This window comes from Aphis gossypii, chromosome X (assembly GCF_020184175.1).
Source record: "Aphis gossypii isolate Hap1 chromosome X, ASM2018417v2, whole genome shotgun sequence".
Taxonomy (NCBI): Eukaryota; Metazoa; Arthropoda; class Insecta; order Hemiptera; family Aphididae; genus Aphis; species Aphis gossypii.
Window position 1 is genome coordinate 61,846,038 of NC_065533.1, and position 72,089 is coordinate 61,918,126.

Below are 72,089 nucleotides of genomic sequence, written 5' to 3' on the forward strand. Positions count from 1 at the left end.
TATACATATATATAATGTGAATCACATTTACGATTTAAAATAGTTCGGCGTCTGAAAATTAAACCGACCATGTGTGTATATAACGGACGGCTTAAAAATATTGGCCCTTTGGCCTTTTGTTTGTTAGATTGTTAGAATCCATGACAAATAATAGACCCTAAATTAGAAAGTACCTCAAAAACACATACTGCGGCAATCTGTACCATCGCACGAAATATCATATATATATGTGTTAATCGTTTACCCTTGCCGTTTGGTTACAATACTTAATACCCACGGGCGGCTACGGCATATTATATTAGAAATAACTGTATAAGGTTTAACAGCTGTCCGATAACAATGCCTATCAGCGTATTTACCCTCAACCACCGAACCACCCCATATTAGCATTGTGTTCGTCATGACAAATACGTTGCCACGCGCTATTTATGCTTATATATTCTACAGTATATAATATACACTATCTATGTATATTATTGTAATAAATATATGATATAGTATTACACTAATATACTAATATTATTTATATTATAATACCTATCTCATATAAAATAATTATAGTACTCATAACATGTTAATATGTAGCCTAATTTATTACAACATTGAGCTGCATTTTCTTCATTTTGTGTTGATCTCTTATACAATATACTAAAAATGTAATAGATTCTTTAGACTTGTGATTATTTTTATTATGACATTTTCTCTTTATAATTGATGCGCCTATATTTTTATAAAAATAATTAACATTGTAAGAAAGACTATAGTCCATTAATAAATCTAATATAATCAAAAATAATTGAAATTTTCGTGAAACATAGTCATATAGATCACAGTCATCAAGAATAACTTACTATGGGTACTGAAATTCTTCAACAATTTATAATAAATATAAAACTAAAGATGAAGTACAGATGACAATACGATGATAATCAAACCGATCGCATCGAAACGCTCGTGTCAACTAAAAGACGATGGACGATATCGCTCGCATCGCAAATCGCGGCGTTCGGTGCGGCCGTACCTTAACAATCTAATCTATATACGTCGAGAATAGTGTCATATAATCGCACTGCATCTAATATGGCCATCGTTCGCGACCAATCACTAATTATCTATCTATCTACTAATCTATATAATTTACAATGAATAATAAATATTATATTAAAAGTCGCTCGTCATAACTATGATCGGAATGCAAAAACTAAGAAGGTGGAACATAATAATAATACTGCCGCCGGGGCGATGATTTTAATCGCCCGATACGTGCACGGATTCTAAACTTGAGTGGGTTTATTTACTTTGTACGGTCGTAACATAATAACTAAATATGTATAATAATTTGTATGTATTAAATGGATTTAATTAAATAACTATCATTAATATTATTTGTGTTCGATACTTTCCATAAATAAAACAAATTTATATCACCCACCCACTTTCAAAGCACACGAGCCGCTATTGCTATTAACTATTAGTGTTAATATTATTATATGATGCTGAAATTAGGATTATTAAACAATAAATTATAATAATATTGCGTGAATGAAGGTTTTTTATTTGATCACCCAATTATAGACGTCTATTTTAAAGACTTGGCCAGACAGAGGTAGGTAATAAATAATAATCAAAAAATAAGGCAAATAAGCTAAGGACTAACATTTCTTATATTATATATTTCCTATAGATAGATAGGTACATAGTTATTGTTGTAGGTATTTGATATCATCATGCAAATCAAATATATTTACGATCAGAGTTCAAAGAATTAATTAATAACTACTACTAATAACAATAACAATAACCATTTAAACAAATCATATTATTATTATTATTATTAGGTATTAGAAAGATATTGGATTTTAATTTCTAAAAATAATATAAATAAATAATATTTCTGAAAATATATACAAATATAAATGTATACAATACACATAACATGACATTTACGCATAAATATATACAACATAGTATATACACATAGGCGTGCATCTGGTTGAATTTTTATAAAGAGTATGAACAAATAATAAAAACTTACTAGTAAGTTATTTAGATTCGCCGTCATAACTTCGAATTAAAAATAGTGACATTTATTATAAATCAAATCAGTTTTGAAAGAAATAATATATATTTTATAAATAATTAATAATTATTCATGTGTACATACTAGTGTCCTTTTTCACAGCGTTTTTAAACGCGCGAACGCGCGTAGGTAGCAATCGATTGTAAAAGTTCGGTCGAGACTATACACGGTGTTTTCCACCGCGTTTCGAACGCTGCGCTTTCCACGTCATTTTTCGTCGAATTGAAAATGCATTAGTTTATATCGAAGTAGCTATACACGATAGACGTAATACGCCGCATTTTAATCCGCGACGGAAAACGCCGGTCGGCTTGCGTTTTAGCGGGCGAACGCCGAAGTAATAAAAACGCGGCGTATTACATCCGTAGTGTATACTTATTTTTTTTTTTTTGCAGTTTGGAACCGACGACCGGGAGGGGACTGCTTTCGCATTACTTCCTCCCGGCCGATATAACTCCGATATAAACCAACGCATTATCAATTCGACGAAAAACGACGCGGAATACGCAGCGTTCGAAACGCGGCGGAAAACACCGTGTATATAGCCTCGACCTGACGTTTTCACGATAAGAAAAACTTGAGTCTCGGTTTACCAATTATACTATAATTTATGCAAAAAGTGTTTAATATCAATAAGTGCAGGAGATGGTATAATTGGAAAAATATCAAGAAAATCATGATTGTCAAATTTCAACTAATAATGATAATAATAATGCGAATTGTTTTATCACTAAAATACAAACATAGAAACCCGTTTTTTTCGTTTTATAAGCTTTACATTGTTCTACAGGCCATGAACATAAATATTTCTAATACGAGTATACTCCTCTCGGCGTGTAAATGTGTAATGTTTAAGAACACCTATAACAGTATAACCTATTGTTAGTACAATGGTGAAACGGAAATGGTATACACTATTATGTTGTTTAAGCGTACATAACAAGTGCGAGGCAGTGTACATAATACCTTACCTTTTTTTATGTAAATAAAGAAGAGTTATATTCGAATTATTTGGTATAATGAAAGAAACATACAATCATTATTTATTTATGTATGATAAACACAATTCATATTATATCCAGCGATAGTAGGTATAGTCGAACAGTATAACTAATTAATTTTTAAATAAATAATAACCAAAAACAAAAAATATAAGAACCGGAAATAAAAGGTTCTTAGTTAACTTAACCTTAGATAAGATATCTAAATAATATGTATAAAAATGTGTAGAATCTAAAATAATATAATATATAATAATGTAGGTACAATAAAATAAAGATAACATTTTGTATGGGATAATTTTGTCTTCAAATAGGTAATACATTAATACTTATTACATATATTCACGTGAACACGTCTTCATTGCGTTATTGTATGTAAAACTATATCACAATAATATTATCAAAATCTGAGAAACAAGAGTATGAAAAAGACCAAATTGCGGGCATGTGCCTTGCGGGCCAAAAATTACAATTTAGAATTTTAGGTAAGCAAATGTATACCCTGCGTACCACAAATGACGCTTCTGTCGAGGAAATAAGTTCTTCTTTATAGAGTTTCTCTAAGAACACGTTATCTAGACATCGAAAACTTACAAAAAAATATTAACACATGAGAAATACTTTAAGTTAAGTTAGTATTAATCATGAATCAAAAAATATGTCGAGGTTTAAAAAATAATTACGTACCTTCTTATTTAAATACCATATTATTAAAAACATATTATACCTAATATTATACAAAATAATCAAAAGTTTTATAATATATATTGTTTCCTGTACATTTTGTATATAAATTGTAATTAAATAAATATTATATTTCTTCAATTACGTATTTTTTTTATATTCGTATTATACAAAAGAATATTATAGTAAATTATAAAAATATTTGAGTGTTACGATAAGACGTGAGCATGAAATTGTTCAATAAATATTGTGGATACGTTAGAACGCGATTATCAGATGAACACTACAACCTACAATTTTTCATTAAACAACTCATCACTTTAGTATAGGATTTAAAAATAATAAACCAAAGGTATAACGTATAACGTAACTACATACCAATATTACACTTATTTCTATATTCGGTAACTAGACCTAGAAATTGAATTTGTCAGTGCCATATTTGAGTTCAGTGAAATCGCAACTATAATTACATTCATCTTAAACCAAATTTAAATAATTGCATTAATAGTATTGCTTTTTCAAAATCAATAGTTATATTAATTGGTATAAAAAGCGATTCATGTTTCGCACAATTGAGATAGTTTATGTAACATGTATAAAATGTACGTCTCTGTTTTTTTATCGGGCAGAAAACAAAATACAAGTAGTACATTATAGTGCAAATTTTTAAGCCCATGAATTATATCTACACATCTGAGTAAAAAATCTAGCACTGTTGTATTTTAACCTATCTTTATTGGAATTTAGAATCTTCTCGGGGGGGGGAGGGGGAGTTATACTAGTGATGGAATTATGAAAATAATTATGTTATTATGTTATTTTACAATGCGTAAAATTGAAATCATTTAATTAATTTTCAGATTATTGCGCATCAATGACAATTATATATTATAAATATAGAGTCGATAGACCTTTTCACATTTAGTCTAATATTAATAGATACAAAGTTTATTCTCACGACTCACGGATATCTGTTTGCCTCCGATAACGGATACTAGAATCCAGATATGAGCAATGAGAAATGTTATTTCTAGACGCGACTTTACGTTTATAGTTTACACGTCAGTCAAATACTCAAATCGCACTTTTAATACCGTCTTTATGTATATTTTGTATTAATTTTTTTTGTTTTTATATTCAATAATGTTATTAGTTTGTAAGTTGATTTATAATTTTTTTTTTAAATGATAAAAATAATAAAAGTAAATAGTTGTATATTGTGTACCTATTTGTATATTTGTATAATATATATTTATTTTGCATGGAATTTAAAAATTGTATACTTATTATTTCTTTTTTTTAATGCAAGTTAGTGGTTACATAAATTAAATAGCTTATTATTGTCAGCAGTATATTTTTGTCTTTTCTGAAGTCTATTGCCTTCATAACTGTTCAAAAACTCGGATTTTGAATATTTTTATATACTTGCTACTTAGGTATTACTACTTATTTTTATTAGCTAATAATCTAAAAATCTGTAATAATAACTATTACAGATATAACTATTATACATGATATATATAATATATTGCATAAACTTAGTATTGTATTGCGATTTGTAATTAAAAAACTCATTTCATTACAAAGTAGGTATGACAAAATTGACTTTACAAATATTATAGAGAACATAAAGCACATGATCTGTTAGTTAAATATTCTAAAAAATCATTTGGTCAATCTTTTATCGACTATCTAGGTTCATTTTTTTTAACGTGATACCTTTTTCAAGATACCTGATTAGGTATCTTAAAAAAGATATTCACTTTGAATTATTTAATAAGAGAAAATAGTGTTTTACTGGTTATTTTATAATTTATAATTATTAAAAACTAATTTGTTAATAGGAAAATCGCACATGTAAATAATTTTAATTTTAATTTGATGCTAAGTTGTTCTATGTATAATAAATTGTGTAATTTATTTTGTTTTTGTATGTCTATATTATAGTGTATACTTATTTTCATTCAAGTTTTGAATTTAAATTTATGTATTAACTTTAATCTTTTTTTGCTGTTTTGATTTATTTTTTCACATTTCTATTACAGATTGTTACAAATTAACTCTCTACTTCAACACAAGGTACGGCTTAAATGAGGAGATATTATTCTATTTTTATATTATATAAAATATAAATTAAGATAGGTTTCTTATAATATATCCGGATATCCCCATGTATTTACTAAATTTACTTATTTTTTTAATTCTGTGCAGATCGATAATTATATTGATTTTACAATGATGTGTGTCTAAGCAGTGTTTACAACGTTTAAGTTTCATTTTTATTTTTTTTTATGAACGCGCTTATATTAAGTTTACGTTCTTTGAAAAAATGAATGTGTTCGTTATTTGTTTATTCAATTTAATTATTATTTACTATTTATTAATTACGACGTGCGTTCGAAGCGTTCAAAATCTATAAGACATAAATTAAAAACAGTTCTTAAAATGCGCGAATAAAATTTAAATTTAAATTAGCGAAAATTATTAGAAATATTGAAAAAAGAAAAGAAAATTTAAAACGACATAAAAAGGTAACAAACAAATCTAATTAATCAAAAATAGGCAAATTAAATGTTCCAAAACTGAATTTATTATTATCTAAATCAAAATATTTATTAAAGAAACTATGTTTTACAGTAGGTACCCAAGCTAAAATAATATATTTTTCTACAAAGTCACAGCCTTAATAAGTATTATTTAAATATATTATATCTAGGAGTAATGCAATCAGGACATCATTGGTGAACAGATAAATACGCAGCGCGTTCGGGTTGAATTTTGACCTGTCGGTTACCAACTTCTATTAATTAATAAAATATATATAAATAGTATAACGATTTATGGCCACATAATACATGTCTGGCATGCTGTTCAGTGATATGATAAAATATCATTAATGGTTATTAATTTATTATTTTGTATAATTTAATATTATTTTATCATTTTGTTAAGCTTAGCTAAGGTCGAATGTCGAAATCCAGATTTTCTGTTGCCGGCTATGCGGTTATTCGTTATTCGATATTTCCGCCGAACGATCGTTCGATCCGTTCGTTCTTTAGAACTAGATCAGGTTTGTTCAACGTTATTAAAGACTTAAGTTCAAATCAACTTCACTTGTTCACTGTTCAATCACATTTTTTTGAAAAAAAAATTGACACGTTTTTTGTTTTTATTCTGGCAGTACAGTCGTCATTGTTATATTTTATATTTCCATCAAAAACACACATCAACCAACCAAGTATCAGCTGCTCATTACATACTAACGAATATCTCGTCAGTTATTGTACTTTACAGTCTTTACACGTATATTCGGATAAATCATGACCTTCTCCGTCGACCAAGTCCGCTATGAGATGAACCAAATATTTAACTATTTGCCGTCCGATATTGAACGACTTCCCAAGTGAGATACAATTTTTTTTATACGAAGCGTATCCTGGTTATTTGACGATTGCTAGTTTAACTCATCAAATCCATGAGGGAAACTCGTCGATCAATGTTAATATAATAATAAAATAACATTTTCGATCGACTGTTGCAGGTATAGGATTTTGTTGACCAACGTCGTTTCAACATGGTCGATTGAAATGGTAGACATTTTGAAAGAAATTGTCGAATTTCGTAAGTACCTAATTTATGTCTATACTAAAAATTATTTTTATGTGTTAACAGAATCTCCAAATTAATATAATTACTGTTTTTACCACTTTTTTATTCATTCGATTTCAGTTGCTAAGAATAATATTTCATTGTTCGTGTCCCGACAAATGTTTTCCGATTTATGTTTAAAAGTCTTACCCTGGTTGCCTTATCCACAATCTAAGTTATTGGCTCATTTCATGAAGGAAAAAGTAAAAAGAAAACGTCTATTATGCCGATACTTTTGAGTTACAAACGTCAAACGCAATTATTAATTATCCTATGGTTTTTCGTTAGATGCAATCGAGAGAGGCTGATTATGATTACCATTTGTCCATTATCTGTCGTCATTTATCGTACATTTACGAGAAAGAGCAAAATTGGAATGATGCAGCACATATGTTAGTCAGTATTCCGGCGGAATCGTATTACAGGTGACAATACATTTTTTTTTTATTATTGATTTATATTAATATATATATATATTTAATATTATTATGACATCTATTACAAACTTAAAATGTTTTAAAAGATTTTCCACTGATTATGAATTGGAATTATACTTGAAAATTGCATATCTGTACATGGCAGGCGATGATCCATTACTAGCAGAGCCTTACGTAAAAAGAGCTTCAATGGCGCAAGTATGATTTATATTCGATAAAAATATAAATAAAGTTTATTACCCAATACTTGAAATCTATTTGGCAACATGATGTTACATCTATAAATTAAAACTTATTAATATTTTTTTTATAAATAAAAATTATATTTTGTCCAATTCATACTTAAGTGTCGGAACTATATGTTTTAAAGATAATAATTAAAACTAAAAATTAGTATCATGATGAGGTTTTATTTTTATAATTATTTTATGATATTTGATGTAGGTAGGTAAAGAACTGAGTACTTTATATTTTACTATAATGTTCTATTATCAAATCTTATAAATGCAAAAATATGTTTCATTAGTGGAACACAAATAAGGAGATGACTTAAATAAATTATAATACATAAAATTATTTTTTCAGGCTCATACAGTTAATAAAAGTATTCAATTAAATTTTAAAATTTGTGAAGCACGATTAATGGATTTTCGTCTTGAATTTATTGAGGCTGCACAGAAATATTATGAATTATCGCACTGTCCGTTATTTGAAGAGAATGTACGTTTGACAGCATTGAAGAATATGATTGTGTGTACAATTTTATCATTGCAGAATGGTAAGATATAAAAATTGTTTTTGATAAAATCTATTATGAATATGCACATAATTATGAGATAATTAAAAATATATTAACTAGTAATTCATTTTATTCATGTCATTTTTATTAGGACAGCCTAGAAAAGTTCTTCATAATTTAGAGATAACATTCATTTTATTTTTTAAAATAAAATTTTATATAAATTATATTTTGTAAAAATAATTTGTTTGTTTAAATATATAAAGCAGGCTTACGTCTATAACTAAACAAATTTCAGTATTATAACAGTTTTAGTAACAGTTTTATATAAAAAATAATACAACAACAATATAGATAAGGGAAATAATTTAATGCAAAATGTGGGTACATTAAAAAAAACTAAAATTAATATTAAAACAACACATTTATTTTCTGTGCTCTTGCTATATTTTTTTACTAACTACTCACTTTTTAGCTTAAAACTTATTTTATATGGAGGGTACATAAATTATGTATAAACATAAAGATAATCTAGTTAACCTAGTTATTTTAATATTTCTATAAAGTAAGGCTATAAAACACGCATTGTTAACACAATAAAGCTGTTAGGTAGGTACCTACAAACAAAATGTGATTTTAAGTGTAATAAAATAATAGTTTGAGAGAGTTAAATTTGAATTCAATGACAAGTATCATTTTATTCGAAAAACGATTCTGAATTTAGATGATTTGTCAGCCTAGGATATAATATATAAAATATATTGTATTTTAAATTGGATGGTGGAAAAGGTAGTCAATGTTTTAATGACCTGAATATCCCAAAATTAAATTTTGTACAGAAAATGCCAATTTAAACAACTGGTGGATTCAGCTGTATATAATAAACTAAAATGTGTTTATCATGTTTATAATATTTAATTTCGTTGAATTATGGCAGTAACCTACCCGTCCTACCCCTTTAATCAACTATGAGTAGATGCATTCATGTTCATTTTAATTAATTGTATGTGATCATGAATGTTATCTATCAGTTTTTTGAATAGATATTTTTTGTTTATGCATTGGAATTTTTTTAAACTATGTGATGAAGAAAAAAATTTTGAAATTGAATTAGACACCTATAATAAATTAAAAAGAAAATTTCCAATAAACTTAAATATGTACTAATATTTTGATAAATATACTGTTTTTGAAATAAAAAGCCAACTTGTACTATTATTTTATTTTTACTTAAATGTCTATTAATGATGGTTTTATTATATTTATATACCTAATAATAATTTCTTTGTAAATAATAATTGTTATAAATACTTAGATGATTTTTTTTTTTAGTTGTTAATGTTAACTTATTTTTAATTCTTTTTTTAATATTATTAAATATTACAAATTATTTTTATATTAGTAATATTTTAACGATGATTGTAAATCATTTAAAATCTTATGACTGTTATACAACACATGTCTCAATATTGGTTACTGCACTCCAATTTTTTAATTTATAAACTTTGTGATAGGTAACATTCGAATTCAATTTTTGAAATTGTTGTTAAAAGATGAAAGATGTCAAAAGTTCATAGAATTATCAATTCTTGAAAAATTCTGCACGTTTGGTATTATCATAGAAAGCGAAATTGGTCACATAGAAACACTGCTATTGCCACACCAGAAGATTAAAACAGATTATGGTAATTTTTTACAATAGTACTTATACATTAATACATCGTATAACTGTACATATTTGAACGTTTTGTAGGTACACCCATATTGATTGAAGCTATAGCAGAACATAATATTCTATCGATCAAAAAGCTTTATAAAAGTATAAGAATTGAGTCACTTGGACATTTATTGAAAATGAAACCAGAAATAGCCAAGATAATAGCAGAAAGAATGATATCTGAAGGACGCATAAAAGGTGCAATTGATCATACATACGGTTTTATAAGATTTAAATGTAAGTTTCATTTTTATGTTATTTCATGTTCTATAATTTTTTTAAATGATTTTTTTTTCGTACACAGCCCAAAACCCAAACGAATTGTAACAATATTCTGATAAGAAATTTGAATCTGATTACATTTATTTAAAGCGTATGAATAAACTCATACCGGCAAACGAATCAGAACAGAATGTTAAGAATAGATATGTTATAAGAATTGGGCTATAGATATTTATAATTATTGCCATCATTGGAATTTAATTAAGTAGATTTGTCATTTAATTATTTACACATAATTATATATGTGTGGATATTAAAGCTTTTATGCATACCTAAATAAAAAAATCATTTTTTTTTTTTAATAATCAATTAAATTTTTTTTTTAAATTTATACAAAATAAAATTTTAAGTATGTATTAATTTTTATAAGATAATATCATGTATTTTGTTTAATTTTCTATGTGTGTTTAGTACCTATATGAATATAATATACCTAATTATAATCATTAACATTAGTGATCTGATAATTTTAAATAGTGAATACCTACCTAATAATTTAATAATAATCTTGTTATTATTGTAATGTACTTCAAAACATTTTCGATGTTAACTTATTAAAATTCTTTGTAATACATTAAATAATTTAAATCTTGTGTAAATTTGTATAATCTTGTTCGTCTCCATATATTTATTTCTTATACATATATTTATAAAAATGGTACAATTGGTACATCATAAATTACTATTAATTAAGTAATTACAATTCGACAACAATGTTCAATTATAATAAATCATTAGATATACCTAACGTAATTTTATATAATACTTAAAATTATTATAATAATTTATTTGTTACATTTTCGTAAATGACTACCTATTATGGAACCATTATACATTTTAAGCGGAGCTCATCGTTTCAAATTTCCAATGTACCTATTGATTTTATAATGAAGTAATAGTATGTATATTGTATATATGTGTGTGTTATTTTTCAGTCTGTCTTAGTGTCATCATCTTTCGGCGAATCAAATCTTCAACTTTGAGGGTAGTATCTGATGGCAAATTGGATTTAGTTTGTAGTTGGTATTGAGATTCCAAAGTAAAAATGTCCAGTACTTTTTTAGTTAAGTAAAACCAGAAATTTCTACAGAATTGATTTACTTATTTTGTTATTATTTAAAAACTAAGAGCCGTGGAAATTTGAAATTTTCATCGAGTACTCATATTGTTATTTTCTATTCGTAGTATAATTTTCAAGGTTAGATAATATTTAAATTCTTTTTTTTAGCTATTTATAGACATTTTTAATTTTCGTTTTTATAAATGATGGCGAGAAATATTAAATAATTTATTGCTTGGTCAACATTTTTGAAAATTTAAAAGACCTCATATAAATTGTTCTTATATCTGAATAAAAATTGTAAATGTACATAATATGATATTTTTTATATACATTTGAATTCATTTTTTTCGAAATTCGTAAATATCACCAACATTTACAAACTATACAAGTATTTTTTAGTAAAATATTCATTTTATTCATAAATATTTCTTACTGAAACTAAAAATTATACAAACATAATTATTTTTTATAAATATTTGTAGTTGTAGTTCAAATTTGAACGAAATTATGTATTTTAACAATGAATAACAATGTTAATTATTCTGTAATAATTTATAAACATTATTCAAGTAGATTAAAAACATTTAGGTATATTATGAATTTTAATTTACGTAATGACATTTTCTAAGTACGTATGGATTAAAACGATTAATACCTACTATCTATTTATACTACAAAACTATTCATAATGTTTTACGGTATTAAGTATTTGCTGTATGGTGCTATTAATTTAAGAGTTAATAACAATAAATAATAATATAATAATGTAGGCATAAATATTAATCATATATAATTATAATAATTTAATACCAATTCATAAATAATGATAAAATAAAATAAATGCAATGTTTGTTTAAATTAAAAATAAAAACAACCTACCGTACTACTAAAAGTAAATTAAATTACTTTAATAGGTGTATCAAAAAACATATCATGAAATATACTTAGTTATACATACTACATATACGAGTATATAGGTTGATAAGTCTATAACATATCTCCGTGCATCTCCATTATTTCACCAAAACTTTAAATAAGTACATATTAAGTTATAGCTCATAAACTACTTGTCTGAATTTCGATTTTTATGTATCAAAATACACCAAAAAATATTCTGGTTCAGAACATGAAATTAAAAATGTTGTCAGTAAATAGTTATAAAAACATTAATATATTTTCAAATAATGTCATAATGAGTTGTTTGACAAATCGGTTTTATATTATATTAAAAAAATGTATCTGCATTTAAATGATATTTAAATTATTTTTAGAAGACATTTAGACCAAATGCATTTATCATATTAGGTATATTATTATTATTCTCTACAACTTTTGAACAGAGTGATTTTACTGCAAGGCTACTCATAAACCTAAAATAAACTATTTTGTATGATTACGTTTTGTGCATGTTGCGTATGGGCTAGATAGAGAGAGAGAGAAAGAGAGAGGGAGAGAAAACAATTAATGATGCGTTGAATTAATCTCGAAGTAGCAAAACCAGAGTGGGAGACTGGAGACAATTAAGGACGTCCCATTAAGCCTCTGGAACTACCAGGGTCGCATGGTCAAATACTCAAATGTCAATGTTCCTGACAAGCCGTCCGATGCACGACGGTATGTATAAATAATTATATAAGCCGCGTACTCTCGAGATGGAAATAATTTATTTTCAATAATTCAATATTATCTTACACATAGACGTGTCCAAACTTCGATAGCCGAAAAAGCACATCAAATTTTTAAATCGGATAACCTATTTTTTTTATTTTTTTTTTTTTTGTCATAGGTAAAGAAATACTTGCAATATGCTATTTAGCTATAATTACGAATTGACTAAAGAAAACAATTAATAATAATTGAACACAAATACTAAAAATCTGTAGTAATTACGTTACTTTTTTGGCATTGATATGATGTATTATATCTGTATAAAAAATGCAATAATAATTATAATAAAAAATTAAATTAAAACATAATAATTTTCTCAACTTATTAAAAAAATTGTAAAACTGAATTTATAGTATAAAGTATTATAACAATAATAATACGAGTTGTTCAGTTATGGTGGAAGTCTATTACAATTTATTTATTACATTTAAATCGCGTTTTTATAAAAGCATACCTACTTAAAACTATGTTGACTGCAATAATAATAATAATGATAAAAAAAAACACAATAAAATAAATATAATACAATAACCAAGTAAATCGATAATATTGAGTCCTTAATCAAGCCAGTACCCAGTGATATGTATTTTAATTTATTCTGTGGTAATGATATGTAATTTTACATTTGTTCGGTATTAGTTTTTTTTTAGTTAAATAAATTGATAATTATTAGAAGTAGGTATACTTAGATTTTTTCGTAATTATAATCATTATACTAATACAAATATAAATAGGTTTAAATACATTTTTGGTATATTATATATAGTTTTAATTCTTATTTAATTCTTGTTTTTCTGAATTTCTGATTGCATATCGACAAATTGCTTAATTTATGGTCTGTAAGTACGGCCGTTGTCGATACCGTGCTATAGTATTATCACTAAAATCTATTGACAATTTTTTAGTGTAATACTGCAATCAGACCTATGTAAGAAAACAAATATGGTGAATCGAGATTTTATGATGCATGTTACCTACTCAGACCGCCTCTATTATAAACGATGAGATTTTTACAAAAAATTAACTTGCTCTCAGATATTTTAAAATCAAAGCATAGGACAGGTGTCTTTTTATTTTTTTTTGTAAACAATCTCGACGTGACGCTGATAGTTTTGGTGACGTCAATGGCTATTGATCGGAAAGCATTTGCTGATTGTCATGACAACCCTATGCCGCTGGTAAAATTTACCAAAAATTTATTTTAATGTTTTACTTTCAAACACGTTTTAAAAACTACACTCACTACGATAAAATGGTTTTTGTTCTCATATTAAATATGAGAAGGTTAGATTAGCAAATGTTGCTTGCATTTTATCAGCAGGGTATTAGGTTACAATATTTATTTTTAAACTGTGCAAATCGCAAATTAAGATACAGGCTGTACTGCAGCTACGTAAGTATTACTAATATAAATAAGTGGTAATTGTAATAGTAATATTTTTTTTTCAAAAATAAATATAAAATACAAAACATGTTTTGAAAAATAAAAGCTTGATTTTTTTTCTTTCATTATAGATATTTCTTTATTGTTATTATTATTATTTCAAACTTAAGTCTATTCTTTAACAACCCTCATAAGTACCTACGTTTCTAATATTGTAATATTTGGAATGTGATACATAAAAATTATTTTTTGTAACATGAATGAAAAACCTCGTTGGATTACAAATTGGCATGTGTAAGATGAATTCCATCATCCTACCTACATATTAATATCAAAATTATTAATGAATTTGGTATACATCACAAAACATTTTTTATAAAAAGAACAAAAAAAGTTGTCGTTTTAAAAAAAATAACATTTTCATGATACAATAATAATATTAAAAAAATAAATAATGCTTAATTAATGTATATTGAAATACCTATAGGTACCTATATATAGTAAACAGCCACACAGGTACTTCAGTACTTGTAATAAATAAATTAAAAGTTAAATAGTTACGTTTAAATACGAATTATATTTATTATATTATCTAAATATATGTTAAAATTATATTTCCAGTCCTCTTAAACCTCTTAAAATAAAATCGTAATAATATTTAAAATATACTCGTTTTAAGACATGCATTTTTTTTCCAATAACATATTATATGAATTTAACCCACAACTTCAACCATTGCTAATTTAAACCAAACATATTTTTTTAGTGTTGTAGACAATGTGTATTGTGTATATCACTAGTTCCTAAAGAAGTTATCGTCTATTGGTTGAACTACGCGAGTTGTCAAACAAATCTGATTCGTTAGCATGAAAACGTCTTTGTATCTAGGCATATACGAGTACCTATAATATTCACGTCCGTCATGCGGCGGCGGATGACCTCGAATTTCTAGCAATGAATTAGCATATCTAAGTAGTTGCAAAAACATAGTGGTGGCAGTTGAGCAGTTGTCGGTTCCACCTCCATCATTGTGGTTTTCAACGTTAATATGTAAATAATTATAACCTCAGTTTACCATCACAGAACCTAATAAGTTTGCACGCATATAACACACCGCGTGGTATGCCGATATACATAAATATCTATACCTAATTTATTACTGTCATAGAATTTAAGGGGAAATTTTGGGGGAACCAAAAGTAAAAAATTCTCAAAATTATTCAAAATACCAAAGAAAAACAAAAAAAAAAAATTATTTAAAAAAAACGATATTTTTACCCTAAAACCAATATTCGACCAAGTCAATTTTGTTTTTTTTTCTGAATAATAAATAAAAATAAATAATAAAGTTATAGATATTTTAGAACACATATACACGCACATCAGTGATGAGTTACAATTAATACAATTATCGTTTCACTCGCATTAGAATATAAAACAAAACAATTTTATTATTGTCTTTAAATGTTACGATAAGTTAGTTCACTGTAATATTATAACTGACGAAACATTGTGATTTATATTATGCTATTTAATAAATAGCATATATTGTTATATCTAATCATAGATCAAAAGCTATGCCCTAATGGCTTTATGCATGCGTGGATACAACATTACAACTGTAGAATAAAAAAAAAAGTTTCTATCATGTTACTGTTTCAAAGTAGGTACATGTTGTTTCATTTCACCGTCGTTAGGTTAGGTTACCATTTCGTAGATTTTTTTTCCGTGGAATTAATGCGCAAGCGTTTTCCACGGCGTCGTCGATTCAAACCAAAAAAAAAAGATTTTTTTTTTTAATTTAAAATTATATTATTTTATAATATAAAATAATTTTCAGTTAGATTTTGTTAGTATACATTATATCAAACAATATTTTAATTATGAAAATAATAATATAATTATCATTATCATAAATAATTGCATTATTTGCATTTATATTTCAGAATGTAAATAATATAGGTAGGTATACCCGGTACACTACTACATTATGTGTTAAATCTACGTTGCACGTTGTTTACAAATCAATATTCAATAACTGAATAATATAATAATACAAATAATCATATAAATTATAAAGTAATAGAAAAAAATTGATAAAAAATAATTTGGGAAACACACATCAGGCAACGAAATAATAAAGGGGAATTAATTGGCTTCAAAATGGAATACGATCGAACAAAAATAACGTTTATATACATACTTCATAATATAATATACCGATTACTAGTGTTCATAATTTTGGACTATTTTAATAGGTACCTACCTAGAGCAATACCAGATAACATTGTAAAATATTTATTAATAATAATTGTTTTCCATTTATTCGGTTTTAATAAATCTAATGACCGTTTGATGCAATGAAATTTACAAACATTTTGAACACTCTGTGATCTGTATAACCGTCTTTGAATCGTCCTATACACACAATGTTACAATACGGCACTTAACATATTTCGACCCCTAAAAATGTGATGAAAAAATAAACGTATATTATACATACATTATATTATATTAGTACTACATAGACCCTTGGGTCGTCTGTGGGTGGTCGATGGCAAGCAGTCGGACGCTAAACATATTTTCCTCGAAATCGAATTCCTTACAGAAAATATAATACTGCGCAGTTTATTCGTGTTTTTGTCAACCCTCCGTTTACAAGCAGGTGCGTAAATGATGGCGCCTAAAATTGCTATAGTATTACCACTATATAGTATATACAGGCACAAATTGAACATTTAAAATTAAATAATAATTTAAAATAAATAAGCGTTTTGTACCATAAATAACTAAAATATTCATTAATTATCGTTTATCACTTAATCGGTTTTAATAAATCTAATGACCGTTTGACGCAATGGAATTTACAATGGCGGACCTCCTTCTAATATTATCATTTATTACTAATTTATAAGTTTAATATCAAATTTAAAATTTATATTGTAGTATCATATTGTCAAGAACTCAAAAATAAAAGTTGTGATTCCTATATTTACACTAATAAGTATTATGAAAACATTATCAATAATCAATAACAATTTTATGCGACCCGCGAGCAGCAAATGTGCGATGCTTGGGCGATGTTTAAAGTCGCTCGTCATAACTATGATCAGAATAAAAAAACTAAGAAGATGGAATACAATAATAATACTGCCGCCGGGGCGATGATTTTAATCGCACGATATGTGCACGGATTCCGAATTTGCGTGTGTTTATTAATAACTTTGTGCTGTCGTAACATAATAACTAAATAATATATACAATAATTTATATGTATTTAATGGATTTAATTAATTAACTATTATTAATATTATTTGTGTTCGATACTTTCCATAAATAAGCAATTTTATATCGCCCAAAGCACCCGAGTCGCCACTGAGAATTTACAAACATTTTGAACACTCTGTATTCTGTATAATCATCGTTAAATCGTCCTATACATACAATGTTACAATACGGCCATGGCCGGATTAAGGTTTTTGCCACCCATAGGCTGAAATCCTCTTACCATAAAAGATATTTTCTATTTCGTTTCGACCGTTAAAATTTGCCGCCCTAGGCTTTAGCCTAAACAGCCTAAGCAGTAATACGGCACTCTACATATTCGACCCCTAAAAATACTAAAAATACGATGAAAAAAAATAAACGTATTATATATTATACCTATAGTAATACTTAGTATTATATAGACATGTGGGACGTCTGTGAGTGGTTATTGATTGCGAACAGCCGATCGCTAAATGTATTTACCTCCAAATCGAATTCCTCATACAGAAAATATAATACTGCGCAGTTTATTCGTTTTTTTTTTTGTCAACCAGCTGTATACCAGCAGACAGCAGTGCGTAAATGGCGCCAATTGCTATAATATAACCACTATATATATAGGCACAAATTAAACATTGGAAACGAAATAATAATATAAAATAAATAAGCGTTTTGTACCAGATAACATTGTAAAATATTTATTAATTATCGTTTTTCACTTAATTGGTTTTAATAAATCTAATGACCGTTTGACGTTTGACACAATGGAATTTACAAACATTTTGAACACTCTGTGATCTGTATAATCGTCTTTATAAATCGTCCTATATACACAATGTTGCAATACGGCACTCAACAGTCAACATATATTCGACCTCTAAAAATGTGATGAAAAAAATAAACGTATATTATATTATATTAGTACTATATAGACCTGTGGGTCGTCTGTGGGTGGTCGATGGCAAGTAGTCGGTCGCTAAACATATTTTCCTCGAAATCGAATTCCTTACATAAAATATAATACTGTGCAGTTTATTCGTGTTTTTGTCAACCAGCTGTTTATCAGCAGACAACAGTGCGTAAATGGCGTCTATACGACGCCTATTGCTATAATATAACCACTATATACAGCCGAAAATTAAACATTAAAAACTAAATAATAATTTAAAATAAAGAAACGTTTTGTACCTTAGCTGTTATTATTCCTACATATTTATTTTGAGTTAGGTATAAGACTTCAATAATTGTATACCTCATAAAGTCATAACGTAATTATTTTATATGAGTTATCTTGAAGCTAAATATCTATTATTTTAACGAAAATAAAATAAAAACAAAAGTTTCGTTTTATTATCACTATAGACTATATATCGTTAACATTTGAAGTTAGGTTAACCTTAAGGTTATAGTTATATAGTGCAGGTATGCAGTTAAAGTCAACTTATAAACCAACTCGATTAAATACATTAGTACCTATTGAATACTATAAAATATATGGGTACCTATATATGTTATATAAATGTGTACCTATAAATATAATATTTTGGCTGTTATTGATGTATATTATTCCGCTAAATATTTATATTAATGAATGGTTATTACAATACTACTTATATTAGACTATATTGGTTGATTTAATTGTAATGCATAAAATTTAAATTATTTATATTTTACAACATATTATTAGGTAGGTACTTATAAATTATAATATATATATTACTATACATATTAATACACCTATTGTTAGTGTAACTGAAATTAAAAAAGTTATCAATTATAAAATAAATTGAACAATGTGGTGATATTTTTAAAAATTTAAAGGAGAGTTAAATAAAAATGGTTGGGAAACACTGATTTATACTACCCTAAACCATACAAAAACCATCTGCAGACATGTTATTTTGTTAGGTGCATACTCGGGCTACACAATATCGTACATTGTACAATATCGATTCTATTCATCGAATATAATATGTCGGGCTTCGTTTGTAAATACTAACATTTTGAACTCTATAACAGAATAAAATTATTCATTGTTATTCACCCTCTTGTCCCGAAACTGGTTACGATTTGTTCAAGCTGTCCGAGGTCGGCGGGGTCGTTAAAAACGATTGGAGTAGTGTACGAGATATAACAACATAATATTTTATCAAGTATAATGTTTATTGTATACAGAACGCTCACCATATTTTTTTATTTTAATAATAAAAATATGTAGACACGCATTTGTTTAAAATCTAATTCTTAAAATTATTTAAATAACATTATATTATAATCGAATATTATAGTTTTTCTATCATTTAAAAAGTAGGTATCTTGTAAGTAATACAGTCTACTGTTTTCAAAATATAAAAACCACTAGTCCACTCTATTTATTTTAAATTATTAGATGATTTTTTTGAAATCAATATATCATAACATCCACTTAGTCAAACATATGGTAGAAGTAACCATATTTAAATAAGGATGATTCCTGTGCAATTACATCGAGGCACTGTAATACTGTACACTGTACAGCATATTAAAATACGCAATGTTAAAATTTCGACCAGATCTGAGAGTACTTATCTACAGATGAGTTCAAATTTTACTTACCAGCCACAATGTTTTATATACAAAATATACCTATATTTCATAATAATGTATGAATGTTGATAATTGATATTATATATATTAATTAATTTTTATGTATGTAGATATTATTTCACGCCGGCCCGACAGGTATTTTACACGCTTTTTATGGGTTTTTTGCTTATATAATAACTTATTAGATATATTCCCGTGCGGGGTTTTTCGGACGATCGATAGGTATGTATAATATGCGCAATCCTATTAACTCATGAGTCAATATAACGTCTCGTTCTCATATCGATATATCTTAATTATGGTATTACGCATTCTAAATAAATATTTAAGCGTTGATAAATGATATTAATTAAAATTTTATAATGTTTTAGTTTTAATTAACGATAAACGCAAAACTTATTTAACGTTTTGATTTTAAATAACATGAAACGAATATTTTTACAAGCCCTGCTATAAAAACATCGTTGGATATTATGAAATGTTATGTATTGCTGTAGTTTTCATGACTCACGGGTTTAAAATAATAATTGTGAAAACTAAGCATTTAAATAAACTATCAACATTTTTTACAAGTTCACAATATTTAAAGTGAATTGTTTATTTAAAATAGCTATACTCATGCACTTCGTTGTCCAAAAAAAATACATTTGTGTTAATTTAGTTGCCTAATGCTAACATTTAGTAGAACGTGTGTGTATAAATAATATTTTTTGTTTTCTAATTTAGCGTATAAACGGTATTTCCGATGTATAAACTTAACATATCTGCTGTCCCGCCTATCGTTAATTAATTTTTTTTGTCTAATAAGTAGCAGCATTTTTTTTAAAAACTTCTTTTTTTTTTATTAAACGATCCAACCTTAGTTTTCTATTCATTCTGATCCAAAATCAAACAACTCACAAAGTTTCAATAGTTTAAATCAAAAACAACAAAAAAAGTTTTCATACTATTATACTTTATTAACTATTCACTAAATATTACTAATTTTTAATAATAACTAATAATTGGTATCTTGGATGAAGAAAAAATATCTTTATATGTACGTAACTCAATCTTGGCCAAATTTATCGGAAGAAAACGGATTAACTTTTCTCACAAAGGTGACATTTTAATTTTCGTATACATAAATTATATTATTAAATTAATATTTTTTATTTATTTATTTATTTTTTTAATATAATTTATATAAAATATAATTATAATTCAATACTACACTATAACTATATAGTTATAAATAACGGTTAGTACCTACCTATTATTTATTTAGTTTTATTTATGAATTTTATTTGTATGAGTTATGATTTATAATTTACAATAATTAATGCAATATCTAAAATATTATCAGACTTTCAGCATCCATTTTCGGGAAAGTTTGTAAAATGCATGATAATTCGTTAATAATATTCTATTTGGCACCTTCACTGGAAATGCCGTCACTAGGTATGGAATTACCAATGAAGTAATCGCTAAAGAACAACTAGAAGACCTTCTAAGGCAAAAAATACAATCTGCTGGTTTAATTGTTGACAAAAATATACCATTTATAGCCGCCTTCTCTGACGGAATACTGGACGATGAATCGTTAATAGAAATTAAATGTTCAGCTGATGCCAAAGAACTTGCACCAGAAGATGCTATACAAAGTAATAAAATTAAATACTGCTCAATTAAAGATGGGACATGGTACTTAAAACGCAATATTGATAATTATTATTATCAAGTTCAGGGTCAACTGCACATCAGTCAAAAGATTATAAAATATTGCTATTTTTGTGAATGAACCCCAAAAGGTAAACACAAGTTATTAAAATTATATATTTATTTAAAATATATGTATTAAAATACAGTAATCATTACAGGTTTGATGTACAAAAAAAAAAATCAAAATTAAAACGTTTTATTTAGAAAATTTTTTACCTATCTTAATTAAAGAAAACTTAATGCAATGAATCTATCAATACTTTTTTTTTATCTTCAAAATAATTGTATATTATACATCTAAATTATTATATTATATTATTTTTATATTATTAATTAAACCCATGAATGTATTAATTGTATCTATCATTACTTATTTGTTTATTTTAATTTGTATTTATTGTAATTCATATTAGGCTGTCTACAGTATTTTTATTAATTTTATAATATTTTTTAATTTTAACTAGGTAATAGGTATTATTATAATAATATCATAAAAACAGATGCCCGTATGAATAGTGTAACATAAATATAAACATATTATAACAATAATAATTGTTTCTTTTGATTATTATCGTAGTTCCAGAAATTGGTATTTTGGATAATGAACGGGTGACAGTATGATAAAAGCGATAACGAATTACACCCGCTAATGTTCATTTATTACTCACAGATAGACAAAGCCAAAATGTTCATGTTATACAAATTGCCTAAATATTACTCCTTAAAACATGATACGCTAGAGCCCCTTAACGTATTTTCTGATAATTTAAAAAAAAACTAATAATTCGATTTTTCATTAACTTATATAATCAAAAATAAGCTTAAAACCTTTCTCCACGATCTATTTTCTTTGAAAAAAATAAATAAAGATAATCGAATAAGTAAAGAATATGTGTGACAAATATTTCCATTTTCACATTTATATATAATATACCTATAGGTAGATTACAAAATAACATACTGCGCTTATTGATACTTCTAAAGACGTAATTCCAATATTTTGCAATTGAAAATCGGATTACTTTCATCATAAATAAACTTTTATTATATTACACAGGTGACAATATGACAGGTTTATTTTAGTACTTACGGCTTACCCAATTTAAAATATCACCACACGTCACTACTATACATCTATCTTTTATATTTAGGTTTTTTGTTTTAAGCATAGATTAAAATATACTAATAAACTATATATACGGTATAAGGTCTATGAATTTGCACCAAAATGAAATACCTCTTCAATAATCTATATGTATTTTATTATTTTGTTGGTACCTAGGTATATTTATTAATAAATAAATATTATTTTAAATTATAATATTATATTATATTATTAATATTTTTTTGCTAAATACACATTGGTTGGTATCATCGTTGATATCAAGACTGAACGGATTTGACATTCGAATAATACGATAATAATAATTGTTTTTCAGGATTTCTAATTTTCCCTCTGTCATATCTAATAATCAGTACAATGCTTTATTCCGATACATCGTAATTGCATAATAATGCAATGTTTATTATATTTATTAATCTCTGCAGAAACAATGAATTTATTGTATTAAATATATTAGCTGCCGGCGGCCTTGAGTAATATTTTTAAAACGTATTGTTGGAATTAAAATTGCGAAATTTATGAAATATAATGAACATTGTCTCGAAACAATAGCGTACGCAGAATTCGTTTATGAGGTGTTACCATTTATGTAAACAAGACATGTTATAAAAAATGTAATATTAACTATATTAAATGTAATAGTCCATAAAAAAAATCAATAAACATATTTTACTTAAAGGGTTAAACAACTTAAACATCAAGTAATATATAATATTTAAAAACAATGATCATGTGAATATTATGAAAAAATTATGATTTTTTTTTTTAACATTTTTGTATTTATAATAATTTTGTAGTGTTTTAATTGTTTTTAACATTTTGTAATTTCTAGATAATTTGGTTTTAATAGTATGAACCTATATAGAAAGTTAAGACGAATTCGTATTGTTTAAATCAACATAATAATGTAAAAAAGGGGTGGTCAAGTGGGTAACGCTCTGCTGTATAGTAGGTGTCGAGTGGAGTTCTGATATTTTTTTGACACCTTTGATATAAATACAAACATTTTTATGAATTTTCAACTACAAAATTGCTTGTCATTTTTCATGATTTTGATATATTTCGTAAAAAGTTGAACTTTAAACATTTGGTTAAAAATTGTGACTAACGTTTTTTGATTTTAACACTGATACAAATATTTGGTGAAAATTTCAAATATTTATAGTGATTTCTTTTAATCGTTTTTAAGTTACAAGTATATGAAAAAAATCGATTTGTCAAAAACTGGTTTTGCGTAAAAAATGCCGTTTTTCCGTCACTTTTTTGCTGTTTTTTCTCACTTTTTGAATTCCGGAAACTTTTTACTTTTAGCCTCTATAATGCACCAATAATATTCAATTTTTCATCGAAAACCACCCCTGAAGTTTTAAATAGAAGCATTATTTCGATAAATTATGGGTACACGAACAAAAACAAAAAAAAAAACACATTTTTGTAAAATCAATACATTTATCACTCCTTTCAGAATCTAAAATATATCTAGATTTTGCAGTACAAAAATAAATAAAAAATAATTGAACTCAATGTAGTGCCTTTACAGTCTGTCTAGTCTTTAAATATTTTATTTGTTATTTCCATAAATTGTTCTTATTATTCTATTTTGTAACAGATTAAATAACAACTTAAAAAAAAAATTTAGTATCTGTAGCTGGTAAGTAATAATATTATCAGATAACGATACACAGCAAGCTATGAAACGAAACTTTTGAAATTCGACATGCGAATACATAATATGTACTACATCGAAAGAATCGAAGGATTATTAATTATTATTATAAATTTTGTAATTAAGTAATTAAAATAATTATATTTATATAATAGAGTGGAAATCTTTGATAATACAGAATGAATGTAAGACGATAAACATGTTTAGCCGTTTAGGATATTTATATGAATATTGTATAAAATTTAAATTAAAATATAAATAAGAACTATGGACTATAATGGTAAAGTTTTGAAGTTAAACTGAAGTATCATAAAACCATTTGAAAAGTTAAATGCAAAAATAGACAAAAACCACATACTTCATCGGGTCTTAATATAGTACAATACTGCTAACTATTTTTAATCTATAGGTATACTAATCAGCAGTGGCGGCTCGTGTGCTTTGAAAGTGGGAGGGCGATATAAAATTGCTTATTTATGAAAAGTATCGAACAAAAATGATATTAATAATAGCTAATTAATTAAATCTAGTTAATACATATAAATTATTATTTATTATATATATTGTTTAACTATTATGTTACAACCGCTCAAAGTAAATAATAAACACACGCAAGTTCGGAATCCGTGCACATATCGGACGATTAAAATCATCGCCCCGGCGGCAGTATTATTTTTGTGTTCCCCTTCTTAATTATTGTATTCCGATCATAATTATGACGAGCGACTTTTAACGTCGCCCAAGCATCACATTCGCTACTCGCGAGTCCCGGAAAATTGTTATTGGTAATCGATTCTTAGAAGCTACAGACGCTACAGTGTTGAATGATTTATTTTATTTTCTGATAATGTTTTCATAATATTTATTAGTGTAAATAGGAAACACAACTTGTATTTTTAAGTTTTTTGACAATATTATACTACAATATAAATTTTAAATTTGATATTTAACTTATAAATAAGTAATAAATGATAATTTTAGAAGATGGGATCACCCAATCGCCCCTATTTACGAGCCGCCACTGCTAATCAGATATTTACTGAAAGTCAAAATCTTTCACAAAGTTTACCAAAAGGGGTTTGGTAAAAGCAATTTTTATATAAATAGTAATATGATTACAATCCAAAATGCAAAAAATTCCTTGTATTTGCAATTTGCAAACATAAATATTAAATACAATTGTTATTGTAAAATTAAAAAAAATATTTAGAATAATTTAAATGTAATAATTTTTGATAGGCATTGCAGTGACGATAATTTCTTGTAAGTTGTAGGTTATAAATAATATAACTTACATTTAAAAATATATAAACTGTAGTAGTAAAATGTTTGATTTTTAAATAAAGCAACCTTAAAAATAACTTGTACGTGTTTAACCAAATAAAGTGTGTGGTTTTTATATTCATTATTCAACGATAATAATGACCACGCAAGGAAATCGTTTTAAAGTCATCAAACTACGTCGTATAATTATAATGCACTTATATAGTATCGTCAATAATAGGATTATAATAATATGATTTTATCGATCATGTAAAATCACTAAAATCCATTAAAATTTTTCAAACCGTATATTCTTTAGTTCGATCGTTTGATAAAGACGTCCTTGAATTCTAAAAACGTGTAATTTGTATCGTAGTTTGATATATTATGCACTACACACTATACACATAACACAAGTCACAAAATACATACTAATGTAATATGTAAATAATGTACTATATATTATATACTAAGTGTAATGACGAATTTAACTTAACATTTTGGGCCCTGTTTTTATTGTTTTTTCCAAACACATGACACATGTCTAGTCTATATAATACGGGCCAAACCGTACAATATATTATTATCATGTGTGTATCATAATAAATAATAATATTATATTATTATTTATTATACTGCAGTAGTACTACATATAAGAATAAGAGAACCTCCTCTGCCTATATTAATAATTTGGTAAGAATCCATACACCGCCTTGTTATGCATGCCTTATATAGTTATTACAACAACAAGCTCTGTTTGTAAAGGAATAGGAAACAGTATGACGAACAGTGACGGTTAAACATTAGGTATGAGGAGGATGATTATCCCATGACCCTTTTTTCAATATTTATAACGATTTATATTATATAATTGTAAATAATCAACTATAGTAAATTTCCACATAATATAAATAATATGTCCTTAATATGTCTTATAAGTTATGACTATGTTATATTCAGTATATTATTATACACCGTGTCACTGACCACTATGCATAGTTATAGTATAATATAATTACCTATCTAGACTCAAGTTTAAGAATTACAGGCTATTTTTATTATTTATATTAAGTTGTTTGTACAAAATATACAGATTATGGGAAGTAGGTACCTCTCTCGAGGTACACCCTCCTCGCACGGCTCGTGCATGGGCCGATACGTATATACGTAACCAGGTCATTACTCCTAAATTAGTTGATTTATTGATTCACGATTAATAATTTATTATAATCTTTTGTCATAACTCATCGCCGTTTTTTACCTTTCGTATAAGTAATGTGTCGTACTATGTAATCTGCCTGTGTCTACTATTCATCTGTAGTATTGTCTATTTTACTGCTTTACCTATTATGTCTAGTAAAAGTAAAATAACTAGCTATTTTGCTGCAAGTTACTTTACCTCTAAATACTCAGTAGTCAGTGGATAATAATAGTGCTTGTTAAAAAATCAGCCACACTCCCCCCCCCCCACTATGATAAAATCATTTGACCGCCACTGGTGACAAAGTGCCTATATCTTTGTATAGAAAAAAACAGTAGGTAATAAACTTCAGTTAGATTTTTTACATTTAAATTATTAACTGAGTAGGCATAAGAGAAAAAATATACAAAATCTTTTTTTATCCGTTTGCTGATTTTGGCTAAAGTGCATTTTACCACTCCACTGATCTCTCGCAGGTACATATATAGACGTAGAGTACGATACACCGGCTAGTTGTGTTCAAACATAGATACCAACGATTCGAGTTGACATGAGATATAATGTATGGGTACAATATAAATTAACATACTAAGTTCTAAAAAGTAAAAAGTTTATAATAGTTTTACCAAGTAATAAGTATACTACCGTCATGCTACTTTCCGACGAGTAGCTCACAAGTCATAGTTTATAGATAACTACAATTAAAACAAATTAATATATATTATTTAAAACTACAGACTATCGTAGAAATTCACTAAGCTCTATCGATGTAAGTTTTTGAAAACCTATAGATCACGCCTTCATACCTAAACTGCTAAAGCTCTGACAAGGATAAAATACCTTAATAAATAGTACCTATAATAGGCATATTTTGTGTTGTATTCTAAATAAAGTTTACGCACATAGCAACGAATGTAATAATAAGGTGTTTTATCTTTTATTTATGTTTACAAATTGTATCATTCTTCGTTCAAGTACCCCAGAATTAAGTCCAATAATCACATCAGAAACTGTAATTGTGCCTGTGAAGAATAATGTTTCAGACAACATTTCAAGGGCCATTATTCACCGCGTACTATAGCGTCGGCAGTCGTCCGCTGGATAATTGGGCAGTTCAGGTGCGTGCATAGATCCGTCGATAAAACAGCACGTATTCCATAATATGCGAATAGTAAAAGTAAAATGCAATACCTAAAGCCTAAAGTTGGTCCAAACTAAATATAATGCATCACGTACACAACTATAGTGAAATACAGTGGACGATCATGAGTTATGATAGAAAATATTCTGGGATAAGATTTAAATTATAAAACATAAACTCAAAGATGGACAAGTTAATGAAAATAATTAACTGTGCAGGCTAGTTAAGTTAATTCAATTAAATTTCCTTTAGTTACAGTTAAAAGTTAACAAAAAAAAAAAAAAAATTGCCTAGATAAGTTAAAAGTTAAGATGGAAAATAAAATTAACTTAACTCAGTTAAAAAAAGTTAATTTTTTTCAAGTCAATTAATTCATGTCATAAATTGCACTAGTATTTTGATTTGTACAAAAATTTACCAAGACTGTGTAAACATAAAATTTAAAATTATTATTATAGTACATACTACATTGTTACTAGAAACTTATAGGCTACATTTATACATAAAAAAATTTAAATTAACTTAACTATAAAACAATGATAATTAACTATAAAATGCTAAATTAAAACAATATAAAATTTAACTGAATAAGTTAATAAGTTAAATACAAAAATAACTAACTAGTTAAGTTGAAAAGTTAAAAAAATTAACTTTTTAACAAGTTAATGCCCACCACTGCATGAACTCCGTACAATAGGTAGGTAATGAATAAGAAAAACCCTTTTATTACATACACTTAATATTCAATTTAATATTTTTTCTGATCTCCTAAAAATTTATTGACGACAATTTATTAACATTCCATTTTTTTTCCTCTTCGAATATTAGGTACGCAAGTAAAATAAGTTTTTTTTTCATTACAATCATGGAAATTTATTGTACCAACTGAATTGACATTTTCTAATATATTTACCATCTTGACATGTTAATAATAAATGAGGAGTTGGTAATTAAGTGTTATTTGATTTTTTTGTCGTACGTTAAAATATTTTTATTTATTTTATTTAAAATAATTTACAATCTGTACAATAATTAGTATAATAAGCAAATAGTGAAGTATTAAAATACTTCTAGTATCATAATAATAGTACCTATATATGTGAGTACTCATGTTACACAGTACTTACACACACCAAAGGTACGAAACACATATTATTTACAGGTTAATAATATAATCGTTCTTAAATGTATACAATTATTTACAACGGCAAATACCTACCACTAAATATGTTGCCTCAAATAATAATAATGATAATAATGAATATATAAACAAAATAAGTAAAATGCGTATTAAGAGTATATCAGCGCTTTGTTTGTTTTCTTTTATGGTTTACGTTAAAAACAAAAAACAAAACGTATTCACGTAAAAGATTTTTAAAAAAATGTTTTTTTTATGTTTTTGAGTTATTTTGAAGTAAAATAATCTATAACAACAATTATAGAAAATAATGTTTTTTAGGGTATGACATATTTAAATATTCTCGAAATAATTTAATATCCATTTAAATTTTCAACATTTATTTTTATTTTTAAATTTTAATAGGTATAATAAAATCAAATAATAATACAATTTAAAACCGATATGTCAAACCTCAAAAATACGATATTATCCTATATAATTTTCCTGATAGATAATTTTACTCTAAGCCTACTAAAAAACCATATATATATAATATATTAATATGTTGGTATGTTGCGTGTGGGTCTGAGAAAGAAACAAATATTGTACAATTTTTTTTTAACAACCTAATCTGATCATCGTTTTGTATGTTGTACACACTCGTTACACTTCGTATTTCAGTGCAAAGAAGGAGAAATGCAACAGGTTCTAGACGACATAATGAAGTCCAACGTGCTCCAAATACAGTCGCCAAACGTAAACGCCTGCTTTATAACCTGTCCATTGAATTCTAAAGGTTCGCTGGGTGTTCGGTTGCCGTTTGTGACGTTGTTGATGAAAAACCTAGGTCGATTTTTTACGTTTGAGTTCACGGTAGGTACTTACTGAATAATGTAAATGTATAAGCTTCTATAGCGCATGCTCCTATTACCTTTGACTAGATTTTAATATGTCACAATTATTATTACTTACTACATTATAATATTTGCGCCTCATAATACAGATCAATATATTTTATTATAAAAAGCAACTAAAATTAAAATTTTAATAATTGACAGAAATATTTAAAAGGGCATAGTTAGTTTTAAAAATGATTTTAAAACTTGCTCACGAAAATGAAAAAATATTTAAAAATGTAAAATATAACACCGTTGTTACAATTGAACAGATTTTGGACAGCGAAAACATTCGTCGACGTTTGCGCTTTAGCAACTATCACTCGATCAAAAAGCTGAGTACGTTCATGATTACGATGCCGGTTAGTACAGACGAGGGTTGGAACCAACTGATAATGAATTTGGCAGAGATCACAAACCAATCGTTCAAAACGACCTATGTAGAGACGGTCCGCGTACAAGTCCACGCAAACTGTCGTTTGAGGAGGATATATTTCAGTGATCAGTTGTACAAAGACGATGAGCTGCCAAAAGCTTACAGGATGCTCGGGACTAAAGACGCGAGAGAAAAACCGAAAAGCATGTTGAAGAAAAAGGCGGCAGTCGTTGACAAAAAATCGGCGGGCGATCAGTAGTAGAGTATGTTTCAAATGAATATCATCGAAACAAATAATAAAACACCTGACAGTGCGGAAAATGTCTTGTCCGCATCATCTGAATCTACGACGGAGATTTGCGTCGACATTATTTAGTATTGTGTTGTAAACAAACACTTATTGTAATTTTATCATAATATAAATTAATGAATAAATTACAATATAGACTGTCTGATATAATCTACGAATTCTATTATAGTTAATGCCGTTGATGGTAGATATTGCATAATATATGTGTTTGCTCCGAAGCCGCTCCTGCGATTAATGCGATTTGCGGCAACGACTCGCGGGATGCTGGAATAGGGAAGGGTACCTAAGATATTACAATAATAATATTAAATATTTCAAAACTAACAATATTTAATTTTTGTCACTCAAAAGGAAAACATTCTTTGGGACAAATACTTTATAAGGCTTACATCAGATTATATAACAACAAATTTTATTAATATCAAATAATAAAATTAAATATTAAATTTACAATAATAATACATACATACAATAGTAAAATCAAAGGGGCCCCAGTAAGACAGTGCCGACAAGTGGCGATATGGCTATATAGTGCACGCCGGGTTGGTTGGACAAAGCCTCAGGTACATAGACGGCGAGCGAATCCAACTGAGTGTCCGGCTTGACAGCTCGCAGAAGACAGACAAACGAGAGCCAAAAATGTCCGGTGCCGGGCTGTCTGGCGGCTGCAAGCTGGCTGCAGCAACCTCGATGCGTTAGACTATAGAGGATCCAACGAACAGCTCCAGATGGGGACACGGACTGACGGACGGCTCAACAGCCACGCGTGGTAGGTACGGCGAAAAAGGGCCTTTGACCAGGCAATCTACCTATATATATGGGCGGCACACGGTTAACGCACGATGAACCAGCCGACCGTTACGAAACAATAAACGGTTAATAAATATATTAGCGGCCCACGTTCAACGAACCAAACGATAAGACAGCCATACGAGGTGTAAGGCCGAAAAGGAGCAAAGGCGGCACAACGACTTAGCAATAACACGCGTTGTCCGCAGTCCACACACGCATTTTGGTGCGAACACAACGCGAGGCGACGAGCGAATGCAACTATGCGTAGGACTCGACCGCCTGGAAAAGACAGACCTTTTTCCAGCGACAGATAGCCAACGGCCAACAATCCAGTGATGGATGGCAGAGGGGGGGAAGTAACTTTATCGCGGACCTTCTAAAATACGTCGCGTCCGTGCTCGCTCAAACAATATGAATGAATGAATGATGACCACGTATGTATAAAATGTAATTAGTGTTTGAAAATGTCATGAAATTTAAAATTGTAAAATATTAAATAATAATAAAAAATATATATATATATACATAATAATAATAATATTATATATATATATAATAATAATATTAAATATTTTATTTTTTAAATAAGTTTTATTTTTACGTATAATTATCATAACATTCATAACTTATCTTCACAATTTTATAACATTAGGGAAACGGAAAACAATCATTAACTACTCATTAGTAATGATTTTTTTTGATCATTTATAGAGGTAACAATAAGTCAACTACGGTACTCTTTCAGTCTTTACATTAATATCAATGATTATATTCAGAACTTTTAGATTATAAATAATTGATAAATAACCATCATTAATATTTGAATGAGAAAAAATTTCAATGTTTCACGTTTTTGTGAAACATTTCATGGTATAGTGAAATACTTCAAAATGAAATATTTTATTGAATTAAAAATGCATTGGTAACATTAGCGTATATCGGAGTAGCTATAAACGACGGATACCTAACGTTTTCATTCGAGACGGAAAATGCCGGTCGACTTGCGTTTTGGCGGGCGAATGCCGAAGTAATAAAAACGCTAACTCCTTATTTTAAATTATTAGGATTGGCTATACTGATGACGAAAAACGCTGCGGAATACGGAGCGTTCGAAACGCGGCAAAAAACGCCGCGTAAAGCGTTGGCCTAAAATCAGGTGATAACGGACGTAGAAAAATGATTATCTCGGCGCCACCGTCGTGGCCCGGGCTAGTTTATTTTCCCACTTATTTGTTGATTCGTTCATTAGGTTCGTCTGATTATAGTATGAGCGTTGTCTCTTGGCGCTTGCTCAGTTGCTCATTCTCATCTTATTATGGCGATCGTCGTTAGTGTGTGTTGTATTTAATAATAATTGAACGTCTTTGTAATAGTATTATAGCCCTACTGCTTTGTAATCACGAATATTGATCTATCCTACTTCTTCGCTGTTTCGGTGCTGGTGCATATCGCTCTGTATTTCGGCATTGTCGGGTGTGATTTCGTTGCTTTTAATATGATATTGTAGATTCGACTCATAATGTGTGTCGAGGAACAATCATGTATGTCAATTGGTTGCTGAACTTCTGGGAAGATTTTCGACTAGAGTTTCTTAGACATGTCGTAAACACAACTGTATACGACCTCCAAAACAAAATAGTTTAATTGGCGTTCTTCAAGACTACATTTCAAGACTGAATATCATCACTTATGAGACTGATGAAAAAACCATTCGTTCAAGTATGTATATCTGTTATGTAATATTATGAGTTTTGTTTTATTTTGTATAGCCATGATTGTAATATTAGTGAATGCCGAATGATGACAGTGTTTGTTCTGTAATAACTTTTGATAAATTGTAATGTATATTATCTATACTATATGCAATTTCACGCTTTATTCAGTGATTCGTTTACATATGTCCTTTATTAAAAATAAAATAATAAATAAGTGTGTAATGTTTGTCTTACAATGTAAGATCTTACAATGTAACATTTGTCCTTACAATGATAATAATGTATAGGTACTTTCATTCGATGAAGTAGATTGTAGAACAATATTTGATAGGGTACCTAAATAATAGTATGATTTGAGTTTTATTTTGCTAATTTTTTGTTTCCCAATTGTATTATCATATAAATACTCACCTAAATAGACTAACAAGAATTAAATGATTCTGCTGTATATATTTCATGAATAATTATTATAATTTATCAGGTAAAATAATAAAGAAAGTGTTCACAGCATAAACGCGCTGGATTTTAATAAAATTGAAGAGCGTCTGATAAATTATTTGTAGAAATTATTTAGTACAATATTGATTGGTATGTCATATCGATAAATAAACTGAATAAATAATAGTTTGTGTATTATTATTCGTAAAGATAATTATTTTAAATTTAAATAATATAAACAAATTTGATGTTCAATTTTTATAATTTATGAGAATATATTTGTAACTTTTAAAACAATAAAAGTGTTATGGCCAATGTTCTTCAGATGATAGTCGGCAAAGCACAGGAAAATAAAAATAAAATCATTAACATTATCTTATCTGTAATTGTTAGTCGGAATTCAGTACCTTTTTTTGTCAATTATATTTGCCAATAGTGCATTTTATTTATAAAATGGAAAAATGGAAAACGCTTTATCAGGGGCTAGATTTCAGAAACTAATTAAAAACCGTCAAAAAGACATCTCAAATTGTTACAGTTAACACACAATGTTTATATTTGAATAATTATACTAATTGAATTTTATATTTTATAAAATTTGTTCTATTAATCATGAATTTATAACAAAACAATTTATAGATACTTATTTTTCACCACACACAATTTAATGTTAGTAGATACTAGAAATTTTAATCTTTTTAAAAATCCTTTATGATATAAAAATGTTAAATACCCTCTCTAAAAAATGTCGTCCTAGGTGTAGGTTTATGTCATCCACCTCTTGAACCAGACCTAACTTTTGCTATGTTTTCTTAAGTTAACTAAATAACTAGTATGTTGATTTTATTGTGTGAAATTCTGTTATTATTTCTATGTATAATATGGAGAATTACATATCCTGGAAAAAAGAATACCTGATGAGAAAATAAAACTATGACAAATTATTGTATAACGTTATTCAATTTTTTTTTGTATATTATAAAACTGTAAATTAATTTACCAATCAAATTTATAAAAAATTTTTTTCCAGATTAAAAATTATATTATAAAATAATATAATTTAGTGAAATAATCATTGTTCTTCATCAAAAACTAGAAAAACTTCAATATTTACAATGGTTTGTATCATTTTATTATTTTTATATAATTTATCACTAATAAACAACACGAAATAGTCAAAAAATAAGTTTTGGAAGTATAAGTCAAATCTTTAATTGGATATAAAAAATATTTTAATTTTATTAAGTTAATCATTGTTCTTAGTAATTTGTGTAAGATTTATTTTGGACAATTTTGTATTTTATTTCTCTTATTAATTTAATGTTATTATTATATAATACTATGATAAATAATTTAAAAGCTCTTTTTAAATATTAATAATTTTAAAATAATTAATTCAATACTTTATAGATCTTATAACTATCAATGTATCAAGGTATCAAGGTATCATATAACTATTAATAATGTTAGTTGTTCCTTGTTTGGCTTTAATTTCCAATTAGAATTATATTTAAAAGCTAGTATTACCACTTAACTATTATGAGTAGGATCTTATTGATGTATAAATATTACTTTGTGTTTTATTTAGAAATTATGTTGAATTTATAAACTTCACTTCCAATTACTACTGAATAATATCTAATTAAATATTTATTTATGGAAGAATATTTTAAAAAGGCTAAAAAATGTTTTATTTTTTTCTTATTAAACTCAAACTTATAAGTAAAATCTTGCTACTTATTGAAAGTAAATATTTTGTTAAATAAATCAAACTTTAAAGTTTAAGGTTTAATGAAATCTCAGCTGTTTTATTAATTAATATTTATATCTTTCGTGAATATTTTTGGTTTTTGCATTATTTCTTATTATTTATTAACCTGAATAAAAAAAAAATAAATAAGTCATAATAACTATAGTAGGAATAGAATTAAATTAATTATTTAGTTGTAGGTGTCAATACTTACCCAAAATAGAATGCTTGTATTAATTTGTTTCAAACCACATTTGGATTTTTAAATAGGAAATAATTATTTTATATGTGAAATATAGGAAAATCCAGACGAATCACTTATGCTTGCTGTTGGCACGAAAGTTTGTGCCAAGTACAAAGGAGCATTTTGCGAAGCAAAAATTATAAGTATATCAAAAAATCTCCAAAACAAAGTTTGTCAATTTATTATAAACAATTTTAATTTTGACTTATTTAAACTATGTTATGCATTTATTTATGTTAAGGTTCAAAATAATACTAATAGAAAATCAAAACCTTGCACAGGCAATTCAGTAAAAGGACAATTAAAGGTCATAAATTATTATTTATGTGTAACTTAACATTTTTATACCCAAATATTCAATATATGTTAATATACTGTTTATTATATTAAGGTTGGAAAAAATGTTGCCATAAGAAGTAATGAAATAAATGATATAGTTCAAGGAACTGTTTTAAAAGTACAAGATTGTAGTCTATACACAGTTGGTATGTATTTTATTATAATTGTAGTTACTTAAAAGTAGTTTATATACTGATGTTATTTTGCAGTATTTGATGATGGAGAAATAGCTTGCTTAAAGAGAAAAGCATTACATTTGAAAAGTGTAAAATACTCAGATACTAGTTCTATTCTCGATAAACTTCCGCTTAACAATCCAGAACACAGTGGTATAACTTCTGTTGTAAAAGGTCTTAGAAGTCAAAAACATCAAAAAGATTTTGGGTAATTTTGTATTTATTTTATCTATATGTATTGTCAAATCAACAATTATTATAATATTTATTTGTATATTTCTATTTTAATTTAATTTATTGCACAATAAAGGGAAAGTAGGGAAGAAAAAGCTGTAACAATTGAGGAAAAAGATATTGGAAAAGTAGTATGTGTACTAACTAATATAAAAAGGAAAATAAAGGATAATTGGTTTCCTGGCTTGATAGTTGCACCCACTTCACAAACCTCAATCAGAACTAATTTTTTAGTAAATCATCTAGTTCGTTCTTTTAAAGATGGAAAATAGTAAGTATTACAAGAGATTGTTTAGTATAATTAACTATTTTTATTATCATGTTTTATAATTATAGCTATACAGTACCAAAAAAAGAAATAATTGAATATACAAAAGAAATTGGCGCTAAAGTGGAAAATCGTACTCTTATAACTGGTAAATATTAGATTTATCATATTATCTTCTAAGGAATTATAATAATTATTATTTTTTAGCTGTCAACAAAGCCAATACCTATTTTGACAATGATGAACTTCCACTTCACTGGAATCGAGATTTTTTATTTGGTGTTGACTCAATTTATACTGATACTTATGATGGCGATGTGAGTACCTAATTTGTATCCTTAAATGTAAGGTTATTTCCTTTATTTGCACCAAATTGTAATTATATTTAGGTATAAATTAAGACCTGTTAGGTCTTGCTATCGTACAACACACTATTCTCAATGCTCATAAAAATAGCATGTTCAAATTATTATTATTATTATTCAGGGATTCATAATAAAATAATATCTGTAGAGATGCCATATTGAAAGATACTATTATTGATACTTTTACTCATTACTTTAATTGTTTGTTAATATTGGTTTTAATCATTTTATCAATAACAAATATCAATGAGTAAGTATTTAGTGAATTAAATGTTTTTTATTTTTTATTCAAACATATATTTTTTCAGTTTTTCTCAGTCACAAATTGAAGAGTTCATAATGTGACTTTGTGAATTTTTAGGACAATAATTGTTATGAAAAAAAACCTCCCTCTTATTTGAGCAAAATGTGACAATTTTTTTTTTTTTTTAATACTTTTATTTTGGATTTGTAATTTTTCTAAATAATGTGGTTATGATTATTTTAGGGTCAGGAATTGTGTGTTTAACATAATTATTACCATAAAATATAAATAAATAAATCAACGGTTTTAAGGATCAGATTTCAATGAAACTACTTATTTGTTAAATAAAGTGATGACTCATCATTTATATTTATATTAAAATTAGGTTTATCTGTTTTTGAGCTAATGACTTTTGTGGTGGTTCCAAAAATTATAAGTTTCCATTGTAGGAGACTCATTACATTCTCTTAAAGTATCAGTTGATGTAATATTACCAAGATCATTATTCAGCATTTTTCTTAGAACTGACCTTGCTTTTGAGCACACATTTGCACCATGAAAATGTAAATTCTTGTATCTAGGATCTAATAGAATGTAAATTGCAATTGGAATAACCATTAACCAACTCAATTGACTTAAAACGTTTATTAATTTCTCGTAATAAAGATAATCTACATCAGATGTACTATCAATATTTGGTTTAATATTTTTTAATTGTATGACAAGACAATTATTTATCATTGGTGTAATTTTTTAAATGGTCATATAATTTTCAACCTAAGACTCTTTTGTCACACTTCTAAGGGGTTCAACAGTCCAACTAATCTATGAAGAGTTTCAATATCTTTAGCAGACAATATGCTAGGTTCAGAACAATCTCTTAACAGCATAGGACTTACCAAATCTATAATTTTAAGAAATCTCTCAATTATATAATAATATGTTGAATTCCAACGTGTTTTAACATTAAGTATTAATTTTATAATTTATAACAGAACCTTCTAGTAATGTAGTATTTATTTGAGACTTTTTAAAAAATCATTTTTCTTTATGCTTCTCTTTGCCTATTTGACTATTTCATGTACCATTTAAATCAAATTATTCATATTTGAATGATGACTGACTGCTACTTCTACCACTCAGTTTATAGTATGTGCAATACACTATGTGTTGATATCTAAATATTTTTTACTGCCAATATGATATTGGAACCATTATCTGTTACTGTTGTTACAACTTTATCTTTCTCTATTTTCTATTGTTCTATTGTTTGATTAATCCTTTAATTTGTATAAAATAATAGTTATTTTATACAAATGATTACAAATTCAAAACTCAGCTTTATGTAATAGTTGTGTTATAATAGTTTAGTGTTAAAATGTTATAGAGTTAATAAAAAAAAAAATAATAATAATTTTAGAAAATGTCGATTCAAATAAATATTTTTCACTGACACTGAGTAAATATTGAAATAAAAATATCAAAAATATCTAATAAATAATACTATTATATCGATACTTATTTATATCAATAGTATTGCAATGCCCCTAATTATCTGTAATTATTTTAATTCTTTAATTGAATGTTTACACTTAAATAATATAAGTGTTTCATGTTAATAAACTAGTAGGAATATCATGTTAATGGAATTCTTGTTTGTTATAAAGCACTGTATACAATTATTATTCTTTTTTTTTTTTAATGTACATTTTTTCATTAATCTATTAAACTATTCTTATATGTTATTTAATAAATTTGTTTTTAGAATTCTATTAAAGAATCAATTGAAGAAAAAGATTATTTTGTCGCGCAGTTATTTAAATTCATGGATGATCGAGGAACTCCTCTTAATCAAACTCCAGTGATTAATGAAAAGGATATTGATTTATATAAACTGTTTAAGGTATTTAATACCACTTAATTAACTAATTTAGTGCAATAATTATTATAAGCTTTTTATGTGATATGAATATTCAATTGCTAAAACTGATAGGCGTTTTTTTGTTTGTTTAACATTTTAAAAGGTGGAACAATGTATCATTTTGCATATTCAAAATTATAATTTCTTTATCAGTACTTACATTACTATTATTAATTTAATTAATCAATTAATTATTGTTCGCATAAATAAATAATATTTAACATACTCAAATTCTCATATAAAAATTATTGATAATACTATACAATTTATAAGAAAAAAAAACTACCAATATTTTCTATACTACACTTCTGAAAATAGATAAAAAAAAATGAAGATAATATTATTGGATATTTAAAATAAGTTTACAAACAATATTTAGAACCAATTACCTAATGAATAATAATAATTATTGTATAATTATTTTTAGGTTGTCAATAATTGTGGAGGATATAACAAAGTTGATAAAGATAATCAATGGATGTTTGTATCAACTGAAGCTGGTCATGAACAACAATCATATTTAACTATTAAAAATTTCTATCAAAAGTTAGTACATAATTTTATTATACAATCTATTATTTATTATATTTACTAGTGGAGTCGGACTGGCCAGGACCGCTAGTTCACAATTATGGATGGGGCCCCGGCTTAATTATGGTAATTGAGGCTCCTGATTTTGTACCTATTAATATTATTATTATTCGTTTAGAGTATATAGAAATACGAAATAAACTTTGTTTATTTTTTCAAATCTGGTAACATGTTTTTGTTATAATTTTGAGAAGTTTTCAATAATAATTATTAAAATAATAACATTATCATGCTATGAATTTAATAGCTGTCTATATACAAAAAATGTATCATTGATTATAAATAGTGAAAAATTATTGTGACTACCTATTAAATAATATTATATTATATTAATTATATAGGCGTATGTCTTAGTATTCGCATTATCACTGATTGTAAAATATTATATTTTGGATAAGAATTGTATTCGCACTGTCGACAGGGTTATGAATAACTTGTAAAGTCAATAATATGTTAATTCAACAATCTGCTACTTTTCTTTTAGATTCACATAAAAAAAATAAAAGTATGGTCAAATTTAACAAAGCACTCATAAAAGTCATTATAAACTCAGAAAATTGAACTTGATTGGAGCAATCAAGTAGTGGAGTAAGGACAAGGCATTATTATCTTCTATAATTCAGTTCAATGAGCCTAATGTAAAAGATTCTCGATTCTTGTTATTCATACATTTTTTCATAGATATATAACTTCTAGTGACTTAAAATTTAAAATAATTTTAACTGCAGCTATTTATCTTGATATTTTTATTATAAGTTCTTCTGTCTCACAATTCTTAAAATCACGCCCATTAAATTATCTGATAGCTAATAGCTATAAAATTATTTCTAATGTTCAAAATTTTAAAATAAAAATTAATGAGGAACTGGCATTAAATGGTATAGATTTTAGAATAAAAGATAAGTTTAGTAAAAACAAATGTATAAGTAGAGTGCCAAAAATAAATAAAATGCCTGATAAATTAGCATCTGATGAAAGACCTGACGTTTTCACAGAAAAAGGTTCAAAGTTGAAGCACATAACTATATATTTGATATTATATATATTATATAGTATTGAAAAAAGATTTGTTAACAATTCAGAATTACTCAACAATTGTATTCGCTTAAATATTTAAAAAATATTAAAAGTGGTTTACTGAAAAACTCACTATTAAAACTTGCTGAATTAACAAAAATAAGTGTACACATTTTAACTTCTGAACTACAACAATTTGCAATACAATGTGATTCAATAACTAAAAATTTAAATGATACATTTTTAAAAAAAAATGAAAATGCTCTTATTAGCACTAGAGACCCTATATAGACTCTCTAATATTAGCATCATTCATCATAATATTATGAATATTATGAATTGCGATTTACGAATATTTGCGAATATAATTGGTTTTTTAAATTACGATTTTAAAAATTAATTGTTATATTGTTATGTATTATTTGCCATTATGCCAGTCTCATACTCAGTGCATGGATGTATAGAGTGGTTCTAATCCCCCGAAAGTTTTTTTTAAATAAAATTGAATAGTTAGAATTTCATATTTTATTACATAATATAACATATTTATACTTAAACCCCCCCTAAATATTTTTCTGACTACGGCCTTGCCAGTCCACATTTTTGATATTAAAATATAATTTTTAAACAGTTGAAATATGATAACTTTTTAATTACTTGTTTATAATATAGTGATTTTAGGATTTTGGGTGATAATTATATCAAAAATTTGGACTGACCGTTCTCAAGTAGACTTGACAAAAAATTCAAATCTGTTTTTATTAAATTAATTTTAATAGATCATCTTGATTAATATATTTTTACATTTATAACTATTTTTTTTTCCAATCAATAATTTATGAATTGTTTAATTATATTTTGTATTGTTAGTTATTTCGATTAAAATTAATAATTTTATTATGATTGCATTACAGATGTTTATATGGATTTGAGAATTTTTATCGAAAATTAGGTTGTACAATGTTGAGTCCTCCAAGGAAAGGAAAAACTCGCAGCAGTTTTAGTCGTAGTATTTTAAGAAACATTGATAAAATATTACCTAGCACATCATCTGATAAAAATAAATATGTAAAGAATAAAACAAACAATAAAAAAAATAGGGTTTCCACAAGCGCTAAAAATGTAGTCAAAGATATTAAAGTTGATGAAAAACTTCAAAAAAGTAATGAAGACATTTCAAAAAATATTAGTAATAGTATATCACTTAATAAACAATCAGTAAACCAGGACATAAGAAAAATTAAAGATTCTGTTAAAAATTTTAAAATTAAAATTGAGATTGATACTGACACATTAAATGATAATCAAATCATTGAAGAAGAAGTGAAAAAAGAAAAAATTGCTAAAGTAAATCCTACGAATACTGGATTACTAGGTATTTATTTATTTATAATAAACGAGTATTATAACCATTTAGCTAAATACAAAATAATTGTGTTTGCATGTTCAGGTATAAAAACAAATACAACTGATGAAGAACAAACTAAATCTTTTATAAACATAATTACTGTATTCAAAATGTCAAATAGAGGATTTTCTTATTACCAACAAAATATTTCAAGTACAGGAAAATTTGATGAGGTACCAAAAGTAAAATTTGTTTAATATGTTGTATAATATGCTTTTTATTACTTAATCTAATTAAGAGTTAAATATGTATTGGCTAATTTTTATTTGGGAACTAAAAAATATTGGGTAAGATTCTTAATTTAAAATTTGGTTATTAAGTATAAAGATTTATTAGAGTTTAAATTATTTCTGAATATATAAAAAAAAATTGATTTAATAAGTAACTAGATACTTTTCTAAATTTCTAAATTAAAAATAAATTAAAATTTTTACTGCACTTTATACCTTGATGTATATTTAATTTTTTAAATTTAAATAATTGTTAAATTTTTTATTCATATAATTTTTCTTGTACTTTTTAAATAGATAGTATATACTTTAATTAAATAATTTAAAAAAATGAAATTTAAATACAACATTCATTATAAATTCTATTTAAATTATGTCATAGACCACTGAAAAGAAGAAGAATGTTAAGAAGAAAAAATATAATAAAAGGAAGACTTCAAACAATAATACAACAGTTGTGTACGTTTAAAAACTATTTATAAATCTATTTATGTCATATTGTAATAATACTGGTTATATTTTACAGTAATGTCAAGGTTGAAACATTTAATAAAAATTCATCAGTGAATATTGGAGATAATTTATTTTTACAGTATAAACAAAATCAATTATATGAATCAAAAGTAAGTTATTTAAGTAAATAAAAAAAAATTTTTTATTTTATAAATATGGTTTGAATTAAATAGATTAAGAAGTTGTAGAATTTGAATGTCGTGCTACATGTTTTTGATTTTAGTAGACCATGCTAAAACCACGAGCTATACGGTGATGGGCTTAAAAAATTGAGAATGTATATTTTGTGTATTTTAACGATAATTTTAGAAAGAAAGCACTTATATTTTTCTTTTTGGTCTATGTATTTTAAATAATATTGAATATAAACTCAATATTATGTAATATCGGTATTTATTGTTGTAGTTAAATAAGTATTAATTTTATAACAAGTAACAACAGTGTAATAATGTGATACAAATTTAATCTCTAATATTGTGCCATTATGCCATTATACTATCTTATTGTCATTAAGTTATTGACTTAATTTAATATACATATATATCTATTGATTTTTTATTAAAAAGATTATTTTATATGATTTATATTTGACTATTAGCAGAATTTTGGTTTAATTCATATGGACCAAATAATTTTTAGTCGAAAAATGTTAGTCCTTTGCTATTTTAGTTCTATAAAGTTAAGGTTAGAATATGGTAAAGTCCAATTTATTTTTTATCCAATCCACACAGTCCAAAATATTTAATTTGAAAAACCGATTATCTTGCCAAACTTTAATTACCATTCGACAATAGGTTTTATTAATAGAGTTTTTTCATTTTAAAAATGTATAGTGGACATAACTAAAAGTTTGGATAAATAAAAATTGAACTTTATATACTAAACCAATATATTCTTGTAACCTATTTGACAGTTTTTTTTTTAGCTAATTTTTTATTTTTATTTTAATTTAATGTCAAAATACCTATCAGCATATTTTACATATTACCTATAACTTTATTTTTTTCTATTTCACATTTTTTTTGCATGTTATTAACAACAATAGATGTATTTTTCAGAATTTCGAATAATTTTTTTCTATGTTAAATATTTTTTTATGAATATTTTACAATTTTTTTTGTGAATTTTTTGCCTTGACATTAATTTAATAACTTCCAATCCTATGGATAAGTGTTATAAAATATTGTATCATACACAGTTCACAGTATTAAAATTAAGAGGATGTCAGCGAACTATTTGTTTTTTCTTTCTGGCCTACACGCAACATAGACAAAACGCATTTACTCAAAATCATTTTTTCTATGATTTAAGTAATCTTAGAATAAAAGTACTCATTAGAAAAAAGATAGAGAATAATATTTTTGAGGGAATGACATATCGATTTGTCAAAATGTTGACTCAAAACAATTTAAACATCGTTTAAATTTACAACATTATTTTGTTTATTTTGAAAGTCAAATAACAATAAAATATAAGATCGATATGCCATTCCCTTAAAAATATTATTATCTATCTTTTCTGTAATGAGTGATTTTACTCTAAGATTACTTAAAAACATAGAAAAAATTATTCTGCGTAAATGCGTTTTGTCTATGTCGCGCGTGGGCCAGAGAGAGAATACAAATAGTGCACTGACATCCTCTTAAACTAAAAAAATTGTATTATATTTTTAATCTATACAAACCATAGAGGCAAACAAATTATTCCCTATTAATCTTTTGTTAATATTTAACTTATAAATTATTAATATTTTGTAATTTTAAATACATAAGTGCTTTTTTATAATGTTCAGTATGACTTTTTTAGAATTGTTTAAATCGATCTTATTGTTAAAAAAATTAATTTCTCTATTTCATATATCTTCAAAATTATCTATTTTTGTTTTATTTATCATTTGTATTACACTTGGCTTGCTTTAATATAAAATTAATTTTTTGTAAATAATTAAGTTTTAATTCTTATCTCATAACCTAAATACTTTGATATGTATTATATTAAAATTTGTATTATTATTATAAAAATATCATTATAAGTCAAATAACATAAATACTTTACATTTTTAGGTCCTAGAAATCCATGATTTTGATGGTGTAATAAAATATTACATTCATTACATTGGTTGGAACTCAAGATATGATGAGTGGATTGATAAAAATAAAATCAGGTTCAAAATCATTGAGATTTCGCATGGACTAGGAGATCTTATCAATGAAGATTTATCTAAAATTCGTACTTCAGAAGTATGTAAAATAGTTGTAAAAAAAAAATTGAATAGAAAAAGATTGTAGAATTATTGTCAGTAATTAAAATTTTTAAATATTATTTTTATTATAAGATTTATTAAATTTTAGATTCTGAGCTATGAATTTTACAAAAATGTGTGTATTGTGTTTTGTTATGTGTATACATGATAAGTAGGCAAAAAGTTTCAATTTTCAACTTTGAGTGTGGTTTTGGATAGCACATTCAATCTGTTTGTACTTTAAAGAGTCAAAATTAAAAATGCATAGTATTTTTTTATCACCATGAAAAACAAACAAAACATTAAAAGAAAATGAGAATTTTATATAAATCCAATATTTTTATTAAAATAATTGTTTAGTAATCATGATTGTTAAAATATAAACAGTTAAACAGTTACTCAGAATCATTTTTCAACATGTACATTGAAGTATCATTGAATTCAAAATAAACAAAATCCATTATAGCAATTTACTCAATAATGAGCTCCACTTGACACCTATTGTACTGCAGAGTAGTAACCTACCTTTTCTATCTTTCTTTTTTTATTTTTTAGAATACTATTTAGTAACTATCGATGTGTTCAAATTAATGATAATTTGTATAATGTATTACATTTTAGCTTAATTAGGTATATATATTAAGAATTATTTATTCTACAATTTATTGATTAATTTTTGATAGTTAATAATGTTAAATAAAAATAATATAAATAATATTTTCCTTAAGTATATAATTGTTCTCATGCTTTTGAAATGGTCTTAATCAGTGATAAAATAAAATGTTTATAAAAATTGTATATTTATTGTTATAGAACAATGAAAAAATAATGGCTGTTAGAATGAAAAAAGAAAATGAAAATAAGACTAAAAACCATATATCTCCATTTGTGTAAGCTTAAATAGTATTTATAAACCGAAATATGTAATATTATTTAGTATTATTAATGTTTTACAGGAATATAAAATATGAACCTGCAAGTGATGAAGACTCATCAGAGATTGTTGAGAATAATGTAAAAATATGTTATGGAAATAATCAAGACATAAAATATGACTCAAAAGTAAGTTATTCAAATAGAATAAATTATAAAAAAAAGTTATTTAAGTATACACATTTTTTTATGCATTTGGAAAAGTATATATTCTATAATCTTAATTAATGATATAATTATGTAACACTTAATAAAATTGTATCTGCATTTTGTCATAGCACCCAGAAAAAATAAAAACGATTTGGAAGAAAAAGTACGATGAAATGAAAATTTCAAACACTCCATCACCTATGTATGTTTTAAAAAAAAATTATTTATCTAAATATGGAACATTGTTTAATTTTGGTAATATTTTACAGAAATATAATAAAAGATGAACCGAGTGATGAAGAATCACCAGTGACAGTTGAAGATAATTTGATTATAAATTATGGAAATAATCAAGCTTTAGGTAACTGGAAGTTCATTTGTGGGGGGAGGAAGGGATTATTTAAAATGTTGAAATATCAAAAACAATCACAAATGGGTACTTCTTATATTCAATGTATCAAAGTTTAAGTTATTCAATGTTGACTGTACATATGTATGATCAACATCAATCAAAAATGCATTATCATTTTCTTTAACGACTACTCAATTTATATTTATTTTGTAAAATTAAAGCTCAATATAATGTAATAAAGTACAATATTATTAAGCTAGAAAATATAATCATTAATTAATAATTTGATAATCAACTTAATAAAAATAAATTCTATTAAATTAAATATGTTATTAATTATTGCTAGTGCAAAATTGATTGGAAATAAACCTAAAATGTATGTATTTGGATATTTACCCATAAAAATCATTCCGTTAATGAAATTCTTAAATCTTTATTCTTAACTAGCTCATTTAGTTAGAAGTAATCAATTTGTTTGTTTGTATTCTCCTTTAGTTCTATATACTTACTTCAAACCTTTAATCTTTTAATGTTGATTTTTCAGGATGTTATTTTATACATTTTGATTTATTATGAAATAGTAATTTTATATTTAATCATCCCTCTGTAATATGTCTTCTATTGGCCCTAGTAATATGTAAGGTGACTTCTCATTCAAACTCATGTGTACAATTTCTTCCTCACTAAAGTTTAGTTTTTAGAAATTTCTGAATGTTTGTGTTTTAAAAATTACCTTCACAACTAAGCGAATAATTTTTTTATTGACATTTATAGAAAAAAAATAATCAAAAATGTCTCATAATCTCATGCCTATAAATATCTCAAAAAGAGTTCAAATATTTTGAAAATTTAACTACTTATGCATAAAAAATGAAAATATAATCATTTGGTGAACATTTCAACTAGGTACTACAACAATTATTTGTTTTTGAGTTATACAAACAAAAACAAAATTGATTTTGTCAAAAAATAGATTTCTATTAAATTTTTTATTTTTCTTTAATTCGTATTCATTTTTCCAGGTTATTTTGAAAAATACTGTTTATTTTTAATTTTAACCTCTTTTTAGTACAGGCTAGATCCAATTTATTATCTAAAATCACCATAATTTTCAATTTAAATTGAACAATTTTTTTTTGACTACATTTTGTATACAAACAAATATATATATATATATATATCAATGTAGAATCAATATATATATATATATAAATATATTTATTGCTCCTCTCAGAAACTTAAAAAAAAAATAATTGAATATGACATAAATTAAAAATACTGTTATGTATAATTTTTATATTTACTTAATAATAAATTATACTATAGATAATTTATCTATAGCATAAATTCATTTGTTAATTGTGTTACAATCAAAATGAAATTGAATAATCGGTTGCTTTTAAGTTATAACGAATCTAATGTATCTGATATCAAAATTCAAATTTTAAATCTATTTATAAAATCATTTAAGCTATTAATCAATAATATTTGTGTTATTCCAGATGAATTTAATTATGATGATTATGAAGATGATGATGACGACGAATCACGATTGGTGATAGTAGAGGAACCTGATTACCAAGGTGATGAAAATATACAAACACAATCTCTGTTACCACTAACATCAAGTATACATCCTAATGAATTAGAGTTTCAAAGTTCATATCAAATAAAAATAAATAACACTTCACTGATAGATACAGTTAATGAAAGTACTATAAGCTATGACAAAAGTGTACAGAATGCTCTTATTTCAAGTTTTGAAATGTCTTCATACTCTAAAAATTATGATAATGAAGTTGAAAAAGTCAATAAATGTATGGTACTACCAGAATTACAATTTAGAGAAAAAATGGTAGAAGAAGACACTCTCAATAACACTTTAGTTATAAAAAACAATCATTATGTTGCAGGATATGACATTCATAAACCTAGTACTAGTAAAGGTTTATTTGATTTGATATATCAACCAGGTTCAAACAAAGACAGTTTCCGTGCAACTAATACTAGTAATGATACAAAAAATAGTTTCTTTGTAACTAAACAAGTTGTCAATAATAATAGTTTTGATACAAACATTCCTTGCGAAAGTAATTTATTTGATAACAATACTCCAAGTACTAGCAAATATAGTTTTTATGAAAACTGTATGCCTAGTACTAGTAAACAATTTTATAATCCAGAAGCTGATGTAAATAGCATACTATTACACAAAAAAGCCATACCAGGTAGTTCAAACAGTATGGCACTTGAACAATATTATCAAGAGGATACATTGAAGATGATTAGAAAATTCGATGATAATGAAGTAGACGCTTTTTTAGGACTGTATACTATGTCTCAATCTTCTGATAAGCCAATGGTTTTTATGGCAAATACTACTGAACAAAATATAGAAGAAGACACTAATCTTCATCTAAAGTAATTTTATTATATTAGTATAATTTAATTTAGATTTAAGAGGATGTCATACATGTACCACTTTTAAGTACATAATTGATTAGTTATGACGCTTCAAATAATTAATTAAAAAATTCAAGCAAATACTAATTAATAATACATTACTTAATATTAATTAGTATTTCAAAGTGAAATTTTATATTTCTCTATTAAAATTGTTTATTTTTATAACATATTAATTGTAATGTACTATCATTTAATTATTAATATTTCTTTATGTCAAAAATTACAGTGAGAATCAAAAAAAATTAAATACACATGGTTTAAATGAACCTTCAACCTTGGGAATAATTAAGATAACGGAAAAATCATTATCCAAACGCAGTATTAGCAACAGTCCTAAACAATCATCAAAACGTATAAAATTGTCTACTACTACTATTCCAAATGTTCCTATCTCTACAGGTAATCAGTTTTGAAAATAAGTTTTTACATAATCCTTAAACTGTTATTAGAAATATTTTTTTACTTTGATTTGTGGTTAATTGTATTAAAAAAGAAGTATAGCTAGATATTATAATATTTTTTGTTCTAAATGATAATAATAATTTAAAAAAAATGTTTTTTTAGTTAATCAAGATGTGATTCTGATGCCCAAAGTAAATGACAAAAACTATTAGTTAATTAAGTAAGTAAAGTTACATTTTTAATGTTTATATAACTCGTGATTGTGTTTTAAAGTTTAAATGATTTATATTACCATTTATTGTTATACTAAATTAGTTAAAATATTATACATAATATTATTATGACAAATAATCTCTTAGACCACATGATGCGGTTGGTGAATAAAAGCACCATTTATCATAACTGATAAAATTAAAATTAAGTGTTACTACTTCTATTATACTCGTATATGTGCTATCATTATACCAGCGGTTCTTAAATTTTTTTTTCACGGAGCCCTTGAGATACTAAAAAGTTCACATAGTCCCAAAAACTTGAAATACCAATTTTACAACTCATAAAAAATTATGGATCAATAAATTGCTAATATAAAAACTTAATACAATACATAAATGTAACTTGTAACAATTTAACGAATAGTAATGTATGAACTTAATTCAGATATTCTCGTGGAGCCCCTAGATTAGTTTCGCGGAGTCCTAGAGCTCTGTGAAGCACAGTTTGAGAACCACTGATTTATATTATTATTGCAATTATTATCTTATATAAATTTTATATAATCTTATATTATTTAAATTGTTAATTGTGTTATGTTTTAAATTATTGTATAGAGTTCTGTTATTAATAAAGATAAATAAATAAATAATAATAAAAAAAAATAACTATTAATTTATGGTAAAATTCAACACTTTTGACATACTATAATTTATAAAATATATCACACAATAATTATATTCGCTCATTAAATTTACATGAAAATTAAGTTCCAAGACTGAATTCTGCTCAATAGCAAGCTGCGATAATAGAAAAAATGAATAAACTATGGATTATTAAACATAAATATCAAAAATTTAAACTTGATTTAAATGTATTTGTTAAAGTATGGGAAATAATTAGGAAAAATATTACGAAAGAATAAAAAGAAAAAGGCAAAAGCCGCTCTACTATGAATCAAAATAGTTAAATCTAATTAAAAGTTTATTTATATAATCCTCCTATTAGAATTTTAAAATTGGTATAAAGTTAGCTATTTAATATAATATTATTGAAAATATGTTGTATAATACTACATACTTTATTTTATTGATTTATTTTAAACCTCCAACATCCACAGGAGGATAACTTATTTTTTTTATTTATTAGTATAAATGTTTTTATTGATTATATAATTTATAAAAATTGTATTATGTTAAGATTAATTACAATGTTATATTATAATATAAAGTTTCTTGTGTGTTATCAAAATATATTTGTTGTTTACATTTTAAATGCAATTTGATTTATTGTGCCATATTTTGTTATTAAATTAAGTACCATATTAAATTCTCACTTTTATAAACTTATAAATATAAATAATAATACAATTTTTAAGCCTTATTGTATTCTTTTATAATCAATCATTTTCAAGAAAAATCATTTATGAATGATGATGCGAGATAATATTTTTTTTGACCAATGTTATTGTAGACAATAAAAATAGAATTTGTTCATTTTAATTACCTATTTTAACCATGAATTTTGTATGTGTGTGTGTTAATTATGCATTTAATGAATACAAAAATAAATTTTTGGATTTGAAAAAAAAATTATTTATTATTTTCTATATTTAAAAATTAATGTAACGAACAATTTATGTATTTGATTAGGTATATTATATTAGCTACTCGTATTACAATAAAATCATGGATTGTACAAAAAAAAATTATTATTCACTAAAAAAATATTCTAATTATAAATTTGTCTTTTAAATACACATTATACAATACTATATAATATGGTATTATAGATAACCAAAAGACAGAATTAACACGAGTAACAAAGTAATAAAATATGTTTTTTAAATACATATACATTTATCATATATTTTGTTGATAAGTACTTGCACCATAAAAACCTAATATTACTGTAATTTCTTTAATAGGTATATTTATAATTTATTGCTTTGGGTACATGTATAGTTATAACTTTTAACTTAATTCTTACACAATCGCTAAATTTTATTGCGTGTTTCAAAACCGTAAATTATAAATCCATATCAACTGAAGTAATAGATTAATTTAAACGTAATTTTATTTTACACAACATTTCAAGTTTTAGAGTTTTTACGTTAAATGTATTTTAACGAATTCGTGTACTTATATTTTTGTGTAAAATTGCTGCCGATCTTAACTTGCCTGACTTATTCGGAGCGACAACATGCAACATGATATATTAACTTTAATTTTATAAAACAGGGGTGGCCAACAAGTCGATCGTGACTCCTTTTTTATAATTTCTTTTTATATTTTTAATTTTAACGACCTTTTTTTAGCCGATTGTGACAAAAAAAAACTTAAAGGTCCATACAAATTGGATACCCCTGATATGAAATTAGAGAAGTACCAAAGTAAAAACTCTTATTCACTGTTGGTTGTGAAGTGAATGTGTAAATGTGTTAACATATTATAATATAATATTATGTGCATTTGCTTTTATAGGTAAGTCAAAACTTAAATTCAAATGTTTATTATGATTTCTCTGTAAAATAGGTATTAATATAATTTGTATAATTAACAAGTAATAAATATTCATCAAAATGTAGATATATTTATAAATATGTGCATAATGATTAATGAAATTACAGACCATTTGGCCGAATAATAAATAAAAATATGTAAATCAACCAAATAATAGTAGACAGTAGTAGGTATAATAAATTATACTCGCATTTCACTGCGTAAAAATCTCCATCGATAGGCTTCCCTGTATAATCCTACATAAAATATAAAAAACACGTCACACACACGTAATAAAGGGACACCCACAAAGAAGTACCTAGCTAACTAGGTGCAAAATAATTTTAGTGTCACTATAAGGCACCGAGGGATCGGGGCTTCGCTATAAATTTATAGAAAGTCTTTACACATCAACGATCAGTATGACGAGATATATTTAAAACATAATTACATGTTTACATTATTTCTAAGAAAATGTATTTTCTTTTTTATATTATGTGCGATATCAATCGCCGAAGAGCAAAGCAACATCGCTTAGGACTCAATTCAAACGTGTCCAATGTTTTTTTTTAATTTCTGTCTGAAAAATTCTCTATTTTCATACTTTTGTCGATAAATATTAATCAATCCTAAAGTATACGATTATAATGCTTTATGTATATACACCAATATATCGTAACAAGTAGCTCGAACCATGACAATACACCACAGGCAACGGTCAATATAATATACGGTTAATGAAAATATTAATAACAATATCATTAGTGAGTCCAAAACAAATGTATATTAATAGAAACGTGGTAAGTTCTTTCGTGACTGCAGTACTTACGTCACTACGTCAGTACTTAAGTGCGATAGTCGTACTTATACAGTAATAGGTATTTAGTATTTACTATTTTTGCCGTAATCATGGTTATTTATGAATTATAAATTAATCGTAAAGGAATTTTAATATTTTATAATTTACTCGACAAGTAAATTACTAAAAAATATTTTCTCAGTTGGTGCATTTCTCAAATCGAGCAATTACAATTTATAGTACCTATACCTAATATGACTTTCTCAAAATAAAAAATCCGAATCCGGAGTTGTTGCGTCAATAATATTGCAAATAAAAATTAATTCGAGTAATATATTTAAAAAAAAATAACGGCACTCGCGGCGCACTTGTTACAGCTAATTCAAAATAAACATTCGATAATTAACTCAAAAAACCAACGGTGTAATAAAATAAAAGAAGCCGAACTCGCGTACACGACTTGGATAAACTACACAAGACTTGACAACAATGAAATAAACGTCGTAATGAAAATTCCACGACCTTCCCGCACGTAATGAATAACGTTCATCATTGCAGCGAACGTGCTCGCGATTTATCGGCGACTAACTTTAGACCTAATCACTTATGTGTAATGGCCACAAACTAAGATTATATTAAACGGTATATCTTAGTTCATGGCAATAAAGATAGTTCCACAGTAAGACGGGGAGACAACTTATCTTAAAAATTTTTTCCAGCATAATATAAAAATACGAATAATCACAAATTCCTATACCTGTATAGGTAGTTGTATCAAAATATTATATACCTAGCTAAATTGTTTTATTTTTATCTTTTATTGACCAGTGTTTTCATATAATATTAAGACTGGGTAACTTTGATTGAAATATACAAGTTAGGTATAGTCATTTAGTTTTATTGGTATATAGGTACTCATACAATTCTTAAATATTACACGCTATTAAGTTGATACAGTGGCGGTTTTGGATGTATTTTTTTAGTGAGGCAACGAATATATTACTTCCCATCCCTTCATAACAAAAATTAAACTTATATTGAAATCGGTTTCATTAGGCTCTGTGACAATAGAAACAGTTTATGATTATCTATATCTATGTGTTGTTGTTTATCGTGCTGCAATTACAGCTGCGGGCTGACCATATTACCTACTCATCTATTTTTAGTACTCAGAGGCGATGAAAAGCGAGCCTCACGATGATTATTACGCACGCGCAATTTTGCTTATTTAATAGTCGCGTGCATTCGCGTACTTATGTGTGTGTGTGTGTGTGTAATTCATGTACACAAGTAACAATTCAGAGGCGACGTTACACGGTGCCTCTCCGACGTCATCGGAATATTGCCGCCGGCTGAAATATGAGGGTTTGTTTACGTAATAATTATTTCGTACATTTCTTATCGGTTTATCACTATTTTTTTATTATTATATATATTTTTATTTTTTTATTCTAAGAATTTTACAAACCATAATATATTAAAAATTTCTATTTCAGTCCTTAGTCTTAAATATAATGATTCAGTTGTTAAGTCTTCATATTCAAATAACCATATTTAATGCATAGAAAAAGTTCACAATCGTTTTCTTCATTTCATAATTTTTAAAAGTAGTATTGTACCTCAATCTTATTATTAACCATTTTTAGGTACATACACATAGTCAGAGTTTATAATCTAATAATAAGAAATTAAGAAGTGATCTAAAATTGTTATTTAAACTTCTAAACTGAAAACACCGTCAAAATCCGTTCATTCGTTTCGAAGCCTTTTTTAGACAAACGAACAACCAAATATATTTGTGCGTGTTGTACGCAATATTAAATTTAATATGTATGTTTATAAACCACAGTGTACCTATATAAAATTTTAATACTTTTCATTTGTGATACGCAAAATACACCAAAGAAAAATAAAATCAGTTTTTAGTTATAAAAAAATCAATTGTGTCAAAAGCTGCAGTAACCCTGTCGGTTACTATTTTATTTTTTGTAACCATTGGGCAATAGAAACCATATATTATAAATAAAATGTACAGGTTGACTATTTAATCGAAAACACTCATTATTTTAAAATCTATTAATGTTTTTGAAAATATGTTTTTTCGTATAATGTACAGTCAAAATAAAACAACATTATTTTGTAAGATTTTACTTTTTTGAACGACAACATATATTTTTAATTCATATTCTAAAGCAGAATATTTTTAGAGTATTTAGAAACAAAAATCGAAATTTGGACGAATAGTTTATAAGTTATAACTTTATAAGTAGGTATCTATTTAAAGTTTAGGTAGGTAACTGAAATAGAGTGGTACGAGAATACTTAACAGTTCGCAAAATGCATCGATCTACCACTGATCACCTAAACTTTAAATATTTACAAATTATAAATCATAAGCTACTTACTCGTCAGAATTTCGATTTTATAATATATCTAAATACTCTAAAAATATTTGCTAAAGAATATGAATTTAAAAATGAATGATATTGTCATTCAAAAAAGTAAAACTTACAAACTTAAAATTATAATATATATAGATTATAATGTTGTTTTATTTTGACAATTATTTAAGAAAGATATTAAGTGAGTATTTCGTTATAAAATAATCATCAATTTTTCCATCAGAAACCACCCCAAAAATTTAAAATTAAAGCATTATTTCGACTAGTTATGCTGTACACAAACACAAAAAAAAAACATACATCATTGTAAAATCAATACATTCATAATATCACTTCGAAAAATAATAATATCACTTTTGAATCTAAAACACAATATTATATACAAATATTTTACTATACGTCTATACACTAATATTATACTATATACACATATTATACTGTACACAATTATTATTATATTATAAATTTTTTTCTTAATCATTTTTTTATTTTATAGTTTTTTTATTTTTTTTTTTTTATTGAATAGTATATGCCTAAACTAATACGGTCTTCTGTTACTATAGCATACTAATCATAAATGTTTAATATAATTAAAAAATATATATTAAATAAGAAGATAATAGGACTTAAACATATTTAACCTTAAATTAAAAAATATTACTTTGTGTAAGTTGTTAATTATAATTATACCTATATATAATTAAAAATTTAAAAAATGTATGGCTGCGAGTAAAATACAACCAATGGCTCACTTAAAATCTAATAACATGTTAATTCAATAATGTAGTAAGATTATAATATATATACCAATAAAAAAAAAATATTATATACAAAGTTTTATTCTTACAATTCATCATGGTCTTCATCAGTTGTGGATACGTCAAATTCTTCATTTTCGTTTTCATTCTCTTCGTCATTAGATTTTGTTGTTCTTTCTTTTTTCACTTCTTCGTCAAGTGCATTCTTCATACTCTTCTCACCTTCCTAGAAAAATGAATGTTTTAAAATGATATTCAATATTTAAAATATAAATTATATACTTACGTAATATCTTAGTCTCCAAATGGTCTCTGCCTTTTCTTTAGCTAAAACAATATTGTCTATGATCAAAATATTTTCGAAGATAGTACCAGATTTTACTTGCCACAAGTCAAAACCAATAGCACAAATTTCTTTTCTTACGTATAATTTATCGTCTTCTTTGTATTCAGGATTATTAATTTCTGGATGTATCCATACTCCCCTTTAAACATCATAAATAATTTATATTATAATTTATTGAATTAAAAACCTTTTTAAAGTATTTTTAGTTATAAAAAAATAAAATGTAATTTAAATTTATTTATACCTTGTAATTTAGATTATCAATCTGTTTTGGTTTTCATTCACCCTTGAAATCTGGATTATTAATCATTGCTGGTTCTCATTCACCATCCATTCATTGTCCCAATCTTTTAGTTTAGAGGCAGCTGGGTCAGGAATGAGTTTTGGCTTATCCCAATCTTCTGGTTTATCAATTTTCAGCAAATTTATGTGTTACCTACATTATAGAAAGTTATCATCATGTCCTTAAAAAATATTTCAAAAATTAAGCAATAATGTATAAAACAACATTAAATTTCAATATCTGTTACACCTACTTATTATGCTACATACCCACTTGAATAATTTTGATCATCAATCTATGAGCCATTTTAAATATACAGCATAAGTTTGGATCTAAAAGGTTCTATGTGTATATTTTGTAAATCACTTTGTCATATATTTTTATTTTTTAATTGGCTATACATTTTACGATGATTTTTTTTAACTAGTTATAAAAATTCATACCTTAAAAATCAAAGAAGTTATTCAATGCAAAAGAGTTATGCACAATTTCAAACTATAAAGAAAATTGTATTAAATTTATTTAATGTTTGAACAAAAGTGTACTACCATAGGTATATAATACATATTATAGTTATTACAAATGTATATTATACTATATTTGTGATGGTACTATCCTAGTCAAAAACAATTGGTTAAATGCAGTTTAGTGCCTCCTCGCCGTTTTTATTTTTTTAAACATTAGTAAGTCCAAGCAACAAAATTGTACTATCGTTCTTAATTTTTCGAGTTCAACAAGATTCGATGAAAAAAATCAAATTGGTGAGGGGGCACTAAACTGCATTATTTTGTTTCAAACAATTTTACCAGAACCAAAAAGTTTCATGTGTAATTTAATGTTTAATTTTTTAACCTAACCTAATCTTACAATAATTTGTATAATTATTGTGAATTTACAATACGTTGCGGAGCGTATTATTATTAAGTTTATTTCTATTAAATAATATTAATTTTTTAATGTTTATAATAATAAAATGTTGTTAATATTATTACGACGCATAGTGACTGTATTTTACATTAGCTACAACTCATTGTTAACTCAAAATCACGTTTTAATAATATTTATCACCAATTTTTTTTTTATTAATGAGATTTGAATATAAAAATTGTTATAGGTTAACACTTAAATTAACATAAATAACATTGTAAACTGACAAAGTAAGACATAGATAAGCAAAACTCGCGTTACTGAATTTTTAAACCAGACTGTAGTATAAAGTTAAGTAGTATGAGAAAGGATCTTACACTAAAAGGACTTAAACATATTTTAGCCGCTAGTGGTAAAATTATTCTGGCAAAATTGTTATTTGTATCTGATAACAAAACACCGGTTTGTATATTTTTTTATATCAGTTTTTATTCAAAACTAATTACAACTTAGATTTTTACTCTATCAAAAAAGATTTATGTGAAGTATGTGAAGAATTTAAAAATTTAAAAACAGTCTATGTATGATAATTATTTTATTAAAAAACAAAACATAAGAAATGAAAGAGAAAAAGATAGAAACAATAAAATACCAACAACTGCTGTAGGAAATTTGTTTTGACTTTGAAAATGTTCTACCTCTTCCTAAATGTAGTATTGGCTCAGCTTTGCATAAACGCAAATTAAACATGCATAATAATAGTATTTTTATAAATGATGTCTCATACTCAATATTGTGCATTATAACACTAGGTCATTGTTTGGCATTTTGGAAACTATATGATTACTGGCTAGTGCAAGACTAAACGTTTTTGAAACAATTTTTGAACAAAATCTTACTTTAACAAACATTGTTACATAGTCTTATAGCTGTATCCCTCAAAATAGGAATTATATTATGACTTCAGTCATAATATTATGTTTTTTATTAATCAAGAATCCAATTATTGAAAGTACCAATATAAAATTTTCGATATCTGGGCATTCAGGGGTACAAGTTGTTGACAAATGACAATGCACATTTTCAAATTTAAAAATATTTTAAAGATATTGACATTTAAAAAGCATAACTATTAAATAATGAATTTTGTTTTTTTAAGTTTTAAGTACCCTAACATATTCTATCATATTACAAATTAAATTGTACTAAATCATCAATAGGTATTTATTCCAAATTGAAATGTTGTTAAATAAATTAAATGTTTAAAAGTTCACTCTTCATTTATTTTATGCCTTGCTAATTACAAATTATTATAAATTATTAGTGTACTATCTGAATTTACTTTTTCGTAATATTTTGTTGTACGAATTAAATTGTTCTGTTTTATTTTTTTTTCGTTTACAATAAAATGTAAAGTATATTGTGAGGCAAAACGAAATTGAAATAATATAATATATATTATAATCATATTATTAAACTTTTTGAAATTTTACATATTTTACCATTTTATAATTAGGTATACATGTTTTGATGTTCTAAATTAAACATGAGATAAAGTAAGTTTGATAATTGTGAAGTATTCATGTTCCAGACTGTGTTTTCTGCGTGAATCAATAAAGGATACTTAGTTTTTTTTAATTTCACAATATAAATTACAGTAAATTTTTATTCAATTATAATTATAAATATTGATTTTTTAATATATCTAGATGCTTTTTCCAAAATAATTGGTATTGTGTATCAAAGATATCCAAAGAGAAATAATTAGTAAGCTCAGCTCTATAAAAACATCTACTAAAACGGTACCTATGTGGTGATTTAATAATATCAGAATTATGTGTATTAAAAGTTGCATACACCTATTATTATTATATCCATACACATAAACTGTGGGTCAAATGATTTGAACTTTTCGTATACATGAACGACATAACTCAAAAGATTAAAGAATACACCAACGAAAGTAGCGTTATTAAAATTCAATCGTATATATTGTTTCTTATTTATCTAATTATCTACCTAATTATTTTGTCATCTATTTAATATATTTCTTTTCATTATGTATAAATTACTCATATACCTATACGTGTTATCTAATATGCTTTAATATATAATTCAAAGACCTCTGCATGGTAATACATACTGTACCTACCTAGTACCTACACATTATTATACATAGAATATAGATATAAGAATTAGTGAGGATTGCATCAATACCATTATTCAGCTATCAAAAAAGTATTTCAAATATTGATTTAAATTTCGAGTAAAGCTGGAGAATTCGTTTTAAAATGTTTACTTTTTAATTTCTCAATAATGATTAGGCCAATAAATTATAGGGCAGTAAAATATTTTAAATATTTCACAAAATTAATCCTCAATATATTTTAAATTGAACATGTCATGTATAAATTGTATAAATATTTAGATACTTCAATGTCTATACATTTCGATAAACTTTTTTTGTTGTTGATATTATAATGGTATAAATGTTAAAATGTGTAATCATTATTCTTGTTTGTTTATATCTGTCTTATCGTATCATAAATACAACAAGTTTGTTTAATTTATAGGTACAGTTTATTATTGCTGGGTAAGGTTCTATATATCGAGAGTAAACAATAATATACACATACCGAATAAGTACGTTTACAGAATAATGTAAATATTATATATACTTAGATGAATTTGGTTTTGATAATAATATAACTTTTACGAGAGGGGCCAATTTTTTTAAGAAGATACGAGTTACGACATCTGCGTGTGTTATCTTTATTTTTTAAACTTACAACTAGCACATTTGTTTGTAGTAGAACTGATTTAGTATTGTCATTTTTAATTTATGAGCAAATTGACTTATTAACGAACTACTTACAGAGAAATTATTTTTTCTTGAACTTGGCACACAATTTAAGTACTTACATTAAAAAAAAATTACAAGAACATACCAATGACCATATAAGCTACAAGAGACAAACCCGAGTGATGAAATGATTCAAGTATGTAAACGTAGGTATATAAATAAAATATATATTATATCTGCATTATGAATAAATAATATTATACATATTAATCAAACAACGGTTAAATATGCAAAATATTTTATTATTTAAATATATAATATGATATAGCTATATATTTTCAAACACAATCTCATATAATAAAGGGCGTTTATCTAAAGGTATATCTTATTTGGTTATAAATTAGTTAATATTTTAATTAATTATTTATTATAATATTACATTCGACCAAAGATAAATCTGTTTGACGAGGTTTATTAATGATTATATTTATATAAGTAATTTATTATAGGAATTATTTATTTTACGAGGAACTTTGTTTTAAATTTTCTAGCAATAATATTTTGAACAATTTATATAGAAAAATATGTACTTAAAAATGTTAAATACATATTGTATAGTCGTAAATAGATTGTAAAATGTTACACATTAATATATTCAACTTTACACATAATGTTTGTGTATTGGTAGACAATGGGTTATTTATCGTACAATATAACATAAATTTTAACATTTAGAATGTCATATAGTACTTACGTACTTTATTTAATTTCGTGTTTTTATTATTTCTATTATAATATAATTATTGATGTAGTTAAGCACTGAGTGCATTCGTTATCTGTAGCCGTAGCCGTTGTAATCCCTGAGTGTAGTCTGTATATTAAATATTTACACCAAACGTAGAGAAACGAAACGAAACGAAACGAGAGAGATAAAAATATCTGTTCCAATTATTTTATATAACGCTCACTGCCGGTAGTCTGGTAGTATATAATATATATATAATATATATGCGTTAAGGGTGCATTTTAATGGCTATTGTGTATCCATGTATAGTGTTACAGTAGAGGGAATGTAAAATAATAATAATAGTAGGCACTAGGCATGTATAGCAGTTGGAATACAATACTTCATGAATCGAATATATATATATATATATATTATTTTTTCGTGGCGGTTCACAACAAGATACCCACTGCCCTGCCTCCTCCCTATCGTTCAACCGTGAGCTCGTCACCGTTGAGTCCTTTTGTCTATAACTAATAATCTTACGGACGGGCTCGAGCACGTATGACTTGCAGAGCCGCGATGTTTGTTACTTTAACTATTATTATTTTCTTATAAAACACGTTTTATACATGAAATGCGCACCTACAGGACGACGCGAGTACGCGACGGCTCCAGTAAAATGTATTGAACGCTTCCCGTCGTATATTATATGGGTTATAATAGGTATATACCAGGTTATATATAGGTACACCGAAATTCATTACGATGACGATAATACTAACCACTGTATATTATAACTACGCAGCGGCGGTGACTGAATAATATAAATAATATTGTACGAGTATAATATTATGATGGTCGTTGGTTCCCACAAAAAACACCTGCCGACCGAGAATGCAATCCCAGGGCAGTATGGCACCAAACAAATACATCTCAAGATACGCCGGAATGTGTTTTCTCCATCGTGGTCGTGACGCAGTTTACATCATATTTTTACAACTGTGTAATTCTGTATAACCACCGGCTTTTTATATTTACCATTTTTTTCGTTTTTTTTCTGTTTCGTTATTAATTATTACATACCTAGGTATCACGATAAAACACTTAACTTCTTTGAATATAATATGTACAAGGAAAAAAATATTTACTAAAGTATTTTAGTTGAAAAATATTTAGTTAATTTGTTATGAGCCCCGATTATTATTATTATAAAATTTAACATTGTAATATTATTACCATAAGAACAATTTTTAATGTGGGGAAAGAACGCTGAGTCGACATAACTACATAAGACGTACGTACAATGTAATACCGTATTACCGTCCCATAAGGGTGAATCAGTCGATATATGTCTGCGTCAATTAAACATAGTGTGTAGTAATTTTTGTCTTCAATAAATAATTTTACTTATATAACTTAACATAACAGTGTATTATCACATCTCATCTTACTTTTCGAAAGACTTCCGAATTGACGAACTCAACGATACTTGGTTTCGGCGGATCAACCCGGTGAGACCATAACAAATTAATTAATCAATTAATTGGTGGCATCAACTAATTATCTAGTTGTCACATATATAACTAGAATTTAAAATAGAATTAACTTTAAAAATGGTCAATCTATCTAAATATTTTTTTTCGCGTGGTGTTCGCTACTGCATAAGTTAACGCATTAAATCTTATCTTATCTTATCCGTTATTTAGCTCTAAAAATGGTGTGCGGTTTTGACCACTAAAAGTTTGGGGTAGTTTGTTGTGTAATGACCGATAAAGTTTACAATTTTTGTCTTTATATCGACCTTTCTCGGATCGAAACCAAAGGTATGCGACTTTCATACTAGAAACTTGAAAAAAACCAAATGACCAACTGGAATCCATTCAATAAGAAAATTTCTAGTAGACATTATTAGTGATACAGTGGTGTCATTTAGAATTTTTGGACCGCACAAGATATATGCATTTATGTATTTAAAATCTAATATTATTGTGATTTTATCCACTTTTTAAATTGCCCTGATAAATAGATACATTTTAGACAAGTTAATATTGTAAAAAAGTATCCATATTAAAGAAAATAGAAATTACGGCACTATTACTGCTAGTGAAGTCTTAAATGAGTTAAATGTCATATTATATAAAAGACATTTCTTATAGTTATAATAGGAACTATTTTACAATTATTAATAAATTATTATTATTATTGTCGTATGGTGATTGGTTAGATAATACATGTTATGACTTATAAATAATATTATGTAACTACTGAACAATAGATTGTGTATATATTTTAATTAAACAATAATTTATATTTATATTTTCGTATTTCAAAAGAAAGAAATTATTTATATGACTGATATTTATATTTAGGATCATGAACGAAACGATGAATGTATTGATTTGACAGTGATGCTGTGTGTGTTGTTTTCTCTTTGTTTGTGTGCACGATTAATAATAAAAAAATGTTTAAATTTTAAAATTGTTTTTTTGATAAGGAAAATTAAAAATTAATTGTACTTTTCAATACAATAGGAATTCTTTTACAAAACTAGTATTGATAAAATTGATTTTTTTATGTACAATGATATTATTCAAAAACAGATAATCGTGAAATTGTTACCAAATGTTTATATTATATTATTAATTTCTGCAAATGATATAATTTATGAACGAAAATGTAAAGTAAAGTAAACCGTATTATGAATGGTAAAAAAAATTAATAAAATAGCAAAATAGCAGTATAAATGTATCCACGGACGTTGAAACTGGAGGATATGGGGATATGGGTATAAACAAGTATAAAAAAAAAATATTTCAATCCTACAGTTACGTTATTTTAAATTATTTTTATAAGTACCTAATACCGACGATTAGTGTTACGTTTGAATATTATTTTTAATCCTTACCATAAATTCTAATTGGATTTGGAGTTTTGGACTCAACTAAATATTTGATGTTATTCTTATCTGAAAAGCGTATAATATTAGAAATAAAAATGTTTTAAATATCAATTTATGTAGTTTTTTTTCAGTTTTTTGTTCTTTTACCAATCATCCATTCCATAACTGCTAAACATAATTTTACTTAACAACGCGCAATTATGATTGAAATATTAATTTAAATAATACTCAAAATGTCTCTGGTTTCACGTACAATATATAGGTAAAATAAAAATAAATTATTTATGATACGATGTCAACGCAAATACGCAATACTGTACAAAATATATTTTCGAACTCTTGAAATCAACTGTGATCTTCACTGCGCAGGATACCTTTTAAAATATCAATATGTATGGAATTTACTACCCGATATTATGACGCTGATTTTATCGTCTAAAAACCAATATTGACACAAATTTACACTAATAGCGCTCTACTAATGTTTCGAAAAAAAATCAAGTTTGAAATCCCGTGTGGTATATATTGCGTTATACTTAAACACTCATAACTCTTAATCACCAATGTCCAATCATGTACATATTATGCAACATTTAGGTTGGTATTTATACATTTAAATGTTTTTTATTTACCAATCATCTTGTAACGATTGTTACATAATTATTTATATTTTACAAACATAATAATATGCACAATACGTACATATTATAATTATATACTTACCTATACATATTACATATTATATAGTACATATATCTTATAAACCAATTATAATGCTGAATAGATATTAAATCCCTCCTGTGATGTCTCATGTTTTATTATTGTATAACTACGGCTAAATACGAATATGTAAGAAACAGACAGTTCCCAGCAATTACCATCACGCGTACACGAACTCCGAGACTGCCCCACATTTTTGTACATATTGTCAGTAAGTAAGAATAAACTTTTATATGTTAATAATTATTTGGATCAATCCACATTTATTTGTATCCTAAGCACCAATCATGCTCCCAAGCTACGGTTAAATTGTATTTATAAGAAATTAACTTCTTTCCTGAATATCCTGTATTTGATTGGTCATCCCCGACCACGTTACAATCTTACTTATCGTTTAAATATTTATCCAAATTTTTAATAAATATAATTCATAGTTCTTCTAATATGCTACTATTTTAACTAGCCGGTAGATAAGTACTCATAAAAACTTTATATTCTTGTTAGGTTACAGAACTGTAGAAGGGCTGATTGGTGAATGTTTGCAATGTCATTTATATATCCGGCTTGTGGAGGGGACAGTGGATGTAGCATACCTACCTAATACATAAAATAGCTTTCAGAGGACATCTCACCTTCACTGTGTTGACTTCTGGTTTACTTGTATATCCGTCTTTCTTGACACGTCTCTATCGCTCTAGATATTTTAATTTTGTTTCAATAGTTTGTTTTACTTATATTTTTTTTTACGCCATTATGAGATCGATAATAATATTACCAGTACTGATGATGTTGTAGATGTTGAATGTGGTAGTGAACTTGCGGACGAGGGTCTGATGGAAGGTATCCTAAATAAATTTTCCCATTTCGTTATTTGTTATAATTTATTGCTATTATTATTTATTCTATTACTGTTATTAATTTATTGTAAACGAAAAAATATTATTTGATTTGAAATATTACTTTACATTCTTTTTTAACTTATTTTTATTATTGTAATGATTTAGGTAGCTTTTAAATTTTTTTTTATTATGATTGTGATCTTTACAATTTTTTTGGTAATATTGCACACATGTTGTAATAAAAGTTAATAATAATGGTAATAATATAAAGAAATAACTAACATTATCTAAAACTAATTTATTGAATCCTTAATAACTAAGGAATTATTATTTGTCAGTTAATATTTAAATATTGTTTCGTACTAATAAAGCATAAAGAATTTACTTAATTTAATCTATAAAGGTACAAATTATATTTGTCACTTATATTAAACATTTAAATAAACTAAATTAGTAAATATATGTATTGAAAATCAATCAAATAAATATTTAATAATATCATATCTTACAGTTTTACGTATGTTGGCCTGATAAAAAAAGCGAGTCTATATAATAATAGAAAATAAAGAAAACGTGAATTTATGAACATATTATTCTTTTTAACATTTCTTTGCATTTCAATAATTATTTGTAAACAACTTTCATTTTTACTACTTAATTAACTTATAAATTAAATGATATTATAAACAATGTGATAACTGACATTACAATTAGTTGTTTCGAAGTAATTATGTCTATCTTGATGTCTAATTTTCTCACACAAAACCTTGTGTGATGCAAGAAATATATTTTTTAAATTTATTATTACAAATAAAAATATAAGACAGTAAGAAGAACATGGTGGAACATGGTGCATCTCGTGTGACAGAAGAACTAATGAAAATTTAGTACCTATAGCCAAATGTAATCTAGAATATTAATAATCTATAGAATTCTATCTTAACAATGTTTGACTTTAGTGAACGAAATGTACACTAGATTTATTATTGTTTTACAATTTTTTCATTATCTGAGAAAAAATATTAAAAGTACCTTTTCCTTAATATATAATATTTAATATTCTATGGCTAAATAAACTCATGATTTTTATATTCATTGATACAAGTATTATATTATATTATATTATTATTATTATTATTATTATTTTATTATTATTATATTATTATATTATATTAGTATTATATTATTAGTATTTTATTATTATAGTATTATATTCATTTGACTCAGTATTACACAATTATTATTCTTCAAAATTCTTAATCGCTCACTTGTCCAACAAATTTCAAACTACGTAGGTAGTACAGTTGTCGAGATTATTCTTTTAGTGTTAGTAATACTTAATTTTTATTTACTATTTAATAAGTTCCTATTTAAATTTATTAGAATTAGTTAGATTTGTTTGAAAATATGGTTTATGTATGAACATTGGCAATCGTATGTTAACTATGCAGAATATTGTGCAAAATAAAGGTGAATAATGAAATTATAGTGAGATTAGAAATGATAATTTGTAGACATAATTTTTAAAAGATATCGTATAAATACAAAATTATTGCTTTTAGTAAGTATTTAATAAATAAAACATAGTCCATTAGGTGTTAGATGGCATTAACACGTCACTAAATTCGTATGCGTACAATTAGAAATTACTATACATAGGTCGAATCAGCTAGATTATATTATAAGGAGTGTTATAATAAGGGGTTGCTGTAAATTACGTCTGTAACATTGGTTACATCCTATATATATAAATTAGACACAAAACACACACACACTATAGAATTGCCCAAGGTCCAATACAAAATATACACACTCGACACTTTTCTACCCGTACACATTATTATTATAATTAAATTGACACACCGCCTTCAGTTCGGCAACATTCATCAACAGAAACGAACTCACTTATTAACAGCCATCTAAAATCTACCTGTTTAAGTAAAGTATAATTATTTTAATATATGAATTTATAAAGAACTTTAAACCAAACGTGTCTTATTGTTATAAATAAAATAATACCTCATACACTGCTCTAACCCCCAGCTACGGAAAACTTATCCATAAGGAATAGAAAACCTTCCCTGGATAACTATTATCGTAATAAGGTTCCCCCGACCACGTTACATAATTGGTGGAGGCGCCGAAGCTTTGGACACGTATATGTACAAAGTTATCAATAACATTGGATTCGGTTTGGTTTAAAGATCTTGGTGTTAGTAACGTAGTTATTAAATAAATAATTTTTTATGTAAAAGAAAAATACGGTTTTGTGGCCAATGAAAGCCGTGCATTTTATTTTAAAATAAAAATAAAAATTTTCTTTTATATATAGTTTATTTAATAAAAAAAAAAAAAAAAAAAACTCGTTCATTAACATTTTATAATATATTAATTTATAATATATATATATACAAACAATTAAAGTTAGATTTAGAAGTGTAAAAGTATATTTTATAAGATAAAAATGAAATAATATTATATTTATGGAGAAAAAATTTTATATAAAGAGAAATATAAACAATCAAATTGCAAAGGTCACAAAGGATAATATTTTATTTCTGGATCCAGAATTTAAAGACGAATTTGATGAAATAAATTTAAGTTCCGTTTTAAGGGGAGCTGAGGAAAAATACTTAGGAGATTTCTTTCAACACTCCAGATTTTCGAAACTTCCAATTGCAGCCACTTTAGTTAAAAAATTTACTCTTGGTACTTTATATGAGGTTAAAGATATCACCGTTGAGGAGTTCTCAAGATTACCGCTAACCGAAAAATTCAAATTTATTATTTCCCAAAAATTATTGATTTGGCTAAATTACTTAAATAAACAAGAACTATTTGATTTTTTAAATTATTGTAACGTTAATTTTAATAGTACAGCTTCGTTTAATGAAAATAAAAAACTTGCGATAACATATATAAAACAATTACAAAGGTATAAAATTGACAAACTTTATGAGTCAGACGAAGATAATCACGATCAAACATTTGGTGAACTTGATATAAAGACAGCGTTAGAGCCTCAAAATAATAATACTTCGAAATCTAACGACGAAATTACGTGTTTAACCAATATATTAACAGATCTCAATACACAATTAATTAATAACAAAACTGAAGTAATTGATAACACACTTACAATAGAGCAAATTAATCAATTCAATAAAACAGAAAATAGTTTTCAACCGGATTTAAATATTAATAAAATAAATATCAAAAAGAATATGGCAGGTCATCATAATTTTTCACCCGGTATATTCAATGGCGCACAAGACGAATGTGTGCTCGAATTTTTCGAAAATTTTGAGTTGATGGCAAAGGCAAACGGATGGGGAGATGAGGAAAAATTAGTATATTTACCACTTTATTTAAAAGGTTCGGCATATAAACTATTTAAAATAATGGATTCCGAGACTAAATTATCTTTTGAAAAAATAATGCTTAAATTTAAAGACAATTTCGCCTCATACTCAAGATCAAAAATGCTAAAAAATAAATTAAGAAACAGAAAATTAAAATCGGGTGAGTCCGTGGGGGAGTTTTGGATAGATATGATTTTTTTAATAAATGAAACAAACAAAGCGATGCCTGAATCAGAAAAAATTGATTTGATTTTAGATGCATTATCACCAGATTACTATAATGTGATTGGTATGTTAAAAAATAATAGCCTGTTAGAGCTAGAAAATAATTTAAAAAAATTAGAGTATACGAAATCAAGAGCCGCTGTGTTAGAAGAAAAAACAAAATTAGAAAATAATACTTATAATTCAAATAATAATAACAATTCTATGAAATATAATATCGATAACTATAATTATGACAACTACAATAACCATAGTTACAGACGAAACAACGGCAACGGAAACTATAGTGGACCTAGATTTAATAATTATAAACCACCATTTTTCGATCAAAAATATAATAATAATTATAGAGTTCCAAATTATAATGTTAGGAATAACAATAGTAATATGAATTATAATAATACTGCTTATGTTAATGGTTATAATAATAATAACAATAATTATAATAGGCGTAATAACGCTCATAACTTTGATAATAATGGTGGCTACGCTAGAATACATAATGGAGAACAAAGATACGACAATAATAATTTCAATAATTTCAATAATAATATGCATATGCAAAATTGTGATCAAAAAATAGAGTATAATACGCAAAATAAAAACTTAACTGAAAACCCTCCGAAGACGGATATAGTTTGCTATGGTTGCGGATTACCGGGGCACGTTCGTTCGTCATGTACCTTTTCAAAAAACTAAAAATGAAACACTTAACTAGGTGTGTTTCCAAAATTGAGAAAAAACCTAGTATACCAGCAGAGTTAGTTATAATCAATGATAACAATAAACCTGATTTACCAAAAACAAACATTACAAACTGTACAAGTACCAAAAATCTTAATATGTATAAAATTGAAATACCAGGAAAAATAAATAATTATGAAATTAATTTTTTAATTGACACTGGAGCAAGTATAACTGTTATCAATAATAATAGTATTTATTTAAATGAAATCGTACCATTAGAAACAGATATTAGTCTTGAGGCTGCGAATAATACTAGCTTGAATATAGTCGGAAAGTCATTGGTAGAGATAAAAATTGGAACAATAGAAATAAAACATGAATGTATAATCGTAGAAGGTATTTGCTCACCAATATTATTAGGGATGGATGTATTGACAAAATTAAAAGTTATAGTTAACCTCGATAATAATAACATCGTTTTTAAATTAAAAAAACAAAGCGAAACGTTTAAATGGGACGTCAATAATAGTTTTAAAGTAACTCAATTATCCTCTGAGCAAAAATTCCAAAAAAATGAAAACAATCAAAAAATAGATAGTTTAGATTTAATTCAATTGGACAGTTCTTCTAACTATAAAAATGAAATAATAATGAACAATATATAAAAGAATTTGTAAAACGATTTACAAAAGGGCCACAGGTACCAGGAGACGGTGATTGTGGTGCACACGCATTAAGAATATGTTTAAAAAACTTAGGATTTTCTTTATCCAGTCTTAATATTTTGAAATTAATAGGTATTGAACAATGTCAATCAGGATATTATTTAACAGACGAAGACCTTGCTTTTATTTGTGACACATTAAACAAGAATTTAATAATAATCAATGAAAATTACACAACTAAAAATGAAATAATAAATTCAGCATTGGTATATTGGACACCACACAGACAAACAGTTTGCGTGTTTCATGAAAAAAATCACTGGCGTCCAGGAATTTTAACCACTAATAGTAACTTGAGTGTTCACAATATCTGTATATGTTATGAATTTCCGAAAATTCCAAGCGTAAAAAATAATACTACAAATAGAATGCCTCATGAATTACGTAAATATTTTTGTGCCGATTGTAATGAATTATTGATTAATTTGGAAGGTTTGAAATTACACAACTTACAAAATCATAAATACGATTTAAATTTTCCAGTAATTAATTGTAACGATTGCAATATTGTCATGTTAGGATATAATGCCAATATGGATTTACACTGTAAAGGGGAAATTCACATAAAAAATATTAAAGCAAAAGATATAGATATCAATAAAAGTAATAAATCTAACATAACGGATAATATAACAGTTCAAATTAATAGCGAAATAGCACAATCTCCAATAACATGGTACTCTCATTTTTGCGACGAATGTGAACACCTTTCACTTACCGAGTCAGCACTAAAAAATCATGAACTACAGCACCATCCATTTTGGAGTAAAGGTGGTGATGTCATGTT

At 25.8% G+C, this 72,089-nt stretch overlaps 3 protein-coding genes across 3 annotated transcripts; all 3 read left to right on the forward strand.

The window, feature by feature from the left end:
- Window positions 1–7,010: 7,010 nt before the first annotated feature.
- Window positions 7,011–10,849, forward strand: LOC114126884 (COP9 signalosome complex subunit 4-like). Its single transcript, XM_050206739.1, has 9 exons — window positions 7,011–7,171; window positions 7,310–7,389; window positions 7,498–7,619; window positions 7,705–7,841; window positions 7,940–8,051; window positions 8,439–8,631; window positions 10,107–10,277; window positions 10,346–10,546; window positions 10,614–10,849. The coding sequence occupies exons 1-9, from the start codon at window positions 7,089–7,091 to the stop codon at window positions 10,634–10,636; spliced, it is 1,122 nt and encodes a 373-aa protein (XP_050062696.1). The 5' UTR covers window positions 7,011–7,088; the 3' UTR covers window positions 10,637–10,849.
- Window positions 10,850–28,429: 17,580 nt separating this feature from the next.
- Window positions 28,430–31,506, forward strand: LOC114126890 (cilia- and flagella-associated protein 20-like). Its single transcript, XM_027990933.2, has 3 exons — window positions 28,430–28,631; window positions 30,456–30,647; window positions 30,943–31,506. The coding sequence occupies exons 1-3, from the start codon at window positions 28,548–28,550 to the stop codon at window positions 31,303–31,305; spliced, it is 639 nt and encodes a 212-aa protein (XP_027846734.1). The 5' UTR covers window positions 28,430–28,547; the 3' UTR covers window positions 31,306–31,506.
- Window positions 31,507–33,385: 1,879 nt separating this feature from the next.
- LOC114126883 (AT-rich interactive domain-containing protein 4B-like) lies at window positions 33,386–51,476 on the forward strand. The gene is made up of 23 exons (XM_050207854.1): window positions 33,386–33,867; window positions 35,332–35,419; window positions 36,351–36,464; window positions 36,537–36,602; window positions 36,687–36,780; window positions 36,844–37,018; window positions 37,121–37,315; window positions 37,381–37,460; window positions 37,520–37,629; window positions 39,687–39,824; window positions 40,270–40,388; window positions 42,365–42,825; window positions 42,901–43,031; window positions 43,471–43,547; window positions 43,615–43,711; window positions 45,665–45,841; window positions 46,657–46,733; window positions 46,800–46,905; window positions 47,055–47,128; window positions 47,196–47,287; window positions 48,781–49,699; window positions 49,971–50,143; window positions 50,309–51,476. Exons 2-23 carry the CDS (start codon window positions 35,417–35,419, stop codon window positions 50,356–50,358), a joined length of 3,528 nt encoding a protein of 1,175 aa, XP_050063811.1. The 5' UTR covers window positions 33,386–33,867; window positions 35,332–35,416; the 3' UTR covers window positions 50,359–51,476.
- Window positions 51,477–72,089: the final 20,613 nt, after the last annotated feature.

What these genes read in the sequence shown, in the direction of transcription:
- LOC114126884 (XM_050206739.1), top strand. Translation starts at nt 7,089, where the DNA reads ATGACCTTCTCCGTCGACCAAGTCCGCTATGAGATGAACCAAATATTT. An exon ending in GAAAGAAATTGTCGAATTTC is followed by an intron (nt 7,390 to 7,497) that starts GTAAGTACCTAA and finishes ATTCGATTTCAG; the next exon opens with TTGCTAAGAATAATATTTCA. An exon ending in AAAGAGCTTCAATGGCGCAA is followed by an intron (nt 8,052 to 8,438) that starts GTATGATTTATA and finishes TTATTTTTTCAG; the next exon opens with GCTCATACAGTTAATAAAAG.
- LOC114126890 (XM_027990933.2), top strand. Translation starts at nt 28,548, where the DNA reads ATGTTTCAGACAACATTTCAAGGGCCATTATTCACCGCGTACTATAGC. An exon ending in TGGATAATTGGGCAGTTCAG is followed by an intron (nt 28,632 to 30,455) that starts GTGCGTGCATAG and finishes TTCGTATTTCAG; the next exon opens with TGCAAAGAAGGAGAAATGCA. An exon ending in TTTTTACGTTTGAGTTCACG is followed by an intron (nt 30,648 to 30,942) that starts GTAGGTACTTAC and finishes ACAATTGAACAG; the next exon opens with ATTTTGGACAGCGAAAACAT.
- LOC114126883 (XM_050207854.1), top strand. An exon ending in AAATCGTACTCTTATAACTG is followed by an intron (nt 37,461 to 37,519) that starts GTAAATATTAGA and finishes ATTATTTTTTAG; the next exon opens with CTGTCAACAAAGCCAATACC. An exon ending in ACATAAAATATGACTCAAAA is followed by an intron (nt 46,906 to 47,054) that starts GTAAGTTATTCA and finishes ATTTTGTCATAG; the next exon opens with CACCCAGAAAAAATAAAAAC.